The sequence below is a fragment of the Larus michahellis genome, chromosome 5 (assembly GCF_964199755.1).
Source record: "Larus michahellis chromosome 5, bLarMic1.1, whole genome shotgun sequence".
Lineage (NCBI taxonomy): Eukaryota > Metazoa > Chordata > Aves > Charadriiformes > Laridae > Larus > Larus michahellis.
The window spans coordinates 27,764,917-27,816,956 of record NC_133900.1 but is presented as its reverse complement, the minus strand read 5'-3'; the positions used below and the strand labels follow the sequence as shown (position 1 = coordinate 27,816,956).

At 41.0% G+C, this 52,040-nt stretch overlaps 2 protein-coding genes across 4 annotated transcripts; one reads left to right on the top strand and one right to left on the bottom strand.

The window, feature by feature from the left end:
* Positions 1 to 4,643: 4,643 nt before the first annotated feature.
* STAP1 (signal transducing adaptor family member 1) lies at positions 4,644 to 12,960 on the bottom strand. Its single transcript, XM_074588823.1, has 8 exons — positions 12,607 to 12,960; positions 10,173 to 10,244; positions 8,711 to 8,824; positions 7,947 to 8,003; positions 6,865 to 7,025; positions 6,106 to 6,234; positions 5,399 to 5,468; positions 4,644 to 4,754 (listed from the first exon to the last, which is right to left on the bottom strand). The coding sequence occupies exons 1-8, from the start codon at positions 12,742 to 12,744 to the stop codon at positions 4,644 to 4,646; spliced, it is 852 nt and encodes a 283-aa protein (XP_074444924.1). The 5' UTR covers positions 12,745 to 12,960.
* Positions 12,961 to 14,333: 1,373 nt separating this feature from the next.
* CENPC (centromere protein C) lies at positions 14,334 to 36,516 on the top strand. Of its 3 annotated transcripts, none has more exons than XM_074589299.1 (18): positions 14,334 to 14,575; positions 16,269 to 16,315; positions 17,501 to 17,562; positions 17,881 to 17,981; positions 18,799 to 18,889; positions 18,992 to 19,211; positions 20,116 to 20,304; positions 20,793 to 21,172; positions 22,197 to 23,040; positions 23,638 to 23,676; positions 24,901 to 24,974; positions 25,866 to 25,934; positions 27,149 to 27,253; positions 28,056 to 28,154; positions 30,896 to 30,991; positions 31,326 to 31,480; positions 31,978 to 32,068; positions 33,512 to 36,516. In XM_074589299.1, the coding sequence occupies exons 1-18, from the start codon at positions 14,561 to 14,563 to the stop codon at positions 33,586 to 33,588; spliced, it is 2,754 nt and encodes a 917-aa protein (XP_074445400.1). In that variant the 5' UTR covers positions 14,334 to 14,560; the 3' UTR covers positions 33,589 to 36,516. The 3 variants fall into 3 exon arrangements, with proteins under 3 accessions (XP_074445400.1, XP_074445398.1, XP_074445399.1); XM_074589297.1 differs by lacking the exon at positions 14,334 to 14,575 and adding an exon at positions 14,940 to 15,028; XM_074589298.1 differs by lacking the exons at positions 14,334 to 14,575; positions 27,149 to 27,253 and adding an exon at positions 14,940 to 15,028.
* The last annotated feature ends 15,524 nt before the right edge of the window (positions 36,517 to 52,040 follow it).

Here is a 52,040-nt window from a genome sequence, read left to right as displayed (position 1 = left end):
AGGAGGAAAAGGCAAATGGCTTTAGATGTTTGTCATCGCAAACACTTTCCTCAGCTGCTCCTTTTGGTACCATTTTCTTATAGCAAATGGTTATGCTGTACACCTCTCCGCAGCACCAGTTGCAGTGAACGCTGAGGATTTTATTATCATTATCAGTCAGTTACTAGGATATCTAAGTATAAAGAATCCGCTTAATCAGAAATAATTAGGGGCTAGCTTTGCTGCAGTGAGGCAGAGGTGTGTTACAGAAACATCTGTGACACCATGTTATTTTCTCTGTCATCTAAACACTGGATAGTTGAGCTGGTATTTCTTTTTTTTTTTTTTTTTTCTCCCAATGATGGCAGAGTGAAGGGAGGTTAGAATAAAAGCCTGTGAACTGGAAAACCTTTTAATGTGTTTAAGCTTTAGAGATTGTGATTGCACATCACCTCCTGCAGCTGTTGCAAAAGCTACTGACTACTTAGCTCTTTATCCTTGATCATAATTTATTAAGCTTTAGGGATATCTTCACATTTAATGAACATCAGGAATTTTACCCTTCCTTTTTTCCCTTCTTGGTTACTTGTAGTCAGAAATAACAGCTATTAGGCTGGGGAACTTGAACACCAAGATGTATGGAACTGAATAGCTGGAATCAACACAATTATTCCAATATTTGGGATTTAGTCTTACGTGCAGGCTATCTTCTGGAAGGTGTATATAGTTTTACAGTCAGTCTAGTTTATAGATATAATTTTCTAGATTAATAATACTGCTTTTTAAACTACCTAACACTTCATTTTTTAGAAGAACTTCTTTTAGAAAACTTTTTGAAATGAGAGAAAAGATAACTACATTTAGAGTGCAGAGAAGGCACAAGCAGACAATAAGTCTCCACTTCTAAGTAACAACTAAAATGTATTTCACTGTGGCAGTATTAGAATCTGAACTCGTAACCGAAATCACTAATTAGTGCTAAGAATCACTTAAAGGTTTGGGTCAAGTCAAAAGCACTGTCACCTCTCACAGTTGGAGACTGGGAAACAAATGAAAGTTTGAGTAAATACACTCTGGTACGTTAGTGCGGTGGTAACATCATGCTTATGTTTTCAAAGTAAGTAACATAAAAATAGTAAAGTCTTAGTACTTCGCTAGAATGCCATCTGACAGTCCTCAGGGTTTAAAGTAAATGTTCAGATATAATTAATGGAATGGCTTTTATTAATGACAATGCATTCAGCTTTGTGAGACCCTTGCCAAAAAGTCCAGGTTGAGGTTGGCAGGGATTGGGGACAGAATTTGCAGACATGGCTGTATCTCTGTGCATTGCTCTTACTGTGTGTATCTGTCAGATGGATGTCTGTTCTACGGATGGGTTCTGCTCAGTTAAACAGCTGCTGATGGAAAAACTGAAAACGCACAACGGCTCTAGGCATTTGTTAGCAAACCTTTAAAATTTTCTGCATATAAGTTAACCTAGGTAAAATCTTACAAGTAATAACCTAAAGAGGACTTTATATGGAAGAAATGTGCATGTCAAGTGGCTCATTAAAATTGTTTTTCATGTTTTAAAGCTTTCTGAATTGCTGATATGGAGAGCGAATGTATTTATGTTGAAGGTTGTGCAGGCTGGAGTGAGCCAATTCAGTGCGAATTTGTGTTTGATGCAGCCTATTTCTCAATCTGTTGCTGCTTTTTATCAAAAATCTCAGCAGGTGCTCAGCATGAGCACACTAAAAGGGCTCAGTCAAACTGGGCAAGTGAATTTTAGGGTGCTGGTCTTCCAGATCTCCAGCATTGTCACTACCAGTGCTAGCAATGCAGATCCTTGTTAGCACTACCTCGAATCTGAGAACTACCTTTTTTTTTTTTTTTTTTTTTTTTTTAATTGGACTGTTTGATGCTGTATTCCCATGGAGCAGCTAGAGCTAGCCATCTCCCTGCAGCAGTGGAGAACTATCTTTCCACTAGAACACTTTGAATAGCTTTCCTTCAGAATTTTATTCTTTGAAAGAGCAGCTGGCTTGCAGAGATGAAGTTTTATATCAGTATTAAAGATCTTTCTCACTCAAATGCTTTCTAACAGACTTTTCTCATGTTTACACTAGGCTTTCCCTTAATTTCCTGTATTCTTCATAGTTGCAGGAATGTTTGTGCATGCAAAACATGAGGCATTTAGTACCCAGCTCAACTGTTCTCTGTGGTTAGTCTCCAGGTTTCTTTAATGCTAGGAGTAGTGAGGATTCTGTATGAAGATCATGCTACGGTTAACAAGACTGTTTTAGTGCGTCTGATGGATTTAGGACTTTATTTACCTATACAAAGACTAAAAAATACACGTTTTCAGCTCTTTTTCCCATCCTTTCCCTACATATGATGAATATGTGAATGTCTATTAAAAAAAAATGTGCTATTCAAGAATAATGACTACATAAAAAGAACAGCTCTGGCACCATCTGGGCCTCTGTGAGTGCGGAAACCTTGTCCACCTCATCATGGCGTCTTGTATCCTGAAATAATGTGAGTTTGAGCTAGGCAGAGAGTTTGTGTGTCTGTCTGACTTCTATCAAGCACAACTAGAGGCTTAGATAAGTTCACGTTCTTAATTTTCCTTGTGTCTTTGAAACAATGTGGCTGTAGGCCAGTTGTTTGAAGGAAGCAACTGAATTTCAGCCAAATGTAAGGTGGCTTATTAGCCTGAAAGCTTTATCCATCCCTGTTAATTATCTCCTGTGTTGCAATTACAGAAAGCATACCCTGCTGCAGCACAGTGCAGTAATGTAAGCCTTTCTCCAAAGGTTGGTAAGTTTTGACCAGATCGCTTTTGAGACTTTATTTTGGTAAATGTATCTTTTGGTATCTTTTGTGTGGTCAGCAAAGTAGCTAGCATGGGTGTTTATCCATGCTGCAGAAAGCTTGCTGAGGCTCAAGCTTAAAGGTGTGATGAGCTACAGCATTGATAACACCAGCAGAACTGTCTTGCTAGTAAGTGAATTATTTTGCATGGCAGAAGTGAGATACAGCAAAGAAATATGAAGTTCCCACTTCTTACAGCAACACACAAGTTTCAGTTTCATACTGAGGAAAAGCTGCAACTCTAACCTGGTGCATAGTGAGCAGCACTGTCTTCACAAAGGGATCTTAAATATTTTCATGAAAAGAAAGTGCTAATGTCTCATGCTGTGTTTTATAAATACAGTGGGTGTGCCTTCTTATGGTCACACATAATCTATTATTTAGAAACACATGGGCGTTCGTTTAAAATAACCTTCCCAAGCCTTGACTGACTTCCATAGTCCTTGAAACAAGTAATAATTAATTTGTGATTCCAAAAGGAACATGATGATCAATCTTGGTCTGGAAATAAGAGCTACAGCACTCCTTGTGCGTGTAGTGAAGACGCTAGCTGCTTCACTACCTAGATCATAGCTGTCTTCAGCCCAGCTGTGTGAATGCTCCTGCACCACTGTCACAGAAGAGCTGTGGTTTATTTGGTTGGTTGTTTGTTTTGTTGGTTATTTTTTTAAATTAAAAAGCCAGGCTCTGGAGCTAGTCATCTCCACTAACTATGAAGGAGTATAGCTCAGCAGGTACCCATCCTGCAAGCACTTTCTTCAGTCCATCTGTCTGGCAGAACTTAAAGGCTAAAAATACTAAAATTGTATCTTACTGCTTATCACTGAAGCTGCTTGTTTTGAAGGCTGGATCCCCAGTTCCCAAGAAGATGGATGCTGTGTCTAAGGCTCGGTGGGGTTCCACAACTGTTTGGTATGATCAGCAGAGCTCTAACAGGTCCTGCTGCCTTGCCTCGTTACCAGCTCTGCAATCTTGTCTTCCTTGGGCACTCCTTGGGGTTTGTCTCAGCCCATGGAGAAGGTAGTTCAAAGAGCTTAACCAACAGGGATGCGAACTTGTTTTTATTTAGTTACCTGAAGTAGCTCATGGCAGGGTCTGACGAACACCCCATTCAGCAGGGCAGGAGATGCCTCATTTTGCTTGAATTTATGCCCTCCCTCAGTTGCATCACATGGGAAATGCCCCAGCCGCCTTACTTGGGGTGTTCCTGGCCCTGTAAGGGTTGCATGACCTTGCAGAGAGACAGGAAACCTCAGTTTAAGCTACCCAGACTTGTATTTATTTTTTTTTTGCTATTGGGACTGTGTTGTACCTATCACAGTGCTCAAAGCCACAGCAGAGGTGGGACATCCCTGCTGTCTCTGTGGGATGGCATAAATGTCACTGATGCCGTCACAAGTGTGTACACAAGAAATAGGGTTTTTAACAGGAACAGTTTATTGCACTGTGAGCCAGTGACAGAACTGAGCCCACAAACAGTCTGCCTAATTTCAATACAATATTTTTCCATTGCATTCTGCAGCGGCAATGTGTCCTCTCTTTCACACTCTTTTATTCTTTTTCCACATTTAATCTTCTGCAGAAATTGGGGTTATTTGCCCTCCCCAACTCTCAAAACTTTCTGTATAAGAAGCTGCATCACGTTCTTGGTTTAGGACTAACAGAGATGTTCTAGAAATTGAGAAAGCGTAGCTTGGGGAATGCCTTCCGTTTATCTTTAATAGCGTGGAGTTCCTGTGCTGTTTCCATGCCTCTTTCTGTTAGCAGGACTGTTCCTGTGTGTGCCTTCAGCAACCAGCTTGCTTTCAGAGCACTGGCTCCTCTGCAGCGTGCGTCTGTATGACATACGGCTTCAGCTTCCCTCGCATTTGGGTCACAAAGTAATTGACAACATCCTGAAGGCTTGGGAGTGTCACCTGTTTCACCAAAACAAAAACAACCAACCAAACAAAAAAACCCAAACCAAATAAAACATGCCACCTGTGTTGAGAATACTTTTTTAAAACATACTGGCAGGCTGGGATCCCTGACCATGTTTCTCAACCAACTGATGCAGTGAGGTTTAGGACAGCCCTCTGTAATCTATGGCAACGTTTTGACACCTGAACATACAACTCCTTCCCTTCCATCAAATGAGTAAACAAAGCAGAAGAGAGATCGCTCTCTGCACCGTTGTGCTCTGCAATGACTGCTGGTGCCTTTTCAGCAGATGGTATAACAGCAGACGCTTTTTCAAACCAACGGGATGCTTCTCAGGCCATGAGTTAAACATCTCTCGAGAAAAGTGGAAAAAAACTGTTTTAAACCAAATAGCCTTGTTCACGCTTCAACTAAGTTAATTTTATTTCTCAGAGTTACATGGAGTAAGTTTTGAACTTCCTCTAACTGCAGTGTGAGCTTAGTTTTATGCTTTGTACTGAAGCCTGAGTCGAAAAAAAAATAATTAAGCAATCTTTACTTTGACTCACAAATTATAGTTAAGAATTCGCTAGAGATTTTCTGTAAAGTGATATTTCTTACACCTGCTTAAGAATCTTCAATAAGGGAATGTCTCACTTACCTGTCTTTCCAATTCAATAACGTAACTTGTTCCTTTGGACACCACTTTATAGTGCTTTAACTGTGGGGCACTGAAAGAAAATGAAAGTTGATACGCTGGTGAAAATTAAATGCATTTTGAGGTATCATTGTCATTATAAACTCCTTTACAAAGTACACCCGTTGCTCCTGCAATATCCCCAGAGCTTATTGAAGGTGTGTGGCAGGGTTTGTTTTATCTCGTTTTAGTTTAGAAACACAGAACTGCAAATGTCATTCCTGGTGTCTCAGATGCTTCTTGTTCTGAAGCTCTGCAAAAGCTAAAACATGGCAATTCAGTTGAAATGTATGGTTTTAGACTAATTTACTGTTTGAAAATACTTGTCTCATTTTTCATTGTTCATTTTATAAAGGCGTATGGCTTGTTCCATTTTCATTCTGTGTGATGACTTCTTAAACTGAGTAGGGTTTCATGGCAAATGAGGGAAGCCCATTTACTCAAGGAAACGGGCTTTTCCTGCATGATCTTTATTGTTTCTTTGTTTAATCTAACTGGCTTTGGAGGAAGCGAGAACCAAGAAATCAATTTCAAGCCCCATTTGCCTTTCTCAAAACAGCCTGAAGGCAAGGCATATGTCAAGAGATGTCAGCTCTAGGTATTAAGAATTCAGTTTTTAATACAGCGCATGCTAGTCAAGAATGGGTTAATATATTGTGGAATCAACCTACTCCAGCTTGTATCGAATAGTGATTGCGTAGTTCTTGCTGTCGCTGCCAGGACGCAGGATCAAATTCCCACATGAAGGGTTCTTTTCTAACATCTCTATCGCTTCTTGCCGGGATACTGCATAGAAGCACCTGCACCGAAGGGAAGAGAGAAAAGGCACGAATGAGAGTTACGCTGGCAAGGGCACGTCGTTCTGAGCTGTGTGAAGAGACACAGCCTACCACGCTAGCACCTCTTCACAATGCTGGGCTTATCCAGGGTAAGTAGCCATGGCTGCCAAGAGGCATGACATCTGAAGGACTCTTGCTGATTAATGCTACTATAGGAGCATAATTCAGGACAACAGTGCTTTGGCCTTCTCAGAGAGAAAGTGAAGCTTTCATACAAATAGGACGCTTTCTGGACCCCTGGAAAGAATGTGCGAAGAATAACCAGGACTTACCTTTAATTTCTCTATGGTAATCAGCATTTTCTCAGAAGGGCAGACACAGCAGGCCAACGTGTGGCTTTCTGAAAAGTTTCTTAAGCATAGCAATGCTGCCCTCAGCCTTTTCAAAACAAAAGGCATTGTAGGAAAGCTCCAGGAGTAATCTTTCTCTTAGGATACCTCTATAAAGGTCTCAAGGTAGATTTTGTTCATTGAATATTATACAACCCTTGTACAGCAGTTGAATTTTGAACCTCTGCATGGAAATAATACTTTGAAAGAAGGGAAGGCTCTTTAGTCAGGTTGGGGTTTGCACGGTTCATTCAGAGCTTACGCTGGCATAGCGGTCAATGTACTGCTGGGAGGGCTCTTTCTGTTCAAATATGCACTCGAACAGTTGTTAAGCGTGATCCTTCTTTTCTTTTCCTTCTCTAGCACTTCATGCATTCTTCTAAGTTGCTCAGGTAGTAATGACTCATCTGGTGGAACTGACAGCTGAAAAGGAACAGCAAAATGGAAAAGCAAATGAAAGAGTGGACAAACGTGAGCAATCGTTTCTGTGTGTGCATCGTAGCTAATCTCTGAGTGCGGCTGCTCTGCAGACATCTTTCTTACCTGCTTGGGTTAAGCATCTGTGATAATCTGGAAGGTTTGGATATGCCTCTGCTTTGAATAAAATGCTGCACATGTGTTCTTGTTAGAATAGTGAAATACGGGTATCTGTGTCCTGATTTAGAAGAAATGTGCATTGAAAGAAGTGGGAATGATGTAAAAATCCACAACAATATTTTGCAGTTGCTATACTGAAAAAGGCTACATAAACGTAACTGAAATTATTTCAGCCATCCTCAGCTTTTTAAGTGATTTAGCTAGGCCCATGTAAAGTCATTTGTGAACAAACTTCTTTCATTTTTACACTGGTCATTATCAAAAAGGGTCTTGGTATTTTCAAAGTGCATTTAGCAAGGAATAATAGAATAAAACACAGGGCTGAGGGGTTCTCTCAGGTGCGCAGTTTGGCCACTACTTTGGTTATGTCTTTATGCATGATAAAGACCGAGAGAGCTGCCTCTCTCAGAGCAGGCTCCCTTTTTCGCAGCTGTGGCGGGGGGATTTGTGCTAGAAGTCTTTTCCTTCCTGGACAGCAAACAGTGGATTGGGAACGTTGTCTGACTGGATACCGTGGCAGGGCGTGTACTGCAGATCAGCTGGGGTTAAATCAGCCTGAATTTTGCTCTCAGGAAAAAAAAAAACAAAAAACAAACAAAAACAACAAACCCCCTCAACAGTTTAGTGTGTGCAAACACCCTAGAAGCAAGGCTTTGTGCCTGTGGAAGCCAACATCTGGCATGCATGAAGAAGAAAACCCCTTACAGACACTTTTGACATGAAGTGAGATAAAAAACTCATCCGTACCTCTGTTACGGTGAGAATAAAACCCTTCCATTCTTTCCCACCTTCATAGTCATTAGCCTGAGAGAACAGAAAATGACAGTGTAAGAACAACTATGGCAACAACAAAAAAAGTATGATATTTCATGTGGAAGCCTCAAATAACTCTCACCCTTTTAGAAGTACTGTGCCTGGAAATGAGCACCCTGCCAAGCTACATCACACCCTGAAACCCTACACTTCCCCAGTACTCCATGTTCAATTAGAGGGAGAGGAAAGAGGAGAGAAGGTAAAAAAATCATATGCTCTGTTGGAGTAAAAGGAGAAGGTTTTATGTGCATCCAAGGAGAAGGCCGTGCTAAGGAGATAGGTGAGTCTCAAGTATAAAACCTTCCAGGTAGTCCCTGAGCACTACAGTCTGTATGGCTTCTGAATGGTGAGGGTGGTCAGAGATTTTGTCACCTTCTTGGTTTTACAGGTGACGTGGGCCTGTCACTGTGGTACTTCCTGGTTTCTCTTGTATATTTTCTTGCTCAATTCTTTGCTAATTTCATATTCCCAGATACTCCTGAGAAAAACTTCTCATGCCTCCAGGGGGAGTTTCCCTGGCGTTAGGTTCCTTTGCCCTGCCTCCCTCTGCCTGCCTTTCCGTGCTGCCTGGCTGCAGGCTGTACGCTTAGGTGGCAGGAAGGCGGCTCTACTCCCACGCCCCCGCACCACTCTGAATATCTGTGGGAGATGGAGTAAAGTACCAAGTGGTTTACAAATCACAACTTTCCTCTTTTTACCTTCAGTTCTAGCTCCCCATTTGACAGCATCAGGATAAACTGTGCAGAGCCATTTTCATCTGGATAAACATTGGTTGCTGAGGTCAAAGCTGAAATATCCAATTTCTGTGAGTACTAAGGAGGGGGAAAAAGAGAAATGGTACAAGCTGTAACTTTCACCAGAAATTGAGCTGCTCACCAAAGGAATTTGTTTAGAAGAAAATAGTCTGAAACTTTGTTTTTTCTGCCCCAGAACTTGGGTTTAGTTTAACTAACAGACATGCCAAAGCTCAGTCCTTTGCTTCTGCTTACAGAAGCTCTTCTCACCAACAACGTACCTTATGGATTCTTCCCATCCTAATCTTTGTAATCGCAAACAGATTAAATCCATGAGACCTCCCTGAGTATTTGCTTTGTGACTTGAACTAAACCCTCAGCTGGAGTACACCGTAATAAAACCAAGCACTTTTTCCTCAGCTGCATAAAGGAAAGTCACATTACACACCACGATAATTTTACCCTTGTGCACAGCAGAAGAAAAAGCACTCGGTAAAATTATGGACCAATGCAGATGTTTGTTAGTTCAGGTTCCCCCAAAAAATACTCATTTTTGTTTTGATGAGGCAAATTAATATGCTTGTCCTGGTTTAGGGTGGAGCAGAGCCAACTTTATATGTGGCGAGAGAGGCTCTTACTCACGCTTATTGCTGTGGCCACCAGGCTCAGCTGACTCTCGTGTTTACCTTGTGGAGGGGTCACACCTGGGACAGGTCAGGTGACCCAAACTGACCGATGGGGTGTTCCATCCCATCTGCCATGCTCTGCGTAAAAGCTGAAGGACCAAAGGGATCAGGTTGGCTCCTCTCCAAGGGCTTGTCGTCTTTGAATCTTCTTCAATGGACTGCTTCTTCAATGTCTCTCTCTCTCAATGGCTGATGTCTGAGGATGACCCCATCAGCTCATCTGCCCTTTGATCCTGGTCAGTGTGTTCCAGTTCTCATTTGTCACTGAGTCCAGTCTGGAACTTTCCCAGTGCCTGCCAGTGAGATCTCCCTGGGAGCTTGATATGGTTTTGTGTATGTTTATATTGCATCTATTATGTTATTTCCCTTTTAAAAATTTAATTATTAATATTTAAGTATTAATATTTCATTAGTTTAGTTTTTTCTAAACTCACAAATCTCTTTATCTCTCTTCTTCCTCTCCTTGGAGCAAGAGCTGTGGGAGAGCATCTGTTGTCTTGTCATTGGCCAACCCGGCCCAAACCACGACAATGCTACAGTTTGTTTCACTCTGGCTTTTTTTGATCTCAACCCTTCTGTTAAAATGTTCAGTACTATTTTCCTTTTTTTTTTTTTTTTGGACTACGCAGATGAGAGAGGAACAGGTGCTGAGGGGTGTCAGGAGTACATAAGGATTACTTGATGAAAATAACTGATGCACTTAATCAGATGAGTAGTTACAAAGACAGCACATTACTCACCGCTGGGGCTTTCTTGTCTTCATAAAAGAAGAGCATAGTTCCTCTGAGTTCTGTCCAATACACTCTAAACTCCTGTTGGAAAGGAGGAAGATGATCGGTTTAGTTCCCACAAAATGCTGAAAGTGAAAGAACTGCTAAGAAAAAACTATGTTGTCATATTTTCAGTGTTCTAAAGATCGTTAAAGAGCAAGTATGTATTTTGCAGGCAGTTTATGCAAAAAAAAAAGGCCAGTAAATAATTCTTTACAGGCAAAAAGATATATAAGCTCTAGGCTTTGTTTTCTAGTATCCTAATCTGGCATGGAACTAGAAAACTTTACTTTTGTCAAAACAATTTAAAGGGGGTACATAATGTAAGGAAAATACATTTTAAATGCCACTTTAAAATCTTGCTCTTCCTAGAAGAAATACAGGTGGAAAATAGTGTGAGATGAACGTGTGTAAAGACTCCAGTCTTCTGAACAGCATTCTCTTGAAGTGCCTATTTGCATTGAATTTTGATCCTGCCAGTTTACTTGCTATATGGCGAAGATCATGGAGCTTGACAGTAGTCTGACCTGTTAACTGGACTTCTTGCATTTGAAGTGGTGTTTTACATGCTCTGTCTTTAAATTACGTGTGGTAGTTTTCTTAAATCAACACTATGCCAAGGCAACTACAATTCTCTGGCTCTTCTAACTGTTCCCTAATGCAGTCATGCCAGAGTGAGGGGAAAGGTTTTTCTGTTTTCACGTGCCCCTGATAACTATGGCTGTTATGAGACGCTGAACTGGGAAGGCAACTTCTGTAAAACAGAAACTCTGTTCTAGTTTTCAGTTTCCTTACCTGTTTTGTGTGTGTTGTTTGGGTGTGGGTTTTTTGAGGCAGGGGTTTAAAAAACAGGCACAAAAATTAAGGAAAAAAACCCAACAACTGACTTGTGAAGTCTGATAGGTCATAAAATTAGGGTGAGCAATATTCCCTAGAGTATTCTGCAGGTGATCCTTGCTCTTTACCGTACTAGTTCCTAACCAGTCTTTCTGGTGGTTTTTGTTGAATTACTAGCGTAAAATTTCTGTAGCGTTCAGCCTCTGGACCCACAAACCTGTGAGTGCTGCAGCGTTAAGGTAAATGTCCTCATTAAACCGTCTGTTCCTGGCAAGTTAACGAAGGCAGTGAATGCTTGCTGTGGTACGGGACTGGATGTCATGGGAAATTTTTGAACTGTACCTTATAAACCGGGCTTTCTGCTCTATGGAAAAGTAGCAATAGTAGTTGCCCAGGAGCACTTGTTACTGTTTCACAGACAATAATATGTTTTCCTCTTAGGCATCTGGTCTCTCAAAGGTGATAATACACCTCCTCAGTCCCATGTAAGTCTCTTCAGATCGGCTGCATATTATTGCTCTGCCTTGTTAGTTTTTGTTATTCCAGTATGATAGTTACTGAATTTCAGAAGAATGGATTGGTCAGGGGGAAAAAAGTTTATACATAAAAGGATATAAATAAAGGAATGTAACAGGGAGCTCTATTAAACTTGCAGGTGTTCTCCTGCTAGATGCAATAAAACAATGTGTTGAATAATTTCTCATGCTGCAGAAGAATTAATAGTAAGATTATTAGTCTACTTTTTGTTTCTTGGAGTTCCTGTTTTCTGTGGTACCTGGTTGTTCCTGTGTTTGTGAACTGCCATCCTATTTTGGTCTTTTGATTACATCTACCTTTAGCACTGTGTGACTTATTTTCTCTATTCTGTCTGTGCTCCTGTATCCACAGAGATGGGGTAAAAATGACTTTGTAAGCCCAAGTACAGGGATTGTGGTTATCAAGTGCTAAAAAAGGGCAGTTAGCCTGATTAGCGACATGCGCTGAACACACATGCTATCACACCACACACAAGCATGTAGGCATTTACAGATTTGTGTCTTAAATAGTAATCTTGGGTCAAAAAAATCACTCTTATTCTCCCAGTTAGTCCACATATGTTAAATCATCAGCCCTTAGTAACACGAAATAAACAGATGTAGAGACATATACTTCAGTTGGCGTGTCACTGAAGATATCAGGATGGATACTGTTCTCCAGTAGATAAGAGGATGTGTCAGAGCAATATAAGCATGTCAAACTTTGTTCTTGGTATTGAAATTATTGCATTAGCTTTTCACCATGGTGGTGGCTATCAAATCAGTTAAACTCAATCCACATTTCAGTAGGTAATAGCAAATTATAATGGGATCCTGGAGATAATGATGGTTACCTTACATAATTTATTTTACACACACACACACACACACGACATAATATGAACAGAAATAACTAGATGTCATTACTTCTGTGCAACCATTTGTGTCAGCCAGTGCTGAGAAACATTTCTCCGCACAGACTTGTCCCTCCTGGCAATACATTTTTGAACAAATATTCCAATACATCCACTTACCGGGACAGTATGCCTTACCTGGCATCTCGAGTGCCGGACAGACAGGTAACCTTGGAAGTACAAAGGTAGACCGGTGATCCTCTGCCGCTCCTGGAATATTTGCCGGGGGGCTGGCTGAGGAGTTCCCTCAGGCTGTTCCCTAACGCCTCTCAGCATCCTTTGGATATCTCGGCAGGATATCTGGATATCTTCTGTTGCTGTGCTCTTTTTTTTTTTTTTTTCTTTTTTCGCCTCCACTCCCGTTGTTCTCGGTCTGCTCCGTATCAGCCTCAGCCGGAGAACTCGCCCTGGTGAGAAGGGGGAAAAAGCAGCACCTCGAAGAGGAAGTCTCCGTACTCACTTTTAGGTCAGCGCACGCCACCGACTCTTTGCTTGGTGGATGATGACAGGGACAACCAGACTGAACAGATTAAAAGTATCTTTCCCTTTAAAGTGTGCTCCTGGGGTTTGCTGGTGGGGAGACATTCCAATGAGGAGCGTGCTGGTACAAAAGCGCATCATTGCTGTGGCGGGTGTCACTTGGAGGTCATGGTGGGAAAGCCTGCTTTTTATGGCTTACAGCACTGGACTTTTCATGGGCTGCTGCTGGGGGTAGACTGCTCCCAGCTGCCTCTGAAATAATATTTACATTTTTTCATTGGGAGTGTGGATTAACTTTGAGACTATCAGAGTTTAACTTTCTTTAGCAAATGGCTCGGGGGATTACAGGATGCTGAAAGTGAAATTGGAAATAAATCTGCCTATGGTGGTTTATAATTGGCAAGGTAAATCAACTTTGCAACGGGCAGGTATGAAGATTTGCATCACAAAAGAACTAATAAGCCTTTAAAGAAGCTGTGGAGATTGTAGTTCAGGAGCAAAATGTTGGTCCTGATGAAATGAAGGGTGAACCATCAACTTTCACACAACCAGGATGTTTAGTTTAGTTTCTGGCTTTCCCCTTAGCGATCATAAAGAATAGGGATGGCAAGACTTGGTGTTTTGATGCTGGTTGCTGCTAAATGTAAAGTACACATTATTAAAAAAAACAACAACTTGTTTTTTTGTTGGATATCTTCATGGCCTTTTGTGTGTAGGTGTAGCATGATAATTAGCCGGTAACGTGACCTGTGATAGATCAGATAGCTGCCAACCAACCCTAGCAGAAGAGGGGTTCAGCCCTACGTGTGAAAGTAAATTCCCCATAGGGGCTGGGGCGAGGTACGTGTTCTCAGATTTTGGCTAAATTGCAGATTTCTTGTACGCGTTCTCTAATGATTGCGTTTAAATGGCAGAATTTGACTTTGCTGTCGAATGCTGCCAACGAGCCCATGAACACGGGTTCCTGCACCTTTGCCGGGCAAGGCTGCAGCTGAGCCGGCACGTAGTCCACCGCTTGCCAGCGTGTGATAAAAAGCATCGCTTAAAGTTTTATTTTTTTTTTGGGGCTTTCTTTTGCGGATACCCGAAGATACTGTGGATGTTGTGGCGATACATTCTCCAGCAGTTGTTTTCGCTTGTCGTGCTGTTCTTCACTCATGTTGTGAAGGAAAAGATTGCAACCCCCTGTGGGGGGTTTGCAACACCTGCAGGTGTTTTGTAGCGTTTAGAAACCCGAGGATGTGAACTGACGTTTCCCATGAGGGGGGGAAAAAAAAAAGAAATCAACAACCCGAGCGCCGCCGCCCCGAGGGAAGGCAAGCGGCCCTGACCGCTGACGAGATGGCGGCGGGGGGTGCGGGGAGGGGGTGGGAGAAGGCACCGCCTTCTGCGCAGGCGCGACAACGGCCCGCGGGGAGGGAGGTGGGGCGCGCGGCGGCCAGCCGCCGCCCAATGGGAGCGGGGGGAGGAGGCGTGGCCAGCGCGTCGCCAGCCGCCGGTGAGCGCGCCCGGGCGCCCGCGGTTTGAAAGACCGCGCGGCGGCGGACGGGAAACCGCGGGCGGGCCGGGTGCCGTGGCCGGGCTCTTGGCGTCCTCTTCGCGGCGGTCTGGGATGGCGGAGGCCTTGGTGAGAGAGCGCGGGGGAAGCGGCGGGGGTGTAGGGGTGTGTGTGGGGGGTTGCGTTTCCTTCCGTAACAGTCGCGGCACGGCCCTCGCCTCACCGCGCTCCTGAGGGGCGGCAGGCCGGCCCCGCCCTCCCCTTCCTCAGGAGCGCGGTGAGGCTCTGGGGGTCCCCGCTTCCCCCCGAGGAAAGGGGGGCCGGAGGTAGTGCTCTGCCCTCCTTCTTGGCCCCGGTTGGTGGCACGGAACAGTTCTGCTCCGAGGGGCTGTCTGCTGGGAGCCCCGCTTCCCTCAGGCTGCCGGCGGCTCCGCCTGTCGCTCGTCTCTGGAGATCTTTGGCGGGTTAGCGTGTGAAGGGCCAGTGACTCGTCTAAACATGCTAGAAGCATACTCGCCTTCCTTCTGCCGCCCTCTCTCAGAGCTACGCGGGGGGCTTAAAAAGCTCTTTATGTCTAACAGGGTAGGAACGTCACAATAAACGAGCTGTTAAAAGCTCTTTTAGATCCATTACAGGAGTTTTGCATTTTCTTATATGAAAGATTGCTTTCCAGTTGATTGTACTGCACTCCTCTGCAAGGGGAAGAAGTTTAAGCCTGAGTATGGTTCAGCAGTGTTTCTGAAATCATGGCTTTTGGCCAGTTGTTTTCCCACGTGACCAAGAGTTTCTTCCTGCCATTTGAGGCAGATATTGAAAATTTGCAGTGGAATAAGTCCTTATGTGGTTTTGATTATTTTTATTATGAGAAGTAATATCCAAAAAGGAATCGTAAAGAAGTGCAAAGTAATGTCAGCATGGCAAACTTAGGGAAAAATGTGCTGAGTTCTGTTGTATTAGGACTAGATAATCTCCACACTGCACATGTACTCTATTCCAGTCTACACAAATGAAGAAGAGGTCATAATTTTTTTGCAGCTAAACATTCAGATTTTTTTTGAGACATTTTCTTGCCACAGTGGTGAAAAACTGCACTCTGCTTTGCTCTTTAATTTTTCTTGGCTTAACCATTCCTTGTTTTTATCCTCTATAGAGGTCTTTGCCTGTTTCCAGCTCAGTAGGCTTTATTTCATTTGTTGGCATAGAAAGTAATGCTGATAACATACTGTTGTTTGAATTATTACTACTTTAGTTGATGTTATAGATGACTGGAGTCCTGTCTGCTATTCAAATTACTTTGATTATTCTCAGGGTTCAAGTATATGCAGAGGTGCTGGGAGTTAATTGAGACTTTAGTTTTACCACGGAACAGCTGATGTGCTGTCACTGCCTGTCAATGTGGTCTTGCCTGTGATAAACACAGGGCAAGAATCTGCATGTGAGCAGTTCTCATGGAGCAGTGGACGTGTTGTAAGGTTATGTCCTAGTTTGCTTTGTGTAGTTCATTTGTTTTTCTGTAGTTATCACAGAAATGTTAACCAAATCCTTAGATTCTCTGTGATTTCTGTCACATAAGTCTCTCTAACTTTAAATGCAACAGGTGCTTGATGGCTCTTGAGGAAAGCTGAATTTCTGTCAGTTGTTACAGGGGTTGTAGCTACTGCGGCGTTCTAAGAAAAACAGGGCTGCAGTAACTCCCACTAGTTTCAGATAGATTGAGAATTCTTGAGACGTGCTTACACGTGAAACAGGAGGTTGGTCGCTTACTTGTTTTTCTGTCGAGTGTCACCATGCTTAGTAAAAACTGATTTTTATTTCTTCACAGAATCATTTTAAAAAAGACTACAGAACAAGATTCTGCCATGGAGGAGGGTAATTTACATTTAAAATTTTATTCTTAGATATGATTGTTTGGAAAACTTACGTTGTTTCTTGTCCAAAAGCTTAATGTCAAAACTATTGGGTGTATCTTATTAATGTGATCTCATGATGTTTCCCAAACTTGTATTTCTTAGTGGTGGGAGGAGCAAATTGTGCCGGGGGACAAAGCACCAAGGATTTCCTTTGTATTCCTCTCCTGAGGCAGCAGACTGTGGTGTAGTTCTACCTAAGGTACCTCTAATTAGGCTGCCTGAGCACGGAAGCAGTAGTTTGTGCAAACATTTTGCCTTTCAAGAGGATGCCCATGCAGAGCTCTAGCTTATTTTGCCCTTCCTGGTAAATGTTAGAGCTGAGTTTGAGTATTTGCAGTGCTGTAGCTTTCTTTAAAGGCATGTCAGAAGTCTGTCAGCTTTTTTGTTACTGGAATCCATTTTTAGACATGCATTTCATGAGCTTACCAAATCTACCAATTTACTTGTTTTTAAAGGCATATTATAACCATTATAGGAAAAATATTCCATGGCTTTTCTCTTGGTATTTTGGTTTTGATCGACATGGTCACTTCTGCCGTTTTCATTTTTCATGGGGAGGTTTGAAATAGTAACCCAAGCAGCTGAGCTGTTCGCTTGCTTACAGATTTGATAGGTCAAGTAAATTCTTGCTGCTGAAACTTTTGTAGAAGCACAGAATAACTGTGGATAAGTGGTAGAAAAAGAAGCAGAGGATGACTCCTCCTATGAAGGAATACATGTTCAGCCTACATGTTTCATTTCTGGGTCTGCTGAGACTGGATCGCTGGGCAGGCAACTTTACTTGATTTTTTTTTTAAAAAAATATTTATTTCAAGTGGGAATCTCCCAAAGCTCTTCTACCTGAGGGGTGTTGTGTAGTTGTATGTTTTCTTTTATGTAGAGAGATTTCTGCAGTCTCATTATATTCTGTGACAGTGGGTCTTTTTCTCCTGGAGTCCTTATTTAGACAAGTTTCTTTGCAGCTATCTGTGCATGGAAATGGTAGGTTAATATTAAATAGTAGGTTTAATGTTAAAGTTGGGACTGGTGGAAATAATAATCTAAAATATTTAGTAGTAAGAACTTTACTACTTTTATATTGCTAGGATAGGAACATTTAATATTTTTGATTGAAAATATTTTTTTTTTCCCGTCTTCTTTCTAGAACTAAGATTGATGTACAGCCAGGTCAAAATGTACTGAAAGTCATACAGGATTGTTTCGAAAGTAAGCTTTTATTTGGTGTTTTACTTAATTTTCTGGTTAATTCATTTCTTCCTTGTATTATATCTAGTGGTAAATAAACAGAAATGAAAACTAAAGATAAACCAGATAAAAATAAAGTCTTCCTCACAGTCTTTAAAAGAAGCCCCTTCTAAGCTGCTTAAAACTGTGTCTCAGCTCTCTTGTAAAGGAAATCTTTTTCCCCAAGTAGCTGGCTTCTTTCTTTGGATTTATGTGACCATAACGAGCCTAGCAACTTGTTAAAATAAATTAAACCTGGACGATTTCAAGAATCCCTTATTTATAGTTTTTTCTGTATAGGTTGTGGTAGCAATCTTACAATAAATTCTCCAAGTGCGAGTCCCCGTTGCTCAACTCCTATTGTCAGAAGAGAGAAGAGGACTTCAGTACAGAGACAAAGGGTGAGTTAGTTAGGGCAGTGTCACAACGTAGTGAGGTTGAAGCACGCTGCCTTATAACTGGTTGTGGGTACGGCTGTCTTGGACTCCATTAGGGTTGGTTCCAGTCACTTTGCTGGATATATGGATACAGTTCTTAGCTCTCTGATGGATAGTAAAATAGAAAGATGATTCTTGTACAAAAGCAGCTTCTCAACTCCTGATAAACAGTTACCTGTACGATAACTTTGTTTATCTGTAACTTTATTGAAGAGTGGAGACAAGTTGAAGGACTTTTTATCGTGCTGTCTGAGAGAACAATGCCAATAATCTAGTTTGTATGTTTGGTTTTAATATTTTGGTTCTAGTAGGTTTTGTAAAGATAGGATATTCTATTAATGGCAGTGTTGAGAACAACTATCCTTTATAATGGTGTTTGTTTATTTTAGTCTTATGCTAGAATACTGTATAATCTCAAAAGTAATTCTTGCAAAATCTCAACCTGGCTTAATAAAGGTGAATGAAATTGCTTAAATTAATTCATTCTAATGAAAAGAGTCAATATCTTGCCTGTGGACTAGCAGGATGTCTATTCAAAGCTGCAAATTGATTTTTACTGTCCACATTGTTTTGCCTGTTGTTTGAAATTTACAGTTAGTTTTAGAAAGTCTTATGTGATAGAAAATAGAAGTGTTTCATTAGAACAAATTGTGCTTCAAATGAGTAGGAATTAAGGGAAGGAAATTAGAGTGTGTTCTGTAGAAATTTATATTCCTGTTGAAATACTGTTGCTTTACCAAATATTTTACTTTGTCTCATTATTTGTTATTGACTATGACAGCCAGAGGCAGGGTTAACTAACTCTGTGAAAAGAGCCTGTAATTCCGCAGAGTCCTTACCTGCATCACCACTAAAACCAGTCAGCAGCAGAGGTTGGTAGCACTACTGAATTAAGGGGTTTTTTGGGTAACTATTTCTTGGGATTTTGTAAGGTTCTGAGTAGCAGAATTAAACCTATTCTATATATATGCCAGGACGGTCACATGAATCACCCCTGAAGCCTGCAATACGTGATTATGTAGCTGATGCTAATAAACCACAGACTCCTGTATCTAAAAGACAAACAAATAATATATTAAAAGATGTTGAAGCACTATGCAAAAGTCCTGCCATGTCTTTGGACCCTGAGGATGATCATGGGTTTCTTGGATCACCTCTTCTTGTGGAGGAAGCGAAAAGTTCTCCGGTACATATGTAAGTAGAGCTGAATGTGTCGGTGGTGGTGTGTCCCGCCTGCCTTTAGAACACGGTGGTTTCAATCTTTTATGAATTTGGATTGTGAACTCATGAGAAGTAATTCCAGGCTTTTTAGAAAATTTTCATACCTGGGTTTAGAAAGGGCAGAATTGTTTTTTATTAAATATAATGTTTAATTCCCAAAAGTGCAGTACCCAAGTGCAGGAAGCCTGTCAATATAGTTTGGAAATCCTTTTTTGCAGGAAAATGCCCCAAATTACCTGCTTCTCAGATAGTCTAGATTTTTTTCAGTGAATCCTGTTGACAGTGTTGATCTTAAAAGTTAACAAAAAATTTGTTAAAGCAGAGATGAGCAGTCATTGTTCCTCTTGCTCTGAATATACAAATGTTTTATACAAAGTAGAACAACTTCTGTTGTGATCATTATGTCCTCTTTGGAAAATTTGAAGCCCAGCTGCAATAGTGGCCAGTGGTCCCAGCCACAGTTCCGCTTTCCTGCAGGACTGAATCTCTGGAGTAGATCATAGAGAGGGACTCACACTGATCCCATTAACTCCCATTGGTGGAGTGAGATTGGGAAGAGAGTGCAACTAGGGTCTAGGAAACCTGACAATTTCTGAAGCGTGTTCTAAAATTGGGAATTTGTCTTGCTGAGCAGCCCTCACTTTGATCAAGAGTCACAAGCTCACCCCATGTTGCCTCATTGGTTTGGATACTTGCTGCTATGCTGGGAAGTAGTACCACTAACTTGTGTTCCAGCAAATTACCAAATGAAAGCTTATTCATAAGAAGGGAGGCACTGTCAGCGGGAGAAAATGAGAGCATCTGTCCATCCACATGATACTTTAGTATGCACTCAGGATTTAAAGCATCATATTTGAATGCTGTTTCTCATACATAGATTACATTTTGATGACCAAGATACTCCTGCTGGAGTGAAGAGCCCCGTGGAAGTTGAAAATTGGGAAGGACCTCAGACTGGGAGAGATGAGCAGGTTGTTGCACAAGCTGCTACGTCTTCTGTACAGAAAGAGAAGGCTTTCTCTTCAGTTGTCTTGGCAGCTTTAACAACAGGAACGCTTGGAAAAAGGTTTGTTTTGAGGCTTAATATGGAACACAATTTGCTAGTAAAATAACCCAATCCTGAGTACTGGGGCAACATCCTTGTTTCAAAGTTTTGTGCTGTTAGGATTTAACAGCATTGTTGCTTTTGTCTGCCAGTAGAATAGTATGTAGCTGTTGAATAGTGTTTCAGATTGCGTGTGAGATGTTTTGATAGGTTGGAGAATTTGGGAAAACCCTATGTGATTCTGAAGTTAGCAGTGATCAAGCAGTCCTTTTCAGAGCTAATATAGATTTGACTGGTTAGATAGGAAATTGACTATCCAGCATCTGAGAAATAATGAGTTGTGAATATGAGGTCAAAGCAACCAGAAGCAGGCCTTGTGCTCTTTTTGGAAGCTAAAGGGCAATGAATGATGAACTTAATTCTTCCGAGGAATGTTCTGTAGCATGCAAGATTGAAAGTAAACTTTTTTCCCCTAAATGATGTGAATACTTTGTCCCTCCTTTCTTCAGGTATTCAGCCTCAATATCACCACCATCACCTCCTACTGTGCAAGATGAAGATATAGAAATAGAAAATGAATGTGAATTTCTAATTGATGAGTCAGATGGTGTATATTCTAATTCTTGGCTTTCAATACCCCTTAAGAACAAAAAATCAAAAAAAGATGTCTCTGCAACTCCTGTGTCTAAATCTCAGACCTCTGAAAAGGAGAAGACGGAGAGTAAGAAGGGCAAGAACACAAAAGCAAAGGTTGAAGCACTTACTAAACAGAAAACAGATGATTTGGATGTCAAAGTACCTGACTTCAAAGAAACGTCAGAATCAGATCCATTCTCTAACAGTAAAGGAAAGGTCCTTAAATCTCAAATCAAAAACAGTACTCGTATGGGTAAGTTATTTAACATATCTTCAGACTTCTTTTTCCCGGTTATATTTCTGGATACTTTTGTGGTGGTTTATTGGGAAATAAAGTAGAATGAGAGACATTAATGGATTCCTAACTGATGTTTCAGTTGCACAGTTAGGTTTGGGTGTTTATAATGCAGTGAGACAGAGTGTCTTCACGCTGGCTTTTTTTTTTTTTTACTCCCCCCCCACCCGCCATCGTTCCTGTTAGGACATTAAAAATTAAGTTATCAGTGTTGTCTTTTCTTATGAGCAGACAAAGAAGGTAGGTACCCACAAGCAAGCTTTGCTCGTCTCTCCGTAGAAAGGAGGTTAAGATATGTGCTTTGAACTGGAGGGGATCAGTTTTTAGGAATTACTTGAGAAAGGTTTTGTAGCAGGAATCACTGAAAACTAGAAAGCAGATTGAATGTAACGTTTCTGCCTGTTTTATCTGTGTCCTCGTTCTGGGCGGGGATGGGGTTAATTCTCCCCAGGCTCCAGCAGGGACACTGGTATTCCATCCCTTATTAGCCTTTCCCAGGCTGGAGCCCAGAGCTGCTGGGGCTTGGAGTGGGCTGAGGCGTTCCAGGTCTGATGGGTGAGCGGTGGTACCGTCATCGTATTGGTACATTCCTCTATCCCTGTTATTGTCGTTGTTTTCCTGTTCCCTTTGCTGTTCTGTTAAACTGCCTTTGTCTCAACCCATGAGTTTTGCCTTTTTCTCCCAATTCTCCCTCCACAGCCATGGGAGAAAGGGGAGTTGGAGAGAGCGGCCGTGTGGCTAATCCACGACCACCTGCTAGGAAATACTGGAAGTACACCAAAAATTCTGTTTTGAATTTTTCATATGCTATGGTTCAGAGAGAACCTTCTTTTTAATTATCAGGGAAAAATCTGGTTTTGTGATACTTTTTTTTTCCTTCTCTTGATTTTTTTGTTTTATTTTTATGCATTCAGATGTCAACATGTATCTTCGGGTTTAATGGGAAAAGATATTAATGTCCAAGTGTTTTGTGTATTGATAGGAAAGACTAAAAAGGATGCACTTAGACAAGGCTCTCCAAAACAGAAAAAGGACACGTCCTGGAAACCAGAAGCTGAAGAACTGATGTTGTCATGTTCTGGATTGGAAACAAAAGCATCTGATGCTGACCAATGTAAAACAAAGGTCGTGACAAATGAGGATTCACCTATGTCCTCAGCTGAGCAGCAGCAAGAGAGGACTGTGTCTCCAAAAAAGAATCTCAAGTCTTCCAAGCAGTTGGCTTCAAAAGGTTCTCAGCGTTTAGTTGATAAGAAACGAACTGCTAAGCAGAAACTTACAAAAGATACAGCAGCTAAGAGATTGGCAGAATGTCCAAAGAAGCAGTTTAAAAAATCTGGTAAGAAAAATAGTAATAAAAAGCCTCGGTTACAGAGAGAGGAGAGTTCTGATGGTGAACCAGGTGAAGAAGAGCTTGAAAGAGAGCCTGTAAAATTGAATGAAGTGTTTACCTCACCCCAGCATCAGAAATTACAGACTTCTGTGATTCAGGAGTTGGCTAAGTCTGAAAAGCCTAAAAATGTATTGGACGCATTGGAGTCACTTGGTGGTGCAAATTACAAAACTGCTGTAGAAGTGCTACAGCATCTCATGGACATTGTGAAGAATTCTGAAAAGAAACGTTTGTCAGCTAAGTCTTCAGGGAAGATACCCAAAACAATTTGTCACAGAACCAGTAAAGGTGTTTGCTCAAGCCCTGAGGACACCGAGTCTCAAAGGGATTCTGACAGCTCTTCTGTAGAGGACACGACAATAAAAAAACAGAAGTTATCAGATGTGAAAATAAAAAATAATATAAGAAAACATAACACGCAACATGGACTACAGTAAGCTTTTTATGTAATTTGTTACAAGTATCTATCAACTTGGTAGGTAATTAAAGACGTCTTGTTAACTTTTAAGCAGTTAATGGCCCGATTGAACTATGTGACAGTTTCAGTCTGGTTGAAGCTAATAGAGAAACAAAGTAATGTAATCAGCATCCTGTTCTCAAAGGTGGGTGCCAAATCTAGTGTCAGCTTCCACATCAGGAAACTTGCGCTGGGATTTTTAAAGTGTTCTTTTGAGACTTGAGTAGCAGATCCAGTTTAAAAACAAAAAGACACACATGCACACACAGCCACACCACCTATAGAGTAACTTCACTGTCAGGTTTGTTACTTTGTTTGAGTGTTTAATTCTTCACCTATATTTATTTTTGTGGAAGTAACTTTACTAATGATTGCTAATTGAAAGAGGAAGTTTCTCTAATCAGTCTAATTGAGTTTTTAATCACTGTTCTTTGTGCTGCTTTTTAATTTTTTTTTAAAAAGTCTTTTTTATGGTTCTGTTTAGTACATAAAATTACTGACCTATGGGTTCCTTTCAGTAAGTAAAATTGACTTAACAGTAAACATAGTAAGAATTATTTTTTTCTCTTCTAGGGAGCGCTTGGCAGTGGAGAAGGGTATGAGTCATGAAAGGTAAAACTTGTGTTTAATCCCACTTCTGCCCCACTGAGACAGCTCTTTGGTACTACTACTGTATTCTGTGTTCTACTAGTGAAGAACCTAGTAGAAAAGGGATTGTGATTCATGCCTGAGGTGTTTAAATACCGTGCTAATACAATTCATAAACTAATACAATTCTTCCTGTCATGAATAAGGGGTCATAGTAAGTTTCTTGCCTTCAGGGATTTTTTTTTTCCCTTTGAGGCTTGATTCCACAATAGTGTGTGGTTTTTGAACAGACATACCTAGAACTAATAACAACTGTACTAATAAAGTCACTGTTAAGTAGGGCATAGAACTGTATCTACAATCCATACTCTTGTTTGTGCACATAAATATGCACATATCTTCTCCTTCATGGGATGGGAGCTTAATAATAAAGAAAACAGGAGTGGCAGTCTGTGAATTTATTAAATTCTTCTGTTGTAATTCTACTGAAAATTGTAACTTTTTATTATAAGTGAGCCTGCAGACTTAATTGGACGAATTTGTAGTGTAGGTTTCCTCATCTAGTATTGAAATACATCTTTTGGAGGTGAGGTGGCTCACAGCTGAACTTCATTGGCACAGTAAAAGCAGTGAAGTGTAGCCGCAGATGGGGGAAGGAGGGAAGGTTAGGAGTACTAATGCGAAGGCTGTAAGAGAAGTCCTGCTATAGGTGATTTGGTTGCTAGAGTTGTAACTCTGGTGGAGTTACATACATGTTAATTACAGTCATTTTACGGGGGAGACTTTATGACAGAATACATATTACAAAATACAATTCCAAACTATTTTACTGCCCTTTCCTTACAGTATGCAAAACATTTCTTTAAAGCACTTCTGTAATCATGATGTATAGAAAATTGTTGAAAAGGAATGTTACAGTAGAAGGTCTGTTTCTTCTGGAAGGGAGAAAAAAGAAAAAGAAGTTAAAAGATTTTTAGGAAACCTGTTTAGAGAGAAGGTGTGAATGCTAGTTTGTCTGCCTGATGACCAGGCAGACAATTGATGAATTTCACACCTGCGATTCCTAACTAGCAGTCTAATTAAGATTAGACACTTCAGTGCCTAATTGGTACAGACAGATGTTTAGAAGGACAAAAACCCCACCCCACATGATCTAAAAAAACCTTATATTTGTTATTCTTGGTAGTGCTGTAATGTTCCTTTGACATTTAACATATTCAAGCAGGTGTATTTTTTTTTCCTTTGAAGTGGGCCTGTTTTAGAACGTCGTGATAACTTCACTTCCAGTAGTAAGTCTTGTGAACAGGATAATACATCTTCAGGTAATGTTTAAAGTTGGTATTTTTTCTTGCATTTTCTGTATAAGCTTCTTATAAGCTGTAACTGATGGTACAGTAATTTTTATTGTGTTCTGCTTGTCCAAAGTAAGAAATGCAGATTGTATTGACTGCGGTCACATTTCTGCCCAGATACGTGGTACAGTATGCAAACTTTACATTGTGTTAGCTTTGGAAGGACTAGCACTACATGGTTTGGCATCAAGCCTACCAGGATAAAGTTATCTTTCCAGACTATGCTGAACAAATTTTTTAGACTGAGTTGGTACCAGTTTGGTGTGTCGCCATGCGATGGTCCTATATATGATCGCTTCAGGCAACTCTGGACCAAATTGTACAACCTTATGGGAATTATGGCCTGTTTGCCTAAAAATATTTTAAGTTTCCCTGCACAAGTTGCATGTATTGTCATAATGAAGAGCAGCCCTGGGATACCAAGTCTTTTCATTAGAGTTTTAGAGTCAGTTGTGAATCTTATTTGTTCATGCAATGCTTTCTTCAGAGGCCTAGTTTTGTGTGTATTCTATTAAGTAGTTTGTTCTGAAGTTAGGCTTGAGTGGTATAAACCTTGCACTTGGATCAATAAAATTATACGTGTAGTTATAATTTGCCAATGTTTGATTTATCAGAGGGATGGATCTGAAGAGTATTTACTTGAATGTATGGTTTTCATTTCATTTTCAAACTTCCACTGTTTAAAAACTAATTATGTATACTGTTTATTTACATCGGTATGTTTAATGAAAAACATGTTAGTGGGAACACTAACGCTGTGACTTCTGCCTGTATTACCTATGGTTGTTTCTAGTGGGCATTTTGACTAAAAGTCAGGAATAGTAAATGGCTATAGTGATGGCTTTTTGAACATGTTTTCAGATAGTTCTGAGGACGTCAATCGTCAAGTAAGAGCTCTGTTGTCAGACAACACAGCAAGGCATAAAATAGGTAAGATTGTTTTGAAATATGTTAATGTAAGTGCATAAACACAAATACATTTCCAACTTGATGTAAACTTTGCTGAAGACACAGGAAAGCACCTAGAAACAGGTGCGTATGTTAATAAGTATTTACAGATAAGACTTGTTAGTTCTTCAGGGTGCTATAACCCTGCTCTGATTTTTAAGCTGCTTTTAAAAACTTACAGTGTTTCTTTTCTTATTACTATATTCAACAATTATCTTTTAACTGTCACGTTTCCATTTTTCATTTAATATTGAGTCAAGACATTGCTTACAGTTCAGTGAGAACAGTAAGAGTTTGAATTAGTTTCACACAGAGTAACTGAGGGTGCAAATAACCTGCCCTCTGTGGTGGTCTGAGTCGGGATAGGATGGAACAATGGGCATGCAGTTGATTGTAGTCCCGTACTAGTCTGTTTTTATTGGGTTTTTTTTATTTCCTTCATTACTATTTTGTGCACACTGCTATAGTTGTCTATTTTCAAAAACTTACTTCAGCAAGTTTTTTTTATTTACTATTTTTATTTTTAGCATTTATTCTTGGACTGCCCATAACTCTTAAAGGGCTTTTATTCTTTCTTACAAACACTGAAATATCAAGTCTTACTGTATTCATATATGGCAGCTTAGAAAAATTGAAAGGTGAGACTATGTAATAAGAAAGTCTGAAGATAAATATCTGGGAAGTCTTGGAAATGTGTGGGTTTTCTGCTGGCAAAGTGCTGCTCTTCTGGACCTTGGAGATGGGACTTAAGAATCTGGAAGAGGAGGGGCTGCTCATGCAGTCTCTGTTAACTCTTCTTTTGCCATAACCCAGGCAGTGCCTTTTCACTGTTGCTAATGAAGTCCCTCAGATTTAGGCAGGGTTCTTAGTCTTTGTCGAGAGCTTTGTCTTCACAGATGTGCGTGAGCCCCTAATGTCTGTATCCCCCTGATTCACTAAGATATATAGAATGGAATCTAGTGTAAAGTCAGCATGGTGACTGTTTAAGAAAAAGGAGTGTGAAATGCTGATGCATGCAAAAGAAGGCTTTTGGCAATACTTGATTCCCTTTACCCATCATAATAGCAACGTGATATAAATATCAGCTAGGAAGTGGTGACCACCTGATACGGAAGAACAGGAAAACATATTTAATATTTCCCATTTCTGAATTTTCCTTTCATACTTGCTGTGAATGATTTCATCCTTTAAATTAGTAATGCCTTCCAACACACCTAATGTTCGTCGGACAAAAAGGATACGACTAAGACCTCTGGAATATTGGCGAGGCGAGCGTGTAACCTATGTGATGAAGCCTTCAGGTATTAGTTCCAAAATACCTATTTGCTTTCTCCTGATAGGGCAGTAAAGAGAAATCTGTGGGTTGATCTTGTGCCATGAAAGCTTTGAGATGCTCACTATCTGATAATTTAAAAAAAAAACAAACCGACATTATTTATGGTTTCCAACTATTTTTAGTCATTTTTCTGTGTAGTCTTCTTCTCTCCTGATACCCCTGCGTCAGCTAGAAATAGTATCCGCAGAGCATCTTTGTTACTCTTGCCTTAAACATTTAGGGAAGAACAAGATGGTTTCTCTGTATTAGTAGGTTTATTACATCAAAGATTCTGTATGATACCGGAAAAAGAGACAATCTACTGGAGCATTTCTGTTTGTGTGGGGACTGTTCTCTAGAGCAGATACTATAATATTTTATCCAGTCTCAGTGTTAAGTTCCCTAAGTGCTAGAATATGTCTTGTTCTCAGGGATTTTTTTTCTGAAAATTCAGCCTAATTTGGTCCTTTCCTAATTGATTAGTCTGCTTAAAAATAGTATTTCTTTGTGTCCCTAAAATTGGTATTTTGTCTTAAAAATTGACTCTCGTGTCATGGCTTTCTGAAATGTTCTTTGACTGAAACATGATGGAATGCTTTTCAAAAAGTCTCCAAGTTGCTTTGCACTCCAAAATACTTGATGTTGAAAAGCTTTTTTCTAAACCTATCTGAAAAGTTCAGCATTAAGGAAATATATTCTCAACTGAAATGCTTGTTGGTTGTGCAAGTCTGCATTCTTGTAAAATTATTACGAGTTAATGAGCTTTGTTTAACTTTCTTTTGTTTCAGGAGAGCTTGTGATTAGTGGAATAGCATGTCCAGAAACAGAACCTCACAGGAAGATTAAAGAGAGGAAGGGTGTCCACAAGCAGAAAAGAGATGATACAAGTATGAACACAGACTTTTTTTCTTGTGATACTTTAAAAAAAAAAAAAAAGTAGTATCTGTAATCAAATACTCTATTGCTGTAAGATCTTTCTACTGTAAAAATTTGATGCTCTGGGTGAAAATAATTTTATAATTAAATGTATTAATGTGATCTGATGCGGAAAAAAATGTTCTTATATATCAATGCTGTATAATCTCGTTTTAAAAACTTCAACTTCTCAGCATTAGAAAGGAGGAGATACAGGACATATCCACAAGTGTCGTGGTGCCTTTAAAAGGAGGGATTGAAAAAAATAAGCTGTATTTCTGCCCTTGTTCAGCTTGTTGATTAATGGTGCTAATGTGTTTAGTTTCATAATGCACAGTTAAGGTATAAAAACTTCTGGTCATTTTACTGATACCTGTAATACCACATCTGAAAAGGCAGCATATGGTGTCAATAGAGTTTTAAGCTATTATAGTTTAAATACAAAAACATAACAAGGTAGGTGAAGAGAGAGCTTTAAGAACAGTACGTGAAATGGTTAGAAGTGGGCAATAGATCTGTGTTTGAACAAACCAGAACCTTTGCTAGAGCCTCTATGGCCAGTAAGCAATAACTATGTAGGTAGTGCTCACAAAAGGGAGATAGAGTCAAAGCCCAAAAGCCAAATTATTTTTGCTGTGTGGAAAATCTTCTGATGCTAAAGAACCTTTCTTTATGGGAACTGTCTAGAGCTTTTGTTTGGCACTGAAACGTTTCCATGTGAAGTTCTAGAACAAATAAAACAAATGCTAACAAACATGGAAAATGCCATGTGGTCCTGACACGGTTCTAAAACAAATCAGGGCTAAAATAATCATTAGAGAAATAAGGAAGAAAACAGTCAATGTTGGTACAAATTTCTGGTTTTCTGGAGCATTGCATGTAAATTTTATTCTTTACCTCAAAAAGAAAGTAGTAAGACTACTGAAGGTTCAGAGAAAGCTTGTCAAAAACATGGAATAACTTCTGTACAAGAAGCAACTACACGGTGAAGGCTTCTCAGCCCAGAAGAGAGTACTGCAGATGTGTGAGAAAGACCTATAAAAACACAAGTGGCATGTAAAAGTAGAATAGAAATAAATTGTGCTTTGTTTTGTTGGGGTTTTTTGTTTGTTTTTAAACACAAGAACTAGAAGGTGTGGAAGGAAGATAGTGAGAGCTGGCTTTTTCAAACAAAATCAGGTGTCTCTTCTCACTGTGTGCTCCCTGCCCCAGAGTACTGTGGATAAAAATATTTATGTAGATTCAAGGCGAGAACTAGATAAATTCACAGGAGACTTAACTGTTAATACCTCTAAGTAAAGTGTGTGAGCTCCATGTGAGAGGTGGAACGTATTCCGTGGAAGTGCCATTACTCTCTTACAGCATTTTTGCTATATAGGGAGGTGGGGGAGAGCATTTATTGGTTGCCTCAGTGTCCAGTCCAGCCCAAACCACGACAGGGATGGAAGGGGTACTTGCTTTTGGCCATTGATAGGAGACAGGGTCCTGGTCTAGAGCAACCTTTGATCTAAGTACCGTTTATGTTTTAATGTAAATCATTTGCAGTCCATGTGAACCTGAGCTCGTAGTGACTGTTCATACCGTATCTTACAAGTAGTATTGGTTGCTTTAGGTGAATTTGGGCTGTTTTCCAGAAGTGATGGATTTCCTTTTTAAGAGACATTCATTCTGAGAGGTAGTCTTTCACTAGCCTCCTTGAATTTCGAGTGATGCATATAAGGACCATCAGCTGAGTAGAATTTCTAGGACAAACTCCTAAATTTTATTGATTAACAATAAAAATTCTGTTATTATAGCTATACAGTTGCACCTGTTGATGCTTCTTTTTATAGAAAGATGATTATGTTGAAACAACGCTATTTCAAACACAGTAACTTTCTTCCTACCCCTGACTGTCTTGGGGTAAGAGTATTTAAGCAGCCATGAGTGCCTATAAAGTGCTATAGCTTGCTTTTAACATCCTTGTTCTGACTGCATTTAAAGAAATTTCCTGTGCACTGTGGAGCTAAAATTGTCAGCTTAAGAGAGCTCTGCAAGAGAGCTTTGGGATATTTATTCTGTCGTGAACATTCTCCAGCATGTCTTTACTATTTAAAAAGTGTAAGGTTGTTATCAACTCTTAGGCTATTTTCTTCTCTGGAAAAATCCTTTTTATTATAGAAATAGTTCTCTCTCTTTGATTTACAACTTACATTGAGATTCTTCTGAAGGGTATTTCTTGAGAAAAGGAAAACTGAACATGTGCTTATTCTTTTGTACGCTTTATCTCTTAAGTCTCCTGATGCCCAGCAGCAGTAGGTAAAAGGAAAAAAATTGTTCTTTGTGCTTCATCATGTATTTTATATCCTCTCAGCATCTGTTGCTAAAAAAGCACTTCTCTTAAAATGCAGATAATTTTGAGTAAATACTGTCATTAATAGCGTAGGATAAATAGTTGGCATTACCCTGGAAAATTCTGTAGGATTTAGAGACCCTTTATCTGTTACACACAGAAATAAGTCCAATGAAAATTACATTTTCAAAGAACTGTTATGGATGGCTTTCTTTTATTTGAAGAAAGTGTATTCAGTCTGTTTAGTCCCTTAATATAAAAAATTTAAGTACTTATGTATGAAATCTTAAATTGTGTAGAAGTTGTGGTTAAATAATTAAGTTTTTAAAAGGTAGAGTGATTATTTTTCTGGGTTTGTTTTTGGTATTTTTGTCTCTCCAGGAAGTGAGATACCTGCAAATTTGTATCACTCCCTAGCTGATACTTCTAAGCCAACCGTTGTAGTGGACCCAGTAACAAATAAGGAAGTACTTCTGGGTGAGTTGAGGAGTGTGACCAAGGGCCTTTCTGAATTATGTCGTGAGACTGATGAGAAAACAAAACTGTTCATGCCACATCGGGCATAAAAATATGAGTTGTTGAAACACTCATTGCTCTTCTGGAGAAATTATTGGGGAGACACAAAAAGTGTCCTGATTTTTCAGCTAAATATTGAGTCTAGTTCTTGGGGTTGTTGCACTGAAACAATACATAATGCTTTAATTATATTAATTAATGATATTAAATAATGTTTTAATAAGTAGTTACTGAACAAGTAGCAAGACTAATTATGTGTTAGCATTAATGTAATCTCCTGGACTGTTTTTTGTAGAATGTGTTAACACTGAAAGCAATCTCCCATGCTTCTTCAAAGATGAAGCGGTAGAAATATATAAAAATTTGAATACACCTGCTTTTGCCACTGGTAGATTGATTTTGAAACCACTCAAAGAAAAGGGACACCAGCATGTCTACATGGATACAATAGTAAGTACCCTTTTTTCTTATTTTTATAAAACGGACTATGTAAACAGAAAATCTTAGAATGATTAGAAGTAGCATACAAAGTTGACAGTTTTTTTCAGAGTTTTTTTTTTCGCCAGTAATGCAAATAAATACAGGAAACGATGAATCATTTCAGTTGTGAAATCAGTTATAAGCCATGAAAGTTGATAGAGGTACTTTGAATGCATGTTGGCCTGTTTTGCTTCACATTAGATCTATGTGTCCATGTATGCTTACTGTCTGGAGCTTGCAGGCAAGCTGGAAGTATCAATTAAAATTGGCCTTCACCCCCCTCTTAAGTTGTGTGTCTTACTTTTCAGCAGGATGGGGAAAAGGGATTGCAGCTCTGCTAGTTTTTCTCTTTTTTGATCTCTGTCACAACATGCGTGCAAAACAAATAGTATGTTTTCTTGGATAACTTTCTTAAATGTTTGCAAAGGAAACATTGCTAATCTTGGAACCGTTTGGCTTTCACTAAGGCTTTCCACGTTATCTACGGCAAAATTATTCTCACCTTACACAAGACATCGTATTATCTGACTACGGGTCACTACTTCTACGTTCCAGCAGGTAAGTACATGTGTTTAAAATCAATTTCTTGGAGAGGGATGAGACTGAATTAGCATGCTACGAAGCAAAACTGAGCTGAATGATGGGAAGAGATAAGTTAGAGTAGAGAGTGGGAAGGTGTAGGGTTATGAAGAGGGTATGTGACCCAACACCAGACATGGGTTGATGACCTAACCTTTGAATGCAATGATACAAACACTGCCTATTTACGTGAGGCGGCCTCAAAGTTTTTGGTGACACTACCTAGTTCTAAGAGTGAATTGGTATTCTGGTTCTGTCCCTAGAATGTTGGGTAAACTTCACAGATAGGTTACTGTATTGGTAGTTAATACAAGTGTTTGGTCACCATTGTTTTGCTGTTCTTTCTATGTAAAATTATGAAAATCCATTTGGATCAGTTCACCATATTTTACACTTTGTGCTTGAAATACACAGAAGGTGCAGAATGTCTTGTTGAACAGGTTGTAACTTCATGTGGGTTGTTGAGAATTTAGACACCTCTGATTTTGCCCTTCTGAGATAGAAGTTGAATGAATTCCATGTGGGACGCTCTCCTTCAGTGGGTAAGACAATAGTCAGGAGAGTTTGTAGTAGTTGTAAAGCAGGCTGTTCATGAAGCTGTAGAGAGCTTTTTGTACAGCTTTCTTGTGAAGAGGATATGAATGACAAGCTGTCACGTGTTTTTTCATTAACTTTTCACCATGGTGTCCCAATTGAACAATCATTGTTCAATTAATGCTTGGAAGCTTTTTTTATGTTTGTTTTAATCCTAAAAGTTTAGGGGTCTGCAGAGACTATTTTGTAGTCTGCTTTTTGGGAAACAGATTATATAAACTGCTCAAAGTTCCATATGGTCATAAGGATCTATACGTCTTTACCATTCTTCTCTACTTCTTGGTGTGCTGTCTCAGTATGCCTGGATGGGCAATGCAATGGTTGTGGTTGGTGATCTCTCCTTAAGTCGTCAATTGTGGCTGTATATGAATGTTAGGATGTTACTCATTCTCGATATGCAGTGCCTTTTAGATGTTTCTATGTTTGCGGTCGTGTTAGGATGCAAATCCCAAGTGAACATCTGCAGATAAGTTTCTGTGTGCAGTTTTTATTGAAATTTTCTATAGGAATAAATTACAGTAAATTCAGTCACCTTAAAGTTTTCTTGTGGGTTTTGAGAGCTGAGAGCTCAAGCCCATTACATTTTTTTCAGTAAAAATCTCAGCAAAGATGCACTTTATTCTTATCACAGGCTGAAATAAATGACGCTAGCTGTATTCCTTTTTACCTCTTTGAAATGCAATGACGTGCCTGTAAGAGTGACATCCTTCTGGCTAATATTCCTTCTGTTAAAATATATGAAATGAAAATACACTTGGCTGAAGATAGAACAGGACTTCAGAAATTGCTGGTGGCTTCTAAAGAAAATTTTTCTGTTTTTATTTGTAGGAAATGAATATAACATACGTAATCTTCTGAATGAAGAAAGTGTTCTTCTTTTCACACAACTCAAAAGTGACGGGTGAAGAACTTTCTGCAGAGAAGTTTACTGAAACTTTTCAAGCTTTTGTATGTTTTGAAGTTCTTTTTACATACAAAAAGCGTTCTAGTGTGCCCAACTTAACATTTTACAAATTAATACAGAGCAGCTGAAATCAACGTAAGAAGAGTTAAGATCAAAACCATAAGATCCTCAGTAGTTTGCTATCAAACTGAAATGACATACTGAAGGGCCTCACTCTGCATGTTACTGTTCTTGTGCCATCCAAAGACAGAAAGTTTATGTATATATATAAAATTTGTGGGTTAAATCACGTTTTTGTTCAGAATTGTATTTATATGCCTAATCTCCCTAAAGATGCTTAGCACTTGTAAAATTTTGACATCTTCACCTAACATCTGATAGTTTTAACGTCTTCCTGGTATGAACTGCTTAGAATAATCTCTTATTTAAATGTAGGACCATACTGCTCGCGTTCCAGTAATTGGTGTCTAGGAGATGAGCTGCTGGAATGCTTGTGTGCTGGGGTTCAGCCTTCTTGTAATATGTTAATGACAGGCGTTTCTTCCTTGTCTAGCATATGTATGATTAGTGCCTCAAATTCGAATTGTAAAATGGGAGCACTTCAGTGGGATCTTAGCAGTTGTATCTTTTGTATGGAAGCTATGGCTTGATTAGCTCTGAACGTTGTGGACAGCTTTATTTTGTGTAACAGTGATAGGTCATTGCCAAATGTGTTACTTTAATATCTCCTTTTGTTTTCCTTGCTGTGTGACTGGATAATAATGAGGACCTTTGGGAAAACTGTAATTATGCGGTATACTTCAGAAGCCAAGTCTAGACAGCAGATGGTATACATAGCATTTGTCTCCCAAGGTCTTCAAGGTTCCTTCTGGCTGAAGATAAGGATAAACTGCAGCTATTCTGGGGGAGGGTGTTTTCTCTGTGGTTGCTACTATTTAGAAGAGAAGGCAATAGGGAAAACTGAGTTGGAATCATAAACTTCAATGACTAGAGGATTGATTATTGACCTTGTAAACAGTCTTGGCCACGATCTTCATGCTAAAAGTTAAAGTAGGAAAGGTGAATAGGCTGTAGTGCTTCCCTTAAGCTTTCAGCTGCCAGCTAGCTTCGTGTATCTGTGAAAGGACTTGGGACACCAGGATTACTATACCTCTGTGAAAGACACTTTAGATTGGGGAATCTGAGATAATATTTTTTTTAATCATTCTCTTTCAAGCAGTAGTTCCTATGATTAGTGCATATAAAGACTGACTGTGGAAATACTGGAAAGAAGTTATGTGGCATCTTTGCATTCATGGCTAGGTCATGCTTAACTCTGAGAAGATGAAACAGAGGAACCTGCCTATTGCCATTTAGTTCTTCCTCTGTCTTGATACGAACTATTTGCTGCAGACTGCTTCACACTGCACTCTTTTTTCACAACCTCAAGTTTTGTAAGCAGTTTAAGAGTTAAAATTAAAAAAAAAGAGAAGTCATTTAGTTACAGCTGATAATAATTTGATGTTGGCAGCTTTTCTAAATTTTGGGCTTGGGTTGGTGTCTTCAAGGTCAGCAAGATTCAGATATTGTCCCTTCTGTGTTGGAGCCATACCAGGTACCAGATGGGCACACATGCTGTCTCCAATGCTTGAGGGGATCCCACCCACTAAAACATTTAGTTTGTAAGTCTTTCAACTCCTCAGGCCTGCAGAGGTCTGGAAATTTGCCACTTGACCAAAGATCCTCTGCTCCTTGCCCAAGCGTGTCTCCCAGCGGTCAGGGCACATGGATGTGGTGATCACTGATCCCACTAGTTCGTTGGTTTCAGCTGAAAGTCAGAACAAGACCGCTTTTCAGTTGTGTTAGAGGCCAGAGAAATCAGAAGGAAGATACCCTACAAATTTTCTTCTGCATTACCGGTCTGCAGATTGGGTAGCAAAAGGATGCTTTGTTAAGGGGTTAATGAACATGTATGAGCTATGGACCTCATGGCCCTAACGGAAAGTGTGGATGGATGTTGTGACAGAGCTGAAGGCAGCCTGCTGCTTTCGAGCAACATGTCCTAGGTTGGTGGGGTCAGACAAGAAGTGAGATATTGCCCTTGTGTCAGGCACTGATGTGTCTTCCTCCACTGCACTATACTGCAACTTGGCAGCAAGGTTTTGAGTGCGTTTTCTTTTGGGTATTGGTAAATGATGAGACATATGTCTTTCAGGATGTTTTCTTAAGCAGATCTAATGTGTGCAGACCTTTTCCTGACACAGGCTGGAAAGTGGCAGATGTTGAAGTGCATGTTCGAGGTCAGCATGCCATGAATGCCTGTTTGTGTTTTCCTGATTCTATGGATGCGAGTGTCAACAGAACAGGCGGGATTTGGTAAAAAAAGTATGTAACTTTTTAGGCTGGATGGTTCTCTTCCTTTCTGTCTGGTTGGTTTCTTGGGAGAAGTGTCCTGTGTAGTTTGCAGAGAACATTTTGTAGTTGGTCTACATCTCAAAACGTGTTTTTTTGTTATTTATTTTTTTAAAGTAGCAAAATCAGTTGTGCCAAGCATGGTGATGTATCTAGGATGTTGCTTTAGTTTAGCAACAATTCCACTATTTGTCACTAGATGGGGCTTCAAGCAAAGCTGTTTGTCCTTGGCTGGCACCTATGTTCAGAAGGGTTTGGTTTTTGAAAGGGAGGAAGAAGAGTATGGTACAGATGGAGATAAATTCAGTTGATTTCTGTTGTAAGGAGATGTAAGTCAGTTTCCATTAACATTAGGACTTGGCACAGAACCTTGCCAAATTCATTCTGTTAGCATGTGTGTTGTACTAGTTGCGGACACTTGCTCAAAGCTGTTTTTTAAAACGTCGCACAGCAGGAGTTGAGTTGAGCTAGGTTGTTCACTGTTCGTCTGGATTGGATTTTAAATTTTTTTCTTCAAAATTTTTTTCTTCTTTCTGTTAAAAAAAAAAAAAAAAAAAAAAAAAAAAAAAACAAAAAAAACAACAAACCAAAAAAACCCCCAGAAAACTTGCTTCCATGTCATTAGCCTGAATATAGTGTGAGGAGGTGCAGGAGAATGTTCTGAGTTCCAGGACTCCTATGGGTGCTGAGTTGTGCAGTGTGGCAAACAAGAATTGGTCATTAGTCAGAATAAGAAGCTGATGTTTCACCTCTACCTCATCTTGCTTTGGCTTCTGCTTCCTGCATTTTTGTGTACATCAGGCTACTAGAAGTCATGGGTTACTTACCTTTGGTGGTCTTGTTTATTGGTTTATATACTGGTTTTACTGGTGTAAATCAGTACTGGTATATTGGTTTATATACTGTTTTTATTGGTGGTCTGGTATACCGGTTTAGTATATTAATTCAGTACTTTCTGTGAACAGTAATTGAGAGAGCTGGAAAAAAAGGCTGAGTCACACATTTCATCAGCTTCATGTTGGTAGGTGTATGTGTTCTATGGTCAGTATTGAGGTAACAACTGGAGGTTTATTTTAAGGAGTTTAACTGGCAACGTCCCACCACAATAAAAAGGCAGATTTTTGAAGGCTTTAGCTCACTTTGAAAGAAGTTACTTTACTGGTTAGTAGGTTCATTTGAAAATCTATCTCTTTGTAGTTTCATTTGGTTAGAAAGCTGTTCCTGTTGTACTAAACAAAGCTTTTTTGCAGTTTAAAGCGACAGAAGAATGGTTGCAAAACTGTCGGATGTGTGTGCACATCCGTATTTATTCAACTTTGTAAACATAAAATAGGAGAATACAAGCTGAGTAATTAAAGAAAAATAAACAGTGCCAATAAAACAAAACTGTTGAGGCACATAGACAATTTCCTCTATTTTTCAAGTATGCAGATGAATTGGTTATTTGCAAATGATTTTAAATTAACATTTGGGGAATACAATAAACCTAAAGAGCTATTTCCTCATTTCATAACAGTTGAAAAGGCAGTTCAGCATGAAGGAGTATTTCTTACATTTCTACTGATGTATAGACTCTGTTGCATGATGAATCTTGTAATACAGGATTTACTTTACATGGTGATTGATTGCAGATAATCTATCTAGCTGAAGAGTATGGGACATGCCTGTTTAATAGTATTGACAGCTATAAGCTGGTACATTTCTGTTTCAGAATATCCTGTCACTTCATGGATGTTCACTGTTGTGAACTGTTCCTTTCATGCACCACAGGGACCTTATCCCCTTCTGTATTATGTAAAAGGTCTGATTGAGCAGGACTAGCTCGATTGATGGATCCCCTGGTGTTAACTAACCAGGTAGCTTGTGCTAAATGCTTGTCCCAGTTTTTAAAGTTTCCACCCCCTCATTGACTTCAGGGTGGTTTTTAATAGTCCATTGTATCGCTCAATTGTCCCAGAAGCCGGTGCATGATAGGGGATGTGATATACCCACTCAATACCATGTTCTTTTGCCCAAGCACTTATAAGATTATTTTTGAAATGAGTCCCATTGTCTGATTCAGTTCTTTCTGGAGTACCATGTCGCCACAAGACTTGCCTTTCAAGGCCCGGGATGGTATTCTGGGCAGTAGCATGGGGTACAGCATAGGTTTCCAACCATTCGGTGCTTGCTTCCACCATTGTAAGCATGTAACGCTTACCCTGGCATGTTTGAGGGAGTGTGATATAGTCAATTTGCCAAACCTCCCTGTACTTATATTTCAGCCATTGTCCCCCATACCACAAAAGTTTTAACCTTTTAGCTTGTTTGATTTCGGCGCATGTTTCACAATTGTGGATAACCTGCGCAATAGTGTCCATGGTCACGAGCCCATTTGTATGTTGCATCCTTTCCTTGATGACCTGAAGCGTCATGGGCTCACTGAGCTGAAAATAGTTCACCTTTATGTTCCCAGTCCAAATTTGTCTGGAAAATCTTAGCAGCCTTATCCACTTGCTGATTGTTTTGATGTTCCTCAGTGGCTCGACTCATGGGTACATGGGTATCTTTGTGACATACCTTTACGACTAGTTTCCCTAGCCACTCAGCAATGTCTTGCCACAATTCAGCAGCCCAGATGGGTTTACCTCTGCGCTTCCAGTTGCTTTGCTTCCACTGCTTTAACCATCCCCACAGAGCATTTGTCACCATCCATGAGTCGGTATAGAGATAGAGTATTGGCCACTTTTCTCGTTCAGCAATGTCTAAGGCCAGCCAGATAGCTTTTACCTCTGCAAATTGACTCAATTCACCTTCTCCTTCAGTTGCTTCTGCAACTTGTCGTGTAGGACTCCATACAGCAGCTTTCCACTTTCTGTGTTTCCTGATAATACGACAAGATCCATCAATGCACAGAACACATTGTTTCTCATTATCTGAGAGTTCATTATATGGTGGGGCCTCCTCAGCACGTGTTACCACCTCCTCAGGTGGCATTGTGAAGTCTTTGCCTTTGGGCCAGTTTGTGATCACTTCTACGATTCCTGGACAATTTGGGTTTCCTATTCGAGCTCACTGAGTGATTAAGGCAACCCACTTACTCCTCCAGGTAGCATCAGTGGCATGATGAGTAGAAGGAACTTTACCCTTGAACATCCAGCCCAGCACTGGTAATCAGGGTGCTAAGAGGAGCTGTGTTTCAGTACCAATTACCTCTCAAGCAGCTCTAACTCCTTCCTATGCTGCCAATACTTCTTTCTCAGTTGGAGTATAGTTGGCTTCAGATCCTCTGTATCCCCGACTCCAAAATCCCAGGGGTCGACCTCAAGTCTCCCCTGGTGCTTTCTGCCAGAGGCTCCAGGTAGGGCCATTGTCTCTGGCTGCAGTATAGAGCACATTTTTAATGTCCTGTCCTGTTTGGACGGGTCCAAGTGCTACTGCAAGCACAATCTCTTGTTTAATTTGCTCAAAGGCTTATCGTTGCTCAGGACCCCACGTAAACTCATTTTTCTTTTGAGTCACTTCATAAAGAGGTTTCACAATCTGACTATAGCCTGGAATATGCAGCTTCCAGAAACCCACAATGCCTAAGAAGGCTTGTGTTTCCTTTTTGTTAGTAGGTGGGGACACAGATGTTATTTTGTTAATCACATCCATTGGGATCTGACAACGCCCATCTTGCCACTTAGTTTCTAAGATCTGGGTCTCTCGTGCAGGTCCCTTGACTTTACCTCTTTTTATGGCAAAACCTGCTTTCAAAAGAATCTTGATTATTTTTCTTACCTTTCTTGAAAACTTCTTCTGCTGTCTTACCCCACACAATGATGTCATCAATGTATTGCAGGTGTTCTGGAGCTCCACTCTTCTCCAGTGCAGTCTGGATCAGTCCATGGCAAATAGTAGGGCTGTGTTTCCACACCTAGGGCAGTCATTTCCAGGTGTACTGGACACCCCTCCAGGTGAAAGCAAACTGCGGCCTGCACTCTGCTGCTAAAGGAATAGAGAAAAATGCATTAGCAATGTCAATTTTAGCATACCACTTGGCTGCCTTTGACTCCAGTTCATGCTGCAGTTCTAGCATTTCTGGCACAGCAGGACTCAGTGGTGGTGTGACTTCATTCAGGCCACGATAGTCTACTGTTAGCCGCCAGCCTCCATCAGACTTTCGCATTGGCCGTATCGGACTGTTAAAGGGTGAGCGTGTCTTGCTGATCACTCCTTGGGTCTCCAGCCGATGAATCAGTTTCTGGATGGGAATCAGGGAGTCTCGGTTAGTGCAATACTGTTGCCGATGCACTGTGGCAGTACCAGTTGGCACCTCCTGTTCTTTAACCTTCAGCAGTCCCACAACCCGAAGGGTCATCTGAAAGGCCAGGTAAAATAGACAGCTGTGTAATGTCCTCAGTCTCTACAGCTGCTATACCAAAAGCCCATCGATACCCTTTCGGGTCTTTGAAATACCCTCTTTTGAGGAAGTCTATGCCAAGGATGCACGGAGCATCTGGACCAGTGATAATGGGATGCTTCTCCCATTTATTCCCAGTTAGGCTCACTTCAGCCTCCAGTACAGTCAGTTCTTGAGACCCACCTGTCACTCCAGAAATGGTCATAGATTCTGTCCCTTTATGATTCGATGGCAATAGGGTGCACTGTGCACCAGTGTCCACAAGGGCTGTATATCTTTGTGGCTCTAATGTGCCAGGCCATCGAATCCACACAGTCCAATAAACTCTGTTGTCCCTCTCCTCCTCCTGGCTGGAGGCAGGGCACCTCTAATGTCCTCCTGAAATAATTTGTTCTTCTATCTGCATTACCTTGCAACTCACTCGTGCCTGTAGGGCTGAGGTAGGTTTTTTATCCCACTTACTCATGTCCTCTCCATAGTCACAGAGGCAAAACCACAGGGTGTTTCATAATGTCTTCTGTTTCCTTTGAAGTGGTCTCATAGGAGGGGGTCTTCTCCTAATGGCTGCAACATGGGTCCGTGCAGGGGGAGAACAAGATCTCTCCTCCATCCTAGATAGTTTATCAAACAGTTTATCAATCAGTTTCTCATTTTTTCTCAATCATTTTCTCAGTTTTATCAGTTAATCTTTCCCCAGCTGCTACAGTGAGGGGACGAGAAAGACTGTCTTCATACTGTCGCATTCTGCTAGCCACTTCATTTACAGTTAGTGAATCATCATCAACTCCTCCCCAAATCAGCATTGACAAGGTATGGGCATACATTGGTGGTGCACTCTGTACAAACTTTCGCAACATAGGTCGTCTACATGGCATTTCATGAGGATCTACATTCACTTCCCAGTCACCATAAATCACCTCTTTCACAGCCATTTCTCTCAGGTACTTAATACCTTTCTCTATGCTGGTCCATTTACTCGGGTGGCATTCTATATCGTCCTTAAAAGGATATCTGCCTTTTACAGCTGATATGAGTCGCCTCCAGAGACTGAGAGTCTGTGACTTTTTCCCAAGAGCTCTATCTGTACCGCCCTCTCTGGCCAGATTTCCTAACTGCCTAGCTTTGCTACCCTCTAACTCCATGCTATCAGCCCCATTATCCCAGCATCGGAGCAACCAGGAGACAAGTGTCCCACCATCATTCCAGGTAAAATCCTTTATCGTATTTCGCAGATCCTTCATAGAGAAGGATTTAATGATCACCTCTGTATCTGATTCCTCCTCCTGGGCTGATGCAGGAGCCTCTCCCCTATAGTCTTTTGAAGAACTCTTTCCTCGATCTTCATCAGAAGAGTCCTCCCCCCTGCTATCTGGCTTTACTTGGTCTTTATCACAAGGGACAGAGGAACTTACTGACCTCTTCTTTTTCCTTCTGGTCACCGGGGCAACTTGTACCAGTGCCGAAGGAGTTTGAGGAGTGTCAGTGCATATGGTACTACACCAAGATTTAAAGAGAAACCACCCCTGCAACCCATTCATGAAAATCGACACCAAAAACATGATTTGAGGAACGCAACTGTCATTCACGATACCCAAAGGAGATCCCTCTCCTGGCTCTGATGGTGACAATTTGGCATAAGAAGTAAAGGGCGAAGTAAACATGTCCATGGTAAAATTCAAAGTATAATTAGTGTAAGTAGTAACAGAATCCATTACGTAATGCTCAAGGTATGAAGGTAAAGAAACTATACATTCAATCACAGCCTGGATCAGAATTAAAAACAGCAGCAAAATAGCACGTTTGAACCACTGCACACAGACAGAAAGAGCAGGCAAGCAATACAACACATAGGACAAGCTAAGCATTGTCGTATCAATTAACTTTAAAGTAATCCCTACAAAGAGACGACACAATAATCTGTTTAGCAACGACAAGATGTGAGCTGTCTGTATCAATCTCCGAGTAAGCTGGAATTCAAACTATTCAGACCATCTATCAGAACTCTGGTAGAGCCACAGTTGGGCCCCATGTTGGGCGCCAATAAATCTGTCGTGGTTTTGGCTGATCAGAACGACAGATGGCCCTCCCCCTTCTCTCTCCTCAGAGAGGAGAGGAAGAGATAAGGAGATTTACAAGTTTAGAAGAAGAACTAAACTACTTTAACGAAAATAATAATAAATAGGAAAATAATAAATAATAATAGAATAATAAAAAAATTAAAGAAGTATACAACATATACAAAACTGGATCCAGCTCCCAGGATGACGATTGCGTCACCAGCAGACACAGGGAAAGTCCCAGACTGGAGTCAGTGATGGACGGGAACTGAATTCCAGAACTAGAGTCAGGAATGCTTGGGTCGGGATCAAAGGCAGACAAACAGACAGGGTCCTCCTCAGACGTCGGCCGTTGAAGAAAAAGCGATCCAGAGCAGCCTTGCCCCTTTGATCCCTCGGCTTTTATACTGAGCATGATGCAGATGGGATGGAATACCCCTGTTGGTCAGTTTTGGGTCACCTGTCCCGTCTGCTCCTCCCTGCGGGTGGGACCCCTCTGTGCTTCTCCGCTTCCGTCCTTCTAACGGGGCAAACAGCGAAGTGAGCTGACCTTGGGTGTTATAGCAATAAGTATAAGCAAGAGCCTCTGTGCGTACCATTCCTCAGTATAATCAGGTCTTGTCACTTGGAGAGTGAACAGTTTCTGAACAATATGCTGTTAATTTCAGAGGTTAGTCAGTTAGAAGAGGCCCAGCTAAAAAGTAAAATCGCAAATCAGAAAATTGGTTCTGTTTTACCTCAAACCAGGACATTCACAAATGTAGTGAGATCTTGAAGCCAAATGTTTCTCAGGTTGCATGGAAAAGCTTAATTTAGGATAAGTGTTTATTTTCTTAGTCTGACTGTTCAGTTGAGATGCAAATCTAGAAGTGTTCACGGAGAAACGTATTAATGTCCCGAGTAAGATTTTTCACTTCTCTTTGCAGGTCCATAGCTAAGGACTTTAAAATTTGAAAACTGAAGAATTGCAATACTGTTGACAACTGTTTAGGGAGTTTATTAAATTTTTTGAATAACTATTAAGCTAAATAAAATAATGACATTTTTTCATGGTGTTTGAAGTTGCCTTTTCCTGTGTTTTCAGTAACAGTAGCTGAAATGAGAATTGGAGAATTGATCAAGATGGCAGATCCGTGGTAACACTGTGTGTGTGTCTTCTGGAATCAACATGCCATAAAGAGGGAGAGGAGAGGAGTGATTGATATGAGAGGTGTAAATATAATGAAGAGCTATAGTAACGTCCAAAGGTGTTGCAGATTGTCTGTCTAGGTTGTGCAAAGGGTTTTCAATGAAATTCAGTAACTTTTGGAAGAGCAGAACGTGACTCTTCCAGTTGGCAAGGGAAGCCTTTCCAGTGTCAATGCCATGAGAACACAGTTGTCTGTGCTGGTAACCTGCGCCCTTGGTTTGGGATTCTAGTAGTGCTGTGATCATTTGTGTTTAAGAGCATTAAGTCATCTTATCTAAAACCGCAGGATTCAGCTAATGAACATGATGTATAATCCACTGAACAAGAGGCCTGAACTTACTGAATTTTATCCTTTCTTTATGTTATCATCACTTCTGTGTTGTAATACAGAGGGGGCAATTATAAGAAATCAAAGTTAATTATGAAGAAGTTTTTTTTTTTTTTTCCTAACATGATGTGAACTTGAAATTTTATTGCTGACAAAGAGGGGGTGCCCCTAGGATGCAGTAGCCTATGCGCTGAAGAAACTAAGTACTTCTATGTTTCAGTTAGTGCCAAGTCAGCTCTGAGGCTAATTAATCAAAACAAATTTACAATTAAGCCCAGGAAGGGAAGACTAATTAAGTAGCCAGTTAAGAAAAAATGCTGAAGGTGGGATCAACCTTACGGGGAAAGTATGAGACTCCCAGTATTGGCCCATGAAGGACAATTAAGTGATAATTGCAGAGGCCTTTTTGCATCCAGCAAATGCTCTCTGACTTTTATTATGGCTGATTTTCTTCATATTAGTGGAAGTAGGCATTTGCCTGTTGAGCAGCTAAGCTTTGCTGTGCACTCGTAAAGTAATTCATAGGTAAAGCACAGAGGTCGCTGCAGGAATAAATTAGAATGGCTGCTAGACTTGAACAGTATTTTAGCTAGTGACAAAGCCCCGCTGTGTTTTAAACACAAAGTAACTCTAAATGTTTGCTTTATTTGCCGCTTTATTTTGTGACATACCAAGTCCATCTTAGCATCCTGTTTAACCTTTCAAACAAATTGTATTGAGCGAATTATGAGAATTTAGAGTAGCTTCATTCTGTTCACTTGCTAACCCTGCTTAAGTTCACAGAAATCATTACCTTGTCATGAAATAGCTTCTGTTGCTTGCATCCTGCACCCACGCCGTGTGACGTACTTGTGTTTCTCGATGGAAAAAAAGAGGGGGGTTAACTGTAATGACAATGTTCCTTTTAATGAAAATAATCTAGCTCCTTCTGAAGGACTTCATAGGCTTGCAAAGGTCCTCTCTGGTGAGGTGCTGAGGGTTCCAAATGAGGTGCACATCCCAGTCCTCCTGTGCCTGCCCTTGCCCATTTCCATGGAACTGTGATCCTGATGAAGTACGAAACCTGTCTTAATTAATTGGACACATGCACTGGCAAAGAATTTGCTTAAGTGTCCACCTCTTAACTTTTTTTTTTTTTAATATTGTCGGTGCACTTATCTGGAACTTGAATTTTTTCAAAAATTACAATGGGCTCTCCTTATGTATTAAAAAAAGCGTTGATAGTGGTTTCTTTTTATTCATGAAATTCTATGCGCACTTCCAGTGTGATGCGCTGTATCCTCCTATGCAAGTTGGCAGTTGTCTCCTTGAAGTATCTGTCAAAGGTGCACTTTTGCCTCTTTTTTCTTTTCCTTTTTTTTTTTCTTTTCTTTCCCCTCCCCCTGGGAGTGGGCTGTGGGCTGAGGCATTCACCTGTGCTGTTTCAGCTCAGCTGCTGTATCAAGTTTCAATCTGCTCTTTCATTTTTGTGTCTTGCCGCCTAAACTAATTTCTTGCCTTTTCTGGATGCATTTCCCTTACTAAAGGTTTCTTTTCTGTCTTTGTGCTGCTTGCAAGGATTGTATCATTTTTCTAACTCAGTTCCAGGTCTTGGAATTATTTCAGAGGTGTTCTTGTGCCTGAAGGTTCCTTTGCTACCTCTCCTTCAAGCCGAGTACAGGGCCTGATAAAGCTCACAATTTTCTCACTCAGAGAAGTGATGCAAAAGCTTCCTTTGGTCTCCATCCTTTGAAAGACTTTTGCGTAGTTCTAATCCCAAGAAGGTCGGCTGAGGATGTCACTGGCAAGGTGTTTATCGTCATCATCTCCCATTTTCCAGACTACAGAAGCAGAACCGAGACTGCTTCAGGCCCATGTGGTTGCCCTCAAGCCTCATCCATCTGTTGAGGCTGGCTCTGCAGTGCCAAAAGGATCGTCCCAGCACCATTCCGCCTGGCCAGACTCATCCCAGAGCATCATAGCGTTGTGCTTGTTGCTCCTCTCGCAGCACGAATTCAGCGTGCTGGTGACTTCCTTTGCATTGGCACAGTCTTGCGGTGGCCCTGCCATCACTTAGGCACCATGCCATACCCTGATTTTGTATTGGCAGGCTGGTCCAGGCATTCACCTGCTCTTACATCTTCATTCCTCTTGCCAGTGGGAATGCCGTTTGGCACCAGCTGGTTTTGGCACAGAGGTCTAGCGTGGCAGTGCGTGCAGAAATGGATATGGACACATATGCCCTTTCGCACCACGTCACTGCCTGACTTTTCTGATAAACGCCAGGAGAAAACAGTCTTCCTGGTTTTGGATGTTTCTGTGTTGTCTAAGGAGGAGCCTGGACTGAATAGGCAGGAAGAGCTCACCTTCATACATTTCTCTTAGAGACAGAGCTGAGACCTGACCAAGTTGATTTGACGTATCCTTCCATGCGGAACAGCTCTGTCCACAGTTCAGAACCTGCCATCTCCGTTCTGCCCTACTTACTGCCTGTGGGTGGGAGTGTGTGTTTGCAAAGCACATTAGAGTGTGTGTGTGTTCACACTTGGCATCCTCATTCTTATCGCTGTGCTTGCTGTGGAGACGTCGAGAGCTACAGAAGGGATCAGGAGACAGAAGCTCGTGGAGACGTGGGGAAAGAGAGCTTATCCGAATCCAGGGCAACCAGCTCTTAACTGGTCCCGCTTGGAGGGTTGGACCAGATGACTTCCAGATGTTCCTTCTAACCTCAACCATTCTGTGAAATCGGAGACTCCCATGCTCTGGAAGCTGCTCCTCTGTAAGTTTACTTCACGCTTGCGTTGGGAGGAGCCTTATGCCGTACACCTCAAGTGGAGGGCCTGTTCCATGTCACACAGCGGGCCATCAGTGTGTCAGCCAGAAGGGCGTGGGGTGTGCCAGAGCGCTTGGCCACTGGTGAACAGCCACTGGTTTCCCTTTCTCTGTAGTAAAAGACAAAACGTGCGTTCTAAGTTGTGTTACAACTGTCAGCTTTAACTTGCCCCTTCTGGTCTTTGCTCTGAGGTGTCTCTCTAAGGAAGACACACCTGGGTTTGATGATGTCCTGGTTCCAGCAGGGACAGGGTTAATTCTCCCCACGCTCTGGCAGGGACACAGGTATTCCATCCTGTGTGAGCCATGCTGAGGCTGGAGCTGCCGCTTGGAGCGGCCTGGGGTGTCCAGGGTCCAGTGGGTGAACAGTGGTACCGTCATCGTGTTTGTACATTCCTCAATTTGTGTTATTGTCGTTGTTTTCCTGCTCCCTTTGCTGTTCTGTTAAATTGCCTTTGTCTCAACCCACAAGTTTTGCCTTTTTCTCCCAATTCTCCCCCCACAGCCTCAAACAGGGGTTTGAGAGAGCAGGTGCGTGGTTCTTTGTGGCCGTCTGAGGCTAAACCACGACAGATAAGTCCACCAATCAGTTTTGGGGAACTAGCTAACAATTTTCTGCACATATACCCCAAAACATTTTAGTATAAGGTATTTTGATAACGGGCTGTTATTTTCAGTTGCAAGTCTTAGAGTGTTCCTCATTCTGTACGTGGGCTTCAAACCAGCTTGAAGTTTGGCATCCTCTGCAGTCCCGGCTATCGAGTGGCTGCTTTTTCCACGTGACTCTTCATCTGGAGTCATGGTCCTCAGCTGTCACTTGATGTGGTGAGTTGCATCAGACATTAGCAACAGTTTTAATTCTTGGGCTTTTCCCTACTATCAGCAGCTTTGTGTGGCGTTTGGGACCATAAATCATAGATTGTGGACTGTTTGTCTAAACGTGAGCTGAAGTGAATTAAAATACAAGATTTTTATAAAAATAGTATGAAACTCACCCGCACGCTGACTTCTGAGGCCTCTTGGTCCTGCCCAAAATACATTTCCTATCAGAGCTAGCATAAGGAAATACATGCAGAGGGAGGGTCAGTGTCACAACCAGGTGTGGCTTTGATGACTCCAAACTTTGCACAGAGGAATGCGTTTGTTAGAGATCACTGTTAGTCAAATTAAATTAGGCTAATGTGCTCTTTTGAGCATAATTGAAATGATACTAATATTTGTATTGATTTGCCACTGGAGAATGTGAGTGCTGTAATGTCCTTGCTGCTGTGAGTACAGTTTGCAGTTGTTCCACTTTACTGTCTAGTAACTCCCTAATACTATGGCACAATCCGATAGGCCTTTTTAAAACTGTGTTAATTTGAACTAATTTCTGTTATTTTTATAACTTAGACCAAAAGCAAGAAGCATGTTGTTGGAGACCTCTTCCCCATAACTTTGCCTGCAAATTGAAGATCACCTAATGCAAAGGAGTGCTACAGAATACTGTACCTACCATCCAACTGGAAACACACCCCATCTTTGGGGGCACATTGTTTCATTGATCTTAAAAGACGTTTCTCTAATGCAAATTGTAAATACATGCTTTGTTACAAATTATTTTGTCTTTTGTATCAATAAGTATTAAATAATGCAAATCAGTTTTTATTTCTTTGATTTCTAACTCGTTGAAGAATTAATTTTCTGGTAGTCTGTGCGGTTTTGAAAATACAGCATGACTTTGACTTGTAAATATTTATAAGTAATGTGAGTTGCCGTGAGTGGCTTCAAGGATGTCACCAACAGAGAGATCTTACAACTGTTCTGTTGGAGCTGTTGAAAATCTTAAAAGGAGTTTGAAAGTAAAATATTTTTCATGGAATAAAATCATAGAATTGTTTAGGTTGGAAAAGACCTTTAAGATTATCGAGTCCAGCCATTAACCTGGCATGGCCACGTTACCACCAAACCATGTCCCTCAGCACCACATCCACACATCCTTTATATACCTCTAGGGATGGTGACTCCACCACTTCCCTGGGCAGCCTGTTCCAATGCTTGGTAGCACTTTTGGTGAAGAAATTTTTCCTAATATCCAGTCTAAACCTCCCCTGATGCAACTTGAAGCTGTTTCCTCTTGTCCTGTCACTTGTTACTTGGGAGAAGAGCCCGACTCCCACCTCTCTACAGCCTCCTTTCAGGTACTTGTAGAGAGCAATAAGGTCTCCCCTCAGCCTCCTTTTCTCCAGGCTAAACAGGTTGCAGAATTCTTTTGGTTTTCAGATAAATCATCAACAGAGCTACATTCTGTGGCAGTGTCGTGATCGTTCAGTGCTCTTCAGATTGGGTATGTGATGACTTACTCTCTCCTCCGCATTCTCTATGAAATTTTCAAGGTGTTTCCATTTAGCTGGAGATGGTGCTCCCTGAGAGTTACCTATTATGGCAGGTCTCGCATAGTCATAAGAGTGAAATAAAATGAAAGCACCTCCCATCCCTTCGGGAAAATACGGTCCATTAGTTTTTCATTTGCCAGGAGCATCAGTTTTTAATATTCTTCCCTTTCCCTTTGTCTCCTGGGAATATCAATCTGCATAGATCTATTATTAATTCCACAGCAACGAGCTCATTTGCTCAAAAATCTTTACTGTGGGTAGCAAAAGTAGGTCTCCCTAGAAATGATTTAAAATCCAAATTGGGATGAAGTATACTATGCATAGTGCTGGGTTGTTGTTGCTGAGTTTCTTTTTGGTGGTAGTGGTTGGTTGGTTGGTTGGTTGGGTTTTTTTTTTAAAGTATCTTTGCCTCATCTGAACTCATTGTTTTTGTTATAAGCCAAGTGTTGTAGGGTTGTCCAGCATCTAAAACTTGGGAGTCTGGATCAGTATTGAACCAATTCTGGAACCAAAACAATTTTTGGAGGTGAGAAAACATCTTTTCCTGAACAAGTGTACTATGCTATGAATGATAGCGTATTAAGGTATTTAAATGTTGCAGAGAAGGGAGCAAGAAGGGTTTTCCACTCTTGGAAGGTTCTGCTGGAAGCTCTGTTTATAACATTGATTCCCATCAACCCTGCCCAAGTACTTTGCCAGTGAGAACCTTGCTGAAGTGCAGCCTTTCGACCTGCAGTTCTTCTGGTTCTTGAAGCCCTGTCTCAACTCCAGCAAGTATTTACCATTAACTAAAGTAGGGGAGAATCCAGCCCTAACATTCAGCCTCCTGCTGCCTCTTCTGCCTGCCTGGGTAAGTCCGTGCGGACGCGTCCACAGCACTCGTGCCCCAGGGCTGTGCAAAACGGGATGGGGAGAGTGGGAGGGTGGCCCTGCCCACTTGCAGGGGTCCCAAAACTGATGTGATTTGAGCCCTGTTCCATTCTGGTCAGCTGCTGTGTAGGCTGGTTGTAGGATCCCTCGAGCAGGATGCGGATCTTGGGGACTCTCCTCATCCGGACTGTTCAGATGGGGTGGTGCTCTCCTGTGCTCCTGGGCTGACATGGGGCATCGTTACTGCTATTCCTCCCCGCCGTGTTTCGGAGAGGCTTTCATCCAGAATGGTCCATCACAGTTTCATGTTAATTGGATGAAATCAATGCATTGGACAGAAACAGAGTAATAACCACATATATCATGTGCTGTATTTTGATAAGCAGGAAGACTGTTAATACATCTTTTACCTGCCTTAACCTGGAAGAGTCAGAACATGTGCCCTTCCTATGCCAATTAGACTCGGTCGTAGCTTCACAGAAGGAGGGCAGTTCCAGTAAAATCTGTACGGTGACCCAGTATTAACTTTCAGGAAGCAAAGAGCTCCTTCATCTTGTATCTTCGTATTGGTTCTTTTTTTGCGGGGGTGGGTGGTGTGGTGTTTTTTCAGTTCCTCCAGTGATCATAGATGTACAGTTTCAAGTTTGTCATGTCACTGGAAGGTCTAAAAAGTTTCAGGAGTTGTAAGGAGTGATAAACAGCTAAAGCGCACGAGTCACAGGGGGCACAACAGAACCCGAGGCTGAATTTCTCTTGCAAGTGAAAGATTTCAACTTAAATTTTTTTTATCTTAGTGGATAAAAAGCAAAGTACTGCTCTTAAAAATTATCCCAATCGGCCGGCTTCCTCTGCGGCACAGCAGGAGGAGGCAGGTCATCCAGTGGCCCGGCACCAAGCAAAGGTGCAGGTGGTTGTGCTGTAGCCCAGTTGCAGCCGTGGCATGCCAGCTGCTTGCTCGGCATCTGCCGTGGCCACAGAGTCACTGCTCGGGGATTGCCTGGTCCTGAGCTCCTGTGCCCATTTGTGCCTTGAGATGCGGTGGATCTCATGGCAAACGCTTGTAGCCAGGACTTGAGAACAGCCTCAGAAACTCCACCCTGTCCGGTGGTGGTAGCAGAGGTTATTAAAAGCCACATTTATTACATGCTTTTGGCAGCTTGGGGTTGGTGTTACCATGGGTGTCTCTTGCATATTTTCAGTATCTTGAGTTAGAAGAATCCTCCTCTGCTCTCGGAAGCAGCTTGCTCACGCTGGTATGTGGTCTGCTGGTGCACAGCTGTGACTGCTTTCTCATGGGATTCAGCTATTCCTAAAATAAGACTCTCATTCCTCTGCAGAGAAGCAGGTTTAACTTGTCTGTTAAGGATTGTGTGATTTTTATTTTTATTTTCCTTTTCTGTTTTGAACGGGGTTTTATCCATACACATGCTTAACTGAAAGAATGTATATCAAACCAGTGCCAAATGTTTTGCAGCCTGAGGAATTAAGACCGTAAAGTGGAGTTCATTCTGTTGAGCAAAGAAAGCCAAAGGACAAGGCGTGGAAAGCTCTCCCGGCTGCCTCTCGAGCGTTACTGTGCCACAATAACCTTGTCTTTCCAGCTCAGACTGCTTGTATTTAATCTTGTTTTCTTTTTTCCTCATGAAGGAAATAAGCATAATGTCACTAATCTGTAGGATTTACAGATGGGAGTTCAGCCAGCCCTGAGGATTCATGGGCTCGAAGCCCTGTGCTTGATTATTTTACATTTATGGCATAAAAATCAGGCTGCTTTAGGTTACTTTGCTAAATGTTGCAGAAAAAAAGGTGCTTGGACCACTGAGCCAAGGGAACTCGAGCAAGAGGTGGCCTGGTGTTTACTGCCTAGAGTTCCCCTGGCGCTGGTTACGTGTGTGTCTCTCACACACAAACCAGGGGGTGTGTGAACACCTCCCGAATTGGCAAAAAATACTGATGCGGTGGCTTTTGGCCGTTGGTGTCTCTTCCCTTCCCTCCTTGAAGGTAAACAGGGAACGCAAGCCATTTGACCAGAACAAACAAGTCAGAAG

Bases quoted from the DNA above. Each gene is read 5' to 3' on its own strand.
- CENPC (XM_074589297.1), top strand. From the start codon at position 14,945: ATGCTAGAAGCATACTCGCCTTCCTTCTGCCGCCCTCTCTCAGAGCTA. The intron at 17,563-17,880 runs GTAAGCTTTTAT...TTTTCTGTATAG, and splicing joins CATACAGGATTGTTTCGAAA to GTTGTGGTAGCAATCTTACA. The intron at 32,069-33,511 runs GTAAGTACATGT...TTTTATTTGTAG, and splicing joins CTACTTCTACGTTCCAGCAG to GAAATGAATATAACATACGT.
- STAP1 (XM_074588823.1), bottom strand. From the start codon at position 12,744: ATGCTGAGAGGCGTTAGGGAACAGCCTGAGGGAACTCCTCAGCCAGCC. The intron at 7,026-7,946 runs GTACGGATGAGT...GTTCCTTTTCAG, and splicing joins TTATTCTCACCGTAACAGAG to CTGTCAGTTCCACCAGATGA. The intron at 4,755-5,398 runs GTAAGTGAGACA...TTGGTGAAACAG, and splicing joins TTATTGAATTGGAAAGACAG to GTGACACTCCCAAGCCTTCA.